Below are 72089 nucleotides of genomic sequence, written 5' to 3' on the forward strand. Positions count from 1 at the left end.
CGCACGCGCAACGACCGCACGCAGTATAAGAAAAATGCTTAAGTGACGTCACCANAACAACCAACAATCATTATCATCATCATCATTTCAGCCATTGGACGTCCACTGCTGGGCCTCCCCCAATGTTTTCCACAATGGCTAGATTATAAATCTTATTGAACCTGTAAAAATATCATCAATTTTAGGAAAATTATAAATTACCAAATTTTCCCGCCAAGAAAACAATACATTTTTTTACGGTTTGTTTTCTTTTTTTAGAGCAATGTGTTAGGTTTTGGTAACCACAATTTCGCCAATGTCACCTAGTTACTTAGTACAAAACTAGTTGGCGCCACTAGCGTTTTGGTGTACTTACAAGTAGCGCCATCTGGTGAATACGAATTCGATAATACGTTTATTCTTATGCTGCTTTTACACTGCACGGTAAATGCGGTAATTAGCCAAGTCAAGTCAAAAAAACAGTGGAGTGGGGATGAAAAATGAATGAATTTCATCCCCACTCCTCTGTTTTTTTTTACTTGACTCGGCTAATTTCCGCATAGTGTAAATCCGCCATTAGAATCTAACCAAAATGCCTCTATGACCGTGGTAGTTATGAAAACAGCGCTTTTTATGAGCTTAATTTAAAAAAATGGAACTTTTAATGACATTTAACCAACAGTTTTAAAGGATGATGGGCATATTGGGCGTTAAACCAACAGAAACAAAAAGTATACTAAATTAAAGCTTAATACTAGTACTTCATTTCATAGTATGACAACAATCCTGAAATACGCGGGGATAGAGGTCGATGAATATGCAAAGTTTCCATAGTATTTCACATCACATTAGAGTAATAAAATAGTAGGTATTAGGTCAATGAGATTGCTTTTATCGATCATATTGAGAGTATTGTATCATATCTTACTATCGATTCTATCGATTTAGTAAGTATGTATGTATACCGAATAAATTATAATCGATTATTCGATTGCAATAATCGATTATATTGCTGAAAATAAGGAATTGAATTAACAATCAAATGATAGTAATGATGGTAATCAATAAAATCGATTAATCGAATTGTTAATCAATAAATCGTTATTTGGCAATATCGATTAATAATCGATCCGTGATCGATTATGCGACAACACTACAACTTAACTGGTAGAAATCCCACTGAAACATGACTGTGTTCATGTCATTTCTCTAAATGAAACCTAACTATGGTCCTACGCTTATAATGTAGATATACCATTTGTTGGCCCCACTCCTGAACTGTTGGACATAATAATGGATAAATAACTTAATGTATTTAAAATGTAAGTAGATAAGTATGTTAATTAATAATATTTTTTGATTGCGCAATAAAGCACCTATTACTATTACACGTTATGTCAATTTCCAAGCAAACCCGGGAGTTTTTGGTAGTTATTTATATGAAAATATATTTCTGACATTAAGTCCTAACAAATAATAGTAGTTACATTTCTGTTGGTTTTACGCCCAGATTCCATAGAAAAGTGCCCATCATTCTTTCTTTCCCAAGATTCGCGACAGCAACAACAAGCGGTCGCACGTTATAGACGCATCCGACGCGAACGCTTCTAACTGGATGCGCTATGTGAACTGCGCGCGACACTGGTACGAGCAAAACCTCGTCGCGTACCAGTACCAGGGCCAGATCTATTACAGGTCAGTACCAGAAGCGTCATCATCATCATCATTCGACCAACTGGATGCGCTATGTGAACTGCGCGCGGCACTAGTAACTACGACTATTTCACTTTGATCACCTGATTTCACCAGGTGAAGTGTCTGACTGACTTAGATGTCCTAGATCACCTGAGTGATCAAATCCAGGTGATCAAAGTGGAATAGACTTCTTTGATTAAGAACATAATTAATATTAAAATAATAATTAATGTTATAGTATGTACTAGCACAGAATACATAATAGTAGCAACAGAAATTGCACTTCTTTGTGTAGGACCAGATGCCGACATTTTAACGGTAATAATAATAATGCAAAATATCCAACGCACATGGTGCATTCGAAATCGCACCTTACTACTACGCTCACAAGAGCGAAATTTTTTTGTGTTCAGAATTGATCTACCTCACAGCTCAAGCGTCAGGGTTGTATAAGCAAAATAAAAACTTAATTTTAAGAAGCATTTATTGTATTTACGATTGGTAAACTTTTATCTAGTGGTGTTTGTATAATCGTACCATCTCTAAAGTACCTATTAATAAACTTCAGTGTTACGATAATTCGAAATTGGACAAACACACGGTGGATCGAAATGGCATTAAAGTGGACATAGGGATTTTTTCCGGAAAATCGAATTTTAAAAATTGCCAATCGATAATCCTTTGCTCACTCATCACGACATGTCATATCACATTTTTCTCTAAACCTGATACTTTAGCTTAAAAAAAATAATTTGTGTTTTTTTTGTATGAAACGAGACATAAAGTGCTAATTTTCTCCGAAGACCTGCTAGATCGTGACTTGAAACAACCTAGGTCGGTATAACTGCATTATTTATTAATATTCTAAGCTATTTCCAGCTGCTCCAAACCGCAACTTAGCCTGTTAAACGATTTCGAAAAAAATTAAAAATTGACTCTTCTTGTAATTGTATTTTAGTTCTTTTTTTTTAGAAAAAGCTTCGATTACGGTACTAGAAAGTGATTTTATCGTTAGGTGACATTGTTATCTATTCTCAAAACCTGTTAAACCCTTTCTTTCCTATCAGCACATGACTTTAAAACAACAATGAAGTTACTCATACCTCGTAAATAACGTGTTTTGCGAATAAGCAGATAATGGTCAGGGGTGGGGGTAAAAAACAGATAATGATCAAACGAACTTACCAAGTGAAGTTCGATCTGAATTATCCTGTTTTCGCCGAAGAGATTTAAGGTCCCTCCCAACCCGAAGATTTCTATATCTTCTTCCCTGGAGGTAAACGTCAATGTCATCTCTTCTCTAAATATAATGAGACCGCTCGGACACCGAGCCCACAGCGTGGTAGGGGTGGGGTTGCCCGCTCTTTTGTTTTTTACTACTACTGCGCTGAATATTGTGTGCGGATTGGCTTGTCGTACAGGGGTACTACACGGTAAAATAAATCTCTTCGGCGAAAACAGGATAATTCAGATCGAACTTCACTTGGTAAGTTCGTTTGATCATCTAATAAACTGACTTTACTGTTATTTGTATATGTACAGTTAGTTTACAAAAACGCCAATAAAACTCATTAATTTTTGCAAATAGGCTTTTAAAAAGCACTTTTACACGTCCCAGTATTAACCCTACCACTGCTTCAGGACAATAAACGGGCCAGTGCTGAGAAGAAGCAGCGCAAAAAACTAAGTCACTAAAATCACTATCTGTGCAATAATAAACTGACTTTCCTCTTATTTGTTTAGGTACGAGTATAGTTAGTTTAAAAAAACACCAATGATAGTTATACCTAGTTAACGGTTAAGGTTAAGGTGATGCAACTAAGGCTAACTGCTCTTACACCCGTATTCACAAACGATGCTTACTTAAGTGAAGAAGCAAATCAAACGCAGTGTTGAATAGAGCTTTGTGATTGGTTCGTGTGTCATCCTGTGTGTCCACGCTCACTGTGATACCTCATAGTAATGTTTGTAAATACGGGCGTTAGAGTTTTGAGTTAAGAGATTATTTAAAATTTCAATTATTCATTATTATTTGCCAAAAACATATCCCTAAGTTTCAAACCAGTTGTCAAATTTATTAAGGCATGCGTGGACCTTTTAAAGTATTTTCTTCGTTAATTTGGTGTATTAAGGTCCATTTCGTATTGAAAATATGCGCAAAGGAGTAAAGTGACTGTCGTCTGTTTTGGAAATGATCGTGCCAGTAAAATAAAGGGCAAGTTGTGTCTAATTTAGAAAAGAATGTAAAATGTAAAATGAATCAAAACCATCGTCATGATTTGGAGCGCGCATTTGTGATTGCATTTTTAAATTCCCACCTCTCATTCCCACCGCTGCAACTCCTGTGTAGCCAGGATCTACAGCTTGACCGCCAATAACCCAATCAGTGAAGGCCAAGTTTGTCCCGGGGGAAAGTTGAAACTGTCATTGGACCCTCAACGAAATTAATCAGTAGAAAGATTAATCAAAGACAAAGTAATAAATCCTTTATGCATGGACTATTAAAATAGTGCTTACAAATCATCAAAAGTTAAAAAACGACTAATAAAAAAACTTAATAGTTTTGCTCATTTGGAGCCTTTACATGTATCATAATCTTTTTACCCTACCAGCGCTTCGAGACCAACATTTGGCAAGTGCTGAGAAGAAGCGCCGCAGCAAACTCAGTCACCATCACCACTGTCTGACGGTTGAAATAAATAGAAACAGACATCTTAATCATGACTTCACAAATCTTGGCCGTCACTACCGTGCACCTCAACTTAAGGTGTTTTCGAAAGGGCAATAAAAACGTGTACGAACAAAATGCGGGCCCCTTATGGTACTGCGTCGTAAACTGTGGTTGTGGTCGCATCGGGGTTCCGGGTTTGATCCCGGTTGTGACAAACATGGTGGATAACAGTATTGGAGTTATGGTTGGTACTTGTGTATTAGAAAAATCTATACTAAAATTATAAAGCTAAAGAGTTTGTTTGCTATAACTAGCTGTCCACGCTACGTCTTCCAGCCCGTGGTCGCCATTCGAGATCTTTTCTGCCCCAATGGCCATCGTCTCTACGAGCTATGTGCCCCGCGCACTGCCACTTGATTTTAGCAATTCTGCGAGCTATGTCGGTCACTTTGGTTCTCCTGCGGATCTTCTCATTTCTGATTCGATCACACAGGGAAACTCCGAGCATAGGGCGCTCCATCCTCCTCTTTGGGTGACCTACTAGGTAGCCCGACGACCTGGTAAAGGTCGTGGGAGGAGCCTGGATGCGGGCCGCGCTGGATCGTTCATTGTGGAAAACCTTGGGGGAGGCCATTGTCCAGCAGTGGACGTCATTTGGCTGAAACGAATGAACGAACGAACTAGCTGTGCCCGCGACTTCGTGTTCGTGAAAATAGTTTGAATAATGTTTGCCGTTTTTGCAAAATTTTTCTTTACCTACTGTTCCGCCCCTTTTGGCGGTAGGGTGATGTTATATCTACCTATAGTCCAAATCTAAAGCCTTTCTGGATAAATGGGCTATCCAACAAAAAATATATTTTCAAATCGGATCACCAATGAGATTAGTGCGTTTAAGCAAACAAACAAACTCTAGATACAGCTTTATAATATTAAGGCCCACCTAATCCTAACTATAACGATAACCGGTGTTTTTTGTATTGAGTTTCACAGATTTTTGACGTTTGTTAAAGTAGATAATGAGTATAATCTTCACAACCATCAGTCATGTTGTATCACGTTTTTAATTAAAACAAACACATCATTATAGGTAATTAGTCCTGCCAAATTAATAACATTAGCGTAGATATTACTAAGAACTCAAATGTGACTCTAATGCCCTTCAAAAGACTTGCAAATGGTTCGCACAAACGATACTTGCTTAAGTGAGGCAGCAAATCGAACGCACAGCGTTGAATAGAGCTAGCTCTGTGGTTCGTGTGTCACCCTGTGCGTCTACGCGCACTGTGAGACCTCATAGTAATGTTTGTGAAGGGCGTATGTATCTACACTTATTTATTACGAGTATTATAGAGAGAAAAGATTTCATTATTTGTATTGAATAAGCGTTGAAACTGCTGGACCTATTTGAAAAATTATTTTATTAGGAGAATCCTACATTATTTCTTGTGAACATAGGCGGTACGAAATTCGCCGGGTCAGCTAGTTTTTGTTAAAATAATCACCAGCCAACTTTTAAACGGATTAGGTTCAGGTTCATGATCAATTATAAATATTAGCAGATACTTATTATAAGTAATTTATTTACTGTAAAATAGAGCTTTTAATAGGCCTTTGTCCAGCAGTGGACGTCTTTCGGCTGAAACGAAAGAATGTAGAGCTTTTACATATCCCAATATAGGTATTTTAACACTACCATTGCTTCGGGACAATAAATGGGCCAGTGCTGAGAAGAAGCAGCTTAAGAAACTCAGTCACTATTGTCAAGCTCCAAGCTGTAGATCCTGGCTACACAGGAGTTGCAGCGGTGGGAACGAGAGGTGGGAATAGTCCCGTTTTTTGGCAACATCTTTTTATGGGTTTACAATAATGTTTTATTGATGCGAGTTAGGCAGTTAAAATAACTGTATTATTTATTAGCATAACTGCCATCCCTAATTTAAAACAATGTCAAAATAAAACTTTTTGTTCAAACTTCACAGTAATGTCAAAAGTTGACAGAAGGTCCTAATTCACTAAATACAAAGTGGTACATGTGACTCACCTTATTGTTAAACATTTTAAAACACCTTTTTTTGCCTTCATTGTTTTTTTATTGCTAAAGAGGTTCGACAAAATGGTTTCGGACAAATAAAAAGAAGGATACAACTTAAATTATTGCTTCCTAAAAATTTTGTGAGACGCAATTTTGGTTTGTTTGCATTTAACTGTTTTTGGGACGCGTTTTTTGACGTTTGTTAAAATATGCGACCTTGGGCTCGATAAAGTACATTTTTGTGTTTGTACTTAAAAACTTGAACAATGTTCGCAAATAAAAATGATTTGATTTGATTTGAATATTAGCTTGCAATCATTTGTCTCCCGGTTTGCAACGGAGGGAAGTGGATATTAATACGCTTTTATTAGGTCGTCGTGTATGTAAAAACTTTGTAAAGAATCTTAATTACACGCACTTCTAATTCTTGTATCATCATGAAACTTGGCAATTATATTATGTAGATTAGATGACAATACAATATTATGGTACCATCGAGCCGGTTTGATGATGGTACTGGAAGGTCCTGAACGAAACGAGGTTCATTGGATTTGTCTTTTCGAGCATAAAATTGAAAGCGTGTTTTTAGTTTTTTTGAACTATTTTCTTTTCCTACACTCTTCTGATTAATTTCGTTTCGAGTTCCAAGACAGAGCTATCCCTCGGGACTATTCAAACTTCGCTGTTTGCGTTTCATTGAAAGAAAGAAAGAAAGAAAGAGATAAGGAGAAACTAGGGATGCCAGGTGTCCGGCTTTAGCCGGACATGGTTGGCTTTTTAGGGACTTGTCCCGCCTGTCAAAAAGCATAGTAGATGACACTACCAACTAATTGGCGTCTATTTACTCCGGCAATGTTTGTAAGTAAATAATGACAGATGACGTCACTGTACAAAAACTAAACAAACTGAAATTAAACCGTCACTGACCTACACCAACGCAACTATACAGTTTCCAATGAAACAAGAAAAAATGTGTTTGGGAGAAGGCGAAGAAGTGCAAGAGAAAATGTTTAGGGTTCCGTACGTTTTAGTTATAGATTTTATTTTGATTTGGGTATCATGTACAATCCGTTTTGTCTGGGTCGTGGAGATGAAATGAATGAAAGAAAGAAAGAAATATTTATTACGATGAACATCACTTAGAGAACAAAGAAAGTATACGGAAAAAAGACAGACGGAAAATGACTTGATGATGACGATTTAGTTAGTTCTTGTTAGAGTAGGCGCACACCGTTGATTTTTCGTCGGCCGATAGTTTAGTCGGGCAGTTGATCAGTATGGGCATGTATGGGAGTGCGCACACTACGCCGATTCGATTTGGCCGATTCTTCATACAAATTAAAATCGGGCACAACTATCGGCCAACTAAAAATCAACGGTGTGCGCCTACTCTTATTTGTCTAGTTTTCAACTTGTGTGTGATATTTATTAATACGTATTTTCAATCAATCAAATAACGTCTTTAAAAAGTACTTTAAAGTCTGGGCCAGGGGTGGCCAACTTGATTAGACATAAGATCTACTGTTTACTAACGAAACCCTGGGTGATCTACCACTTAACTTCTTGAAATCTTAAATGAAACAGCATAGTATAGTACACAATCATGTAGTATTTTTTGCCTTGCCACGATCGACTGGACTAATAGTCACGATCGACCGGTCGATCTCTGGTCTAGGCTTAAGATGTGCGCTGTGATATGCTTTTATCGCGCCATTTTATCGTTTTTACGCGATAAGCCCTGACGTTTGTCGTTTATTGACGATATAATTTTATCACGGTGAGCATCCTTACCCGGGAAATCTAGTTAGTTATCAGTTTGATGTATAACGTGATTTTTTGTAGCTTTGAAATCAATAAATAGTTGATTGAGATAGTATAAATGACGTCATCGCTCAGTATTGATACAAAATAACTAACCAATCACAAAGTTTATGAAACCTTCCTACTGGCCCCTAAATATTCTGAATCACACCCAAAACCCGGTTCACTAAATAGATAACCACCTATTATGACAAACGGACAGACAAAAAACTATGTTAGTGGACACAGAAGTTAGTGGAACGGTTACATTAAGAAAAGGAGCGACGAGCGATTTTAAATACATACTTTCACACTCCACACTTAAGTAATTACGTTACTTACTTCGCTTACCATACTTGCTTCACTTACTATACTTATTTCACTTACAATACTTATTTCACTTACTATACTTATTTCACTTACTATACTTATTTCACTTAGGGCTGATTTTTCAATCGTCGAATAACTTAACTGAAGAATAAAATTGTCATTTTGACTTATGTCCAATACTGAAACTGTCAATGTGCCAAACTTATTCTTCAGTTAAAAGTTAACCAGCGATTGAAAAGTCAGCCCATATTATACTTAATTCATTTATTTCACTTACTTAAGCTACTTTTACAGGTACTTCATAATATAAATGCGAAAGTAGCTTCAAGTAAAGTTTTCATGCACATTTCTGAAAAAAAATATTGAAGAAAACTAGTTTTTGCCCCCGGGTTCACCCACTTAAACAGGTTTCATTTCATAATTTCTTAAGAAACTTTGAACTTTTGAAACTTGGACATTTCGCAACTTGGACATTTTGCAACTTGGACATTTTGCAACTTGGACATTTTGTGACTTTGATATTTTGCATGCAACCACTTGACAATTTGCAAATTGGACATTCTGAGACTAAAGGCTTTTTTCCGACCAATCTCCTAAAAAATGCACATTTTTGACTTACACACTATTAGAACTTAACTAACGATTAAAATATCGATTTCTAACAAACCAAAATCACAAACTCCTTCCTGTATCTATTGGTCATAGAACAGATTCAGTCCCGCACTGTATACAAAGCGTTACAGACGGACAAGCAGACAATAAATCAAATAGATAGCAACTCAAAGCACCGAACAAAGCTGGGCTGGTTCGGCTGTTAAGGCGACGCCTTTTGTATTTATTTATTTATCATCATATAGTTATATCATTTGTCATATAAGTGCCACTTGTGGTCTAAAATGAATAAATATTTTTGATTTTGATTTTATTTACTAGCGGCCGCACGCGACTTCGTACGCGCGGACCCCGTTTTACCCCCTTAGGGGTTGAATTTTGCTAAATCCCGTCTAAGTGAGCACCTACGTTCTAAAAGGCACCCCCATGAAAAATTTAAGACTCTAGCACTTGTAGTTTTTGAGATTTCGTCATGAGTGAGTGAGTCAATCCGTCAGTGACCTTTCGCTTTTATATAGATAGATTTATTTTACAAATCATATTTCATAAGTTACAGTTTTTTTTATGCAGAACAAGTTTTTTTCACTTGAGATAATAAAAATTAGTCCTCTTACTAATAAAAAGTTACACAGTTGTTGATCAATGCTTTTTAAAATGACATTTCCATACTTAACGTCACTTTAAAACACTGTTCAACGAGCGTGTAAGTTTTATTAGTAAGGGGGTTAGAATATAAAAAATAACTTTTTATTGGCGGTACTAAGTTCGCTGGGACAGCTAGCAAATTCTAAACAACTGTCCTCTATATTGTCTGGGAGAGATGGCTTTATAGCAGGCCTGTTCATCTCCGCGAGTTTACATCGAAAACAAAACACGCACGATTGCCCCCTACAAGAGTACTATTCGACAAGGCCTCACATACGAGCGAATATTGACTCACGCACGCGTATTCTTGTGTATGATGGAAAAAATAAAGAAAATGGTGTACTAAATACTGTGCAGTATTTAACTGCCTAAATAATAATAAAAACACAGAATGTACTTTTTTAAGTTGCCTGAAGACACTGAGAGGTAAATAAGTAGTTAATATTATTCATGATAATTCATGCTAAATCATGTATTTCCTCCGCCATTTTCTGCAGATTGGCACCTCACGTCACATCATTTTACCGAAGTCAGCCCTATAGCTTCGGCGCAGTACCGATCACTGACGTTTGTCAACAAAACTTCTGACAAACTTGCTTGACTCTTGAGACAAGCTAAATTACACCATATTGTTAATGACATTGAGCATACATTTTTTTAAATACCTTCGCGAAGTAAAACTTCTGTACGTAGTACTTATTATTATTCTGTGTTTATAGCGATAAGACTTGGCTTAATTGTACCGTCATAAAATACCTATCATTATTTCTTTTTATTTTTTTTCAGAAAAGTAAAAATAGTTTTTACCCGACTGCGCGACGCAAAGGATTGGTAATGTGTTTATTTACTAAAACTGCTATATTCAAGCCTCAGTCTCATTTTGATTAAATCAAATCAAATTTTTTTTTGAGATTTGATTTTTTTTATGCATAACATGGCAGGTATTTGACCACAATCGCACCTGATGTTAAGTGGGATGCAGTCTAGGATGGTACATATCTGCCCTGTAAGTGCCTATTCACTCTCGCCTTGAAAAAGCCCGGATTATTTGATTAAACTAAAAGTTTGTGTCGTCGCCTTAACGTTACAATGTTAAGACATTCTTCGTGTAGAATGCGCTTCGACGTCAGTCCGTAGTTAATGACCGTTGACTCATTTTTTGTGGAGATAATATGAGTCTGGGAAAGGATACATGAATATGTCAAAAATTTGGATGACCCCCGATTTTGAGGGTAGACGGGTAATGTTTTGGGAGTTTTTGAGGGTGTTTTTTGAGGAGGACCACCGGTAATCTGGTTGAACTAGTGGACTACCGAGAAAAAGGTTGCGGGTTCAATCAACACATAGGTATTAATACAAATATTATTATAGTTGTTGCAATTCACGAAGGCGAGTGAGCTTTACATGTGTGGTGGCTCGCTACTGTTCGCTTTTCAAAAGTTTTGACAGACATTACACTATCGTTATGTGCATGTACACGTACACACACAAGTAAAGCTCATTTGCCTCGTGAGTTGCAAGAACTATATCAATAGTTATAAAAAATTCTGGAGTTAAATTTTCTACCAATGTCTAAGTAGCTCAGATGGTGAGAGGACGTAGAGAAAGGTCGTGGGTTCGATTCCCACCTTAAGCAATTAGATTTTATCAAGTTATTGAAAATTTAAAAACAAATATCAATATTTAATACATTTTGCCCGCAGCTTTTTTCGCCCGGCTTAATTTCGGTTTATCAAATAAATAATATCTCGCCCTTTAAAAACCGGGATAAATTTTATCCAGTGTTTACTTTCGCATGCATAATTTAATATGTAATTAATTAAATATAATGCGTTTTTATTCGTCTGCTGTTTTATAGAGTTCAATTTCAAAAGATAAGATTTAATTTAATTTACGCCTGTGGCAGTTTTAATAATGGAATCTAAATATATGTAACTCAAAGGTGACTGACTGACTGACTGACATAGCGATCTATCAACGCACAGCCCAAACCACTGGACGGATCGGGTTGATTTGGCATGCAGGTAGATGTTATGACGTAGGCATCCGCTAAGAAAGGATTTTACGAAACTCCACCCCTAAGGGGGTAAAACGGGATACACGCGTACGCAGTCGTGGGCGGCCGCTAGTCCTTTAATATTATGGAAATAATAATGATTTAATCAAAATATATCTTGAATTTCAAAGCCTTTTCTCCAAAAATAACTCTCAATTTGATTCTGTCAAATCAAAATTTCTCTTCATTACATTCCCACGGTACATACTGAACTCATTTATTACCGAAATTCATTAAAAATGTACAATGAAACTCATTAAAACTCGACGCATACAATACGTAGGGATTTTTTCATTTTTTCATGGATTTTTTTTATTTATTTTCGCCAATCTAATTATATATGTGAATCGGAAGTTCGGGATAGTGATTGATGAAGAAAGACGCGTTCAACATGGAGGCTTTAACTTGAGTCCGTTTGACACAGAAAAACACCTTTTAACTTTATTGCGCGCGTGTTCTCCTTTAAAAACTGAGATTAAAACAATCACATAAGAAATAAGAAAGAAAGAAGAAATGTTTATTTAGTATCATCGACTTAAAACTTAAAGGTTTGCGTAGTTTTTGATAAAGTGGCGCAATGTGTGTATTCACTGGCCCATTTATTGTCCCGAAGCAGTGTGGGGTTAATACTGGGACGTGTAAAGTCTACTTGCATAAATAAAATGAGTTTATGAGTTTTTTATGATTTTTGTTTGTTGAATGATTTATTTGCAGCCTCCAATAATGTTGAGTAATAACGTATCATTATGACCGCACCCTTACAAGCCAGGTGTGAATCCATCATACGACAACAATGTTAATTCGACCAGCGCGTAGGGGGTTCGATTATGGCCCTATTCTGCAAGGTTTTGGCACTTTATTAAGGCTAAATACGGTTAAAGTTAGGTGGTGCACTCAGCATCAACGTACTTTAACCGTAACTATAACTGATAGTGACTGACGCCCTTTTTTTGAGACGCGCTCGTAGCTTAAGAGCTTTTCCAGCTTCACCGGGGTGGTGAGTACAGACAAACATTACTATGAGGTCTCACAGTGTGCGTGTACGCACAGGGTGACACACCAACCAATCATAGAGCTCTATTCAACGCGTGCGTTCGATTTGCTGCTTCACATAAGCAAGTATCGTTTGTGAATAGGTACGTATTATTACAGTATAAACCATACCACTGCTTCGGAACAATAAATGGGCCAGTGCTGAGAATAAGCAGCGCAAGAAACTAAGTCACTATTGTCAGTCTGTTTCTCAATATTTTATGATTTAAAAATAAAATAAAATTACCTTATTTCAAAAAGATTTTTTCTGCTGTATTTAGTTATTATACCGCGGGTGTCGTAAGAGGCGACTTAGGGACTACACATCAAACAGAGAACGGGCAGCAGCGCTCTCTGACAAACATCAATCTTTTAAACTGCGATCTCCAACCCGCCTGCCAAGCGTGGAGATTATGGCAAACCCCTCCACTATAGTGGAGGAGGCTCATAGTCCAGCAGTGGCTGTTGATGTTTAAAAAAATACCTACCTTACTTCGAAAAGATTTAGTTATTTTCTCCAGAATAAGGACGAAAGTAATTTGGGGAGCACTGACCCGCACCATAATCAGCGACACATTATATTATTACATATTATTTTATATTATAATAACACGTCATGCAATATATTGCCTCCGAACAATGTTTTTGTTTTTGCAATGCGAATTCTTTCGGTTTTTTCTTTATTCCTTTCCAATTTCTTGCTTTTTTGTAATAATATTGGTGTTCAAAGTTATAGTTGTTGCAATTCACGAAGGCGAGTGAGCTTTACTTGTGTGTGTACGTGTACATTATGCACATAAAGAAAGTTAGTGATTTGTGTGAAAAATCTAAACCGCTTAAGTTAGACGCTAGAAATTTGGCATGCAGGTATTTTAGTAAACTTAAAGCTTAGTTACAACAGGATATTGCAAAGTTCCCACGGGAACGGGAGTTAGCGGAAAATAACTTTTGTATGAAAAAATCTAAACCGCTTAAGTTAGACGCTTAAAATTTAGCATGCAGGTATCTTAGTCAACTTAAAGCTTAGTTACAACAGGATATTGCAAAATTCCCATGGGAACGGGAGTTAACGGGAAAAAACATTTGTATGAAAAAATCTAAACCGCGTAAGATAGAAAAAGGGGGTAAAACGGGATCCACGCGTACGAAGTCGCGGGCGGCCGCTAGTTTGACATATTTCCCATACTGAAACTGTCAATGTGCCAGCTATACCAGGATAAAAATTTGGTCGAATCGGGCCTTAGAGTAGGCGCACACCGTTGATTTTTCGTCGGCCGATAGTTTAGTCGGGCAGTTGATCAGTATGGGCATGTATGGGAGTGCGCACACTACGCCGATTCGATTTGGCCGATTCTTCATACAATTTAAAATCGGGCACAACTATCGGCCAACTAAAAATCAACGGTGTGCGCCTACTCTAAAGGTGTAAGTACTTATTCTTCATAATTTTAGTTTAGGCTACCCCAGTTATGGTTAAAAAAGCTAAGTCACTAAATTATTCATCACAATTTTAGAATATTCAATAAAATACTTTATTATTTTCTATCAAGAGCTACCATTCGTTATAACATAACTGTATTAATGTTAGTATATCGTAGGATAACACTCTAACCATCCAGAGAAAATATTCGTTGTCTAAACACTCCAAATATCGAGTAGACTTCGAAGAAGTTAGCGGTGACGGGTCGCTGGGTTCTGTACAGGAATTTTTAGGGATCTGTACACAAAATGAAAAGTTACTTAAGCCCGTTTTCACCTTCAATTCCTAATTTTTAAGTGAAAGGTTTTTGTTTCATAGGGGTCACTTAAAAATTAGGGATTGTGGGGTGAAAATGGGCATCAGTCACCTTTACCAGCCTCTTTATTAGGGCTGATTTTTCAATAGTCGGATAACTTTTAACTGAAGAATAAATTAGGCAGATTGACAGATTTAGTATGGAAAATATGTCAAAATGACAAGGTTATTCTTCAGTTAAAAGATATCTGACGATTGAAAAATCAGCCCTTAGTGCGAGGCAAGTAGTTCATGTATTCCTGTCAAGGTGAGAGGGCGTTTATTAGTTAAAAAAATGGCGACATGAAATTGTTACATTTTTTCACTTGACTAAATAAGTCCTTCAGTTTTCAGTTAAAATAAGTTTCAAGTCATAGTCGACAGAGATCACTGAACGCTATAATTCCTATACTATACATAATAGTTTTAACTTAGGCTTAGGGAATACCTAATAGCTCTGGAGTTAAGTAATTCTCAAACTTTAGTGCCTCTTTGAGTACTATTATTTTATTTTTGAATAGACACCTTTTGGTGGATCTAGAAATAAGGGTAGGTAAGGGTGTTTGAAAAGCTCCTTTTTCTACCATGTGGCGTTCAATAAAGTCTACTTGGCTGATAAAAGTATTCACAAACGATGTTTGCTTAAGTGAAGCAGCAAATCAAACGCACTGCGTTGAATAGAGCTCTGTGATTGGTTCGTGTGTCAGCCTGTGCGTCCACGCGCACTGTGAGACCTCATAGTAATGTTTGTGAATACGGGCGATAGTCTATTTTATCTTATTTTAGGAGTTTAAATAATTAAAGGGCCAAAAGCACCACGTGACTTTAGAGACACAAAATATATTTTTTATTGTTCCGTATATACCATACAATCTATACCTACTACTATTATAAATGCGAAAGTATCTCTGTCTGTCTGTCTCTCTTTCACGCTTAAACCACTAAACCGATTTTGATGAAATTTGGTATAGAGATAGTTTGAGTCCCGGGAAAGGACATAGGATAGTTTTTATCCCGGTTTTTGAAACAGGGACGCGCGCGATAATGTTTTTCTGTGACAGACAAAATTCCACGCGGGCGAAGCCGCGGGTGGAAAGCTATTATTAGAATAAATAAGAAATAAGTTTCATGTTAAAACTAAAAATAAAAATAATAATCAGTGAAAAACGAAGAAAATATCTTACTTATTTGATAACTTCATTTCACAGACCCCTGTTTCGAACCCCCAAGGGGTGTTAACCACTTTGGGAACCACTGTTTGAGACCGATAACCTAAGACCGATAAAAAATAAGCGTTATTTATAGCTTATTATAATTATCACCCATCCTCAGGAACTGATAGCTGGGGTCGATGGCCGCATATCACTGTGCGCATATCTAAACAAATTCTATTTAAAGGAAAGCAGAAAATTATAAATTAGCTGTGAAGATTATATGTATGTTAAGGTAGAAGTATATCGCGCCTATAGAAATCTATACTAATATTATAAATGAGAAAGTAACTCTGTCTGTCTTGCTTTCACGCCTAAATCACTGAACCGATTTTGATGAAATTTGGCATAGGCATAGTTTGAGTCCCGGGGAAGGACATAGGATAGTTTTATCCCGGTTTTTGAAAAAGGGACGCGCGCGATAATGTTTTTCTGTGACAGACGAAATTCCACGCGGGCGAAACGCGGACGGAAAGCTAGTATGTATATCTATATCTATAAAACGAAAGGTCACTAACTCACTCATCAAGAAATTTCAGAAACTACAAATGCTAGGAGTCTCAAATTTTACATGGGGGTTACTTTTAGAACGTAGGTGCTCACTAAGGGGTAAAACTGGATCCACGCGTACGAAGTTGCGGACTTAGCACCTGTAGTTTCTGAAATTTCGTGATGAGTGAGTGAGTCAGTCAGTGACTTTTCGCTTTTATAGATATGGATCTGTAGGGATATAAGCAATTTAGTCTTAGAAACGGTCACATTTGCAAAATTTCCAATAATTACAGCTGTGGGCAATGATTTAAGAATTTCCCATTCTCTTCAATCAAATCAGGGCAAATAATGATAAATTGCAGCACATCAATTACATACTTTGGAGCCAAATAGCACCTATGACAATGACTACTTAGATAAATCAGGGAAAATTATGGTATCATAAGTGTTTTGCCATGGCATATGGCGTTGTAAAAAATTTATTTTTAATATCTCGCGTGATGCGTTTATGTCTTTTGTATGGGCAAGGGATAAAATTAAATTATTTGTTTATAACTCTATTAATATCTTTTTGTAGGTATATGTATACAGTGTGTAATTTTAAAAGCTCTTCTTATTTTCATCATCATCAGGTCATTTAGTCTCCACTGCAGGAGCACGACTCTAATTTACCAGCAAATGGAGGATTTGTCCTACACTCCCCACGCTGGCCAGACGGGTTGGGGAGGCCTGATGCTCGCATATTTGTCCCTTAGTCGCTTACGACATCCATGGGAAGAATGGGAGTTATCCAACAAAAACAAGAAACTAAACCTTTTTTTTTATCCGCAACGAGGAAGCTCTTGGCCTGTATCTCACCTGATGGTAAGTGACGATCAGGCCGAAGGTGGAAGCGAGCTTCACCCGGAATCCTCAACCACGGAGGAACTGGCTATCTTACCTCTAACTGCCGGAACACAACAATGCTGTTAACATTGTTGTTATGGCGACAAACTTAGGTAAGATGGTGGTAGCTAGCCAGGCGGACTTAGAACAAGCCCTACCGAACTAAACCACTGGGAGTCGAACCCGGGACCTCTGCGTCTGAAGCAGGTGGTCTTACTACTAGACCACAGAGGAGGTTAAGTTTAGCTTTAAGTTTTCAAAATTACGACCCTCAGCGTCTATATTTTTAGACAAATTAACTGCATTTAAAAACGGCACGTAAAACAAACTTTAAGGCTTTTATAACAGCTTTAAAGCTTCATACCTACCAATTAACTATGCTTTTTACGATCACACAAAAATCAATAAACAAAAATGTTTACATTACCAATTAAGCAGCAAAAACAAAACAAATAAAATATAATTTCAAAACGCTTCAAACGGTTTACATCAATGAATCAAGCGCCGCACGGAGGCATAACTCACGGAGCTATAAAGATCTATAGATCATAATATAGATCCCTCGTGGATCGTTCAAAGAAATCGGAAAAAAGTCCACCAAGACACGGCACCATAATGCATGCCATTGTACCCGTCTCGCTCGCACTTGTACCGTAGAAGGTGTTAGAAAGAGAGAGAAACACGTCTTATTCAACAGCATCGCAAGATTTGCCTTTAGTGTTCTTAGAGTTTTTGAACCGCACGGTCGTGCCTTTCGGTTTTTTTTGTACCACATTTTTTCACGTACTTTTGTGTATTCACTCACTTCAGTGCAAATAAGAATTCTGAGGGAAACTCAATAATATCCTGTGTCAAGTGCATAGTGCTATAAAGTGAAATCCAGACTTATGTAACTTGGAATTTTAATAAAGGTTCGTTATTTTATTTTATTTATACTGTCATTCTTTGAATAAAATTTTTGATCGTTTCGTTGCTTTAGAGAAATATTTTACGAGCGATATTTTCATTGTTATTTCACATCGATGCTGTAAATATTGGTTTTTATCGATACGGATATATTTTTATCAGTTTACTGTTATTGACTCAGCTATTACCTCATTTAATATACCTCTAAATGTAGATTAAAATGGTGTTTAATATGAATTAGGATTCCGAAGTGTTGTATCAGAAAAACTGAATAAATATCAAAATTCACGGAACCTCGTTATCCTAACTTAGATTCTAGATAAGGCTGTGATAAGTCGATTAAAGATCTAAAGATAAAAATAAACTAGCTCATTTATTAGCGAATCTTTTACAAAGCAAAAAGATTGACAAAAATTATTTTTTCGATAAAAAATGTTAAACGTTTATCGTTTAGATCTCGCACGACAAACCTAGCGGGGGGTGGACGGGTATGATAGATAAAACGACAAAAAAGACGCCCTACTGTGTACGTTGGAGGATTATTTATTTTGTTTCGCCCACCGGAGGGTCTTACCTCAATTGACCTTATTGAAATATTGAATTTTATAAGGTAACTCTCCTCTGGAACAAGACCTCTTTTATTTTTAGACAACAACTTTTAAATATTTTAACATCTCTTATTCTTTTCAAACTTAAGTGTTGTGTAACTTTACAAAACGCTACAAAATGAAGACATGTAGAGTGCCCTTTTAAGGGCGATTAAAAAGCCTAATTCCCGTTTTCACCATCAATCCCTAATTTTTAAGTGACCCCAATGAAAACCAAATTCCTAATATGTGTTACTATAGGGGTCACTTAAAAATTGAGTTTGATGGTGAAAACAGTCATAAGAGTGCCAAATTTTGACCTGTATTTTGAATAAAGACATTTCAAATCTAACCTTTTACTGGATATATTCATAAGTTAGCATTAAATTTTAGCATTTTAGTTAAATTGCAATTAGGCAGTCGGTGATTTTTGTCACTGAAATCATTAGTTAAATTGCATAAATAAGCACCGCATGCTCATGCTACTTAAAACTAAGAATATTTCTTTATTTGTCTCATGTATTTAGTTTAAAACCAATCTATTTTGACAAACACTCATGCCAATTTACATTGTGAAACCACTTCGCTCCATGAAACAATTTTGAAACAGAATTAACGGACAAAACCACGGGCGATCCTTGTCTTCCATCGAAGCTAATTTGAATAAACAAACATCCGAAACTATCATTGCGTACAAATTAAATTTAATTAATACTTTTTATTGCGTTTTCCGTGTGATACAATCAGGATCTTAATTATGTTGTTAAATTAATGAGCATACAATTTAATGACGTAGCCACTTTGAGTAGAATGTGGGTAATTCAAATCAAAAAATCAAAATCAAAAGTCTTTATTTAATCTATCTAAATTGTATAACTCAAAGATGACTGACGCCCGTATTCACAAACATTACTATGAGGTCTCACAGTGCGCGTGGACGTACAGGGTGACACACGAACCAGTCACAGTGCTCTATTCAACGCTGTGCGTTCGATTTGCTGCTTCATTTTAGCAAGTATAGTTTGTGAATACGGGCGTGACTGACTGACTGACTGACTGACTGACATAGTGATCTATCAACGCACAGCCCAAACCACTGGACGGATCGGGCTGAAATTTGGCATGCAGGTAGATGTTATGACGTAGGCATCCGCTAAGAAAGGGTTTTACTAAACTCCACCCCTAAGGGGGTAAAACGGGATCCACGCGTACGAAGTCGTGGGCGGCCGCTAGTACATATGTATAATTGTGAATATGTCTTTTATATCAGCATTAAATAGTTATACGCCCGTCCGTATTCACAAACGATGCTTGCTTAAGTAAAGCAGAAAATCGAAGGCACAGCGTTGAATAGAGCGTTAATTGGTTCGTGTGTCACCCTGTGCGTCGCGCACTGTGAGACCTCATAGTAATGTTTGTGAATACGGGTGTTAGTCACAGTTTTAGAAATATGTAGCTCTATTATAAAAAGGGCTCGTATTTAGATTTGTAGAGCGTACGTTGCGAGTTCATATTATGTCAAAGATAGTCTATATATATAAAAATGAAACCCGTTTCGCGTTGTCACGGCATCACGTGTGAACGGCTGAACCGATTTCAATAATTCTTTTTTTTAAATGTTTGTGGAAGTCCAAGGATGGTTCTTACGGAAAAAAATATTAAGAAAATCTCTACGCTAAGGCGGTACGAAGTTCGCCGGGTCAGCTAGTTAAACATAAATAAGTCATAAGTTTTATGAAAGGAAATATATTTTTGTAACAAACATACCCAAGTTTTTCTTAAGCTTTAATGCATTCTCTAGCGAATGTTAGAGTTGCCCTCATATCGATAATTTTGACTATAGATTTATACAATGAAAGAACTAATTTGGAAGATATTTCCTATTTGACTGTTGTGGTCAGATGCATTAATTATAGTTGTGGTGAACTATAAACTGCTATTGCTATTTAAACTATTTTTTGCAATGCGTCATCTAGTCGCAAAGCTTGTAGTATGATGGGTGCCAGACAACTGCCCCCTAGACAAAATGCCAAATGTGACAGTTTTTATGTCGAAAGATGGTCAAAAAGTCTTTTTTTTGTATGGACAGTATGGAGTTTCAACGGATTTGATTTTCCATAGACCCACTGGTTACATACATACATACTTTATTGTTTTCTTGAAATAACTGACGATTAGGTACTTACTATTTAACAGTCTTTTGACTACTTAACAAATTAAGACATTTTTGACTTTGACATTAACATTTAATTATTCGACTATCGATATCGATGTCCGTCTCTGAACATCACTAAACCACGGTATGCTTTAAGGTGCTTTATATTGACCGTGGGCCACTCTTGCGCAGCCTACAGATATATATCATGCCTTAAGCACTACGCTTATGGCGACCGCCTGCTTGGTGGTTCGCGACGTTAGGGTTACTGGTTCGATTCCCGCCGGGGGCAAGTTTTAGTGGGGGGTAGACGAATTTGTATAAATCCTAAACTATAAGTATTATGTTGAAGTATGTTTATATTATACTGTCGCCATATATGATCTGTATATTTTCAAAATTAATAATCTATACCCCTGAAAAAAGACCTTGACTGTCTGTCTTTGATAGTAGCTTCTAAAAACGGACGAACAGATTTTGATGTAGATTTTTTTTGTTTGATAGCTCTATATTTTGCGAAGACTTTTAGCTTAGGGGTTTTGCCCGACTGCCTGGAAGGGTAGAGAGCAGATCTGTTTAAAAGAGGTTTTCTTACAAAGCAGTGGTAGGGTTAAATTAAGGGACAATATTATTTGATCCTCTAAAAACTAATTGATCTTTTTTGTATGTGCACTTTTAAAAATAAATGATGTTTTTTATTATATTTTATCTTTATATTAATTATTGGGTCTATATTAGTTGATCTACGGATAAATTATGAATGATCTTCATTAAAGGTAACATAATATTTATGTTTAGTATACTCTTTTAATATTTGGTAAACAAAAATAATATTTGATCCTCTTTTTTAGTTATTGATCTTTAATTTTGTTAATTTGATGATTTTTATATCAAGTTTGCCTTTTATTATTGATCACCTAATAAATACATTTCGATCTATGTATAACTTAACTTTAAAATATATTTGATCTAACAAAAAATATTATTGGTTAATATTTTTAATTAAAAAATATCTTTTAATTTACGCGGTACTTTGTGGTTGAGTGACAATCGTCCGTCATTGGTTACTGAGTTGGCCAAGGGCTTAGCGGCCAATAAGCAAGCAGAATGGTACATTGCCATGTTTGTTTAAATTACAAGCTTTGCTTAGTTTGGGACTAGAGGCGCTATGTAAAATAATTTCTTACTTCTGACATCCCTGAACCCGACATCATAATTTTTACCTCTTTATTTTTTTCAAATCGCAAGGTTGATTTTCTCTTAGTATACCGATCTCGACCGTGATCAGTGACCATAAAGTCATCTGTCAACGGGTCGATTAGACACGATAAAAGCACTAAACGATATTTGTTTACTTTTAGTGCGACATCGGGTCGTAAGGACCTGATAAGTTTTTTTTTTCAAATATTTACTGTGTTTGACGAAACAATTGCAAAACAATATTTATCTTTCGTACTACTGAAAAGACCGAATATATCCATCCCGCACCAACGCATCCAGCACCTAAGGTCAATTCGACCCGATAACGCAGTGTGAACGTGTTAAGTATGCTTTTTTAATAAAAAAAAATCTTTGAACATCAAGTGCCTTTAAATAGTTTCCATCCTTTGACTACAACTTAATAAAAATAAGTACCATAACATAATTATTTTGAAGATTATTTGATATAGACAAAAAATAATTTATACAAATCGAATTATTTAAAAAAGTATCACAATATTGAATATTTGGTGCTCATTTCTTTTATTTTTGAGGACCAACAAGTAACGATCAGATATAATTTTTTCATCTCATTTTTTTTGCGTAGTTCAAAAGAGGTTAAAATATCGATCGATTTTATTTATTTTATGTCTCAAAGAAAGAGGATCAATCATTAAAATAGATGACCATTTAGATTTTTTTATTTGCCGTTTTTGCTAATTTAAAAAGATCATTTAAATACATGCCTTAAATTAATACTAGAACGTGTAATAGCAGTCTTAAAAAACCTGTAAATAAATGAGTTAAGACTTTTTGCAAAAAAAAAATATACTTTTTTGTTAAAACACATTTTATAGTGAAGGCAAACATAATTTTTTGTCTTATGTCTTGCTGGAATTTCGAAATCCCATTGTTATTTCGAGCGAAGTCGCGGGCGGTGTATGTGCAATAGACATTCTGCAAAGCTTACTCATAACTTGTGATAAATTGCCCGCCTTATTCTTTCGTAATACTGTATACAGGTTGTCTTTGAATTATAAAAACTGATGGAAGTAGGTTATCTTTAATTTAATATCATGATTAATATCAATTGTTGAATAGATAGTATTATTTATTAATGAATCAATTTTATTAATGAAGTTAAGGCTGATTTTGCATATTTATAAATTTGTGGCCTTTTATGACATCCACGCGAAAAGTGGGGGTGATTTCATTCTGTCGGTAACCGATATAATTGTTTATTTACTTATTTAGATTGTATTGGTCAGCATACACTAAAAAAACTTCTGATTAATTTCGTTGCGGGTCCAATGACAGCTTAACTTTCCCTCGGGACCCACTTGACCTTCACTGGTTGGGTTTTATTGGCGGTCAAGCTGTAGATCCTGGCTACACAGAAGTTGCAGCGTGGGGAACGAGAGGTGGGAATAGTCCAGTTTTTAACAGGCTCATTGATTATGTTACAATTTAAGCAATTTTTTTATAATATGAAACGAGTCAAATATTCTAGTGACACCCTGTATATCTTAAGCAAAACCTAATATTTATGGATTTGCATTGTTTGAAACAAGTTTTGGTTATGAAGCCTACGGGAGCTAGATAACGTTCGTAATGGGCTCGTTTTGGACTAGGTGACCTCCATGATAATCATTTGTATGACCTAGTCGAGTTTTTGCAATCGAAAATTCTTATCACTAGTGAACATAGAGGATCATAGGCTGGTTTCCTTATAAAAACTTTTATTCCGTCAATAAAACAAGTCATTAATAAGTTATGATGCGTTGAAGTTCCGTGTGACGTCACAATTGCTATAAGCACTTCTTGACGTCACGGGCCTCTTCTTTTGAACTTTGGCACGCTTTATCTCTTTTAATTTTCAATAGTCTGAAAAAATGAAAAGTTTTGAATGTTTTTGTTCAACATATCTACGTTCGATGTTTTTACATTTTACAAATACAGTAGAACGCCGATTATCCGAATTAATTGGGACCGGGGTCGATTCGGATAATCGAAAATTCGGATAATCGGACATAGACTGGTAATAAAGAAAAAGCATGTTAAAAACGAACTGTCACACATACACACACCGGCAGATTTAGCGGAACGCAAAAAAAAGTATGAAAATAAGGAAAATTACTACTGATCTATGAAATATTTATTATACAAAATAAAGAGATAATTAAAATAAAATAAAATAACATAGATTTTTTAAATATTTAGTCGTTTTTATTTAATAAAAAATCATCGAAACGAAATTTCAATTTTTCAGTTTTGAACAAAAATTAGAAATTGTGGCCAGATTAAAAATTAGGGTAGCTTATCACTATCCAAATGAATGAATTAATGATGGGTATTTCCCCCTCTTGCTCTGATGATGGTTTCCATTCATCTGAGCATGCTGCAGTTAATGATATGAAGGGTATTTTGGGGCAATGTCTGCCATTCCTCTAGTAACGCGTTTCTCAACACCACCGGTGGTATTCTGAGTTTAACACATCTTTTAAGAAAGTCCAAGACATGCTCTATAGGATTCTTGTCTAGGGATCTTGCCAGCCACTGCATCATGGGTATATCCAAATGGTTTAGATGTGCCTGTACTGAGCGAGCACTGTGAAAACGAACATTATCGTGAATTAAACTAAAGGAGTCCACAATAAATGGAGTAAATGGCACATCATGTTCTTCTAAAATGTTCCTAGTGTACCATTCAGAAGTCGTATTTCCTCCATCACCCACCACTAACTCCGTGCGAGCTCCCAAAAAAATCCTTCCCCACACCAGAATTAAGCTACCTCCATAAACCACGATATTTTCAAAATTAAGACTAAATGTTACGTTCTCTTTGTGTCTCCATATTCGCTATCTTCCATCGATCTGGTTTAAGAGAACTCTGCACTCATAAGTGAAGAGATCATGCCTCCAGTCGTTCAAGACCCAATCACGATATTCACGTGAAAAGTTCAATATGTTTTTTCGGTGCTGTGTCACAAGTTGGAGCTTTCTCGGGTATGCACGACCCTATACCAACTTCAGTAAATCTCCTGTGAACTGTGGGCTCAGTCACTCTTACTCCTCGAGTGTCTTTAAGGTTATTTCTGGCTTGAACAGCAGGTAACCGCGACTTTCTGAAAACTCGAAGTTGTAAAAAACGGTCATCCCGTCGCGAAGTACGCCTTTTTCTGACTTGAACCCTCCTCCTAACGACAGAAATGATCAATCTGTACCGTTGGTTACTGCCATGGGTGGTCGATACTGATCAACGACGTCTTACGGCAGCCGATTTGTATGCATGGCCGTTACTTCTCATTTCATCTGCCTTAATGATTTCTGACGGTGCTAAGCTGGGCATAATAAACCCTTATAAGTAACTGAATGCTTACACAACAAAATTCTCAGAAAAAAACATCTTTCACGTAAAAGAAATCCAAATTAGCAAAAGCTTCATTCAATTCAAAACACTCAACGAAACTGTTGATGGGGTAATTTAAACAAAATAATTAAAAAAATATACTGTTGGCAATTATTTTTTTCATATTTAGAATTAAATTAAAAAATAATGTCATAATTAGGCATTTTTTTCCTAAAATAATGATGATATTGATGCTTTTTTTTCCGTTCCTCTAAATCTGCCGGTGTGTGTAGAATAAACTTTAATAACTGTGTTTACAGTTCTACAAGTCGCTCAGTTGAAATATATCTAGCCTCCTGCGAGTTCCAACTTGTTACACCAATAGAAAACAAAAAATACTTGGGTTTAAATTTTTTATATTAAGCTTAGGACCGATTCGGATAATTGGCGATTCGGTTAATCGGCGTTCGGATAATCGGCGTCCTACTGTACAAATATTTTATTATGAAACACATGTTACATTGTCATAACAAATTAGCCTTATATCCATTTAAGTTTCAAAAAGCTTGTCCTAGGATAAAGCTGCTCTTCACAATGTTTAAAATTTCTAACTGAGTAGGTAACTAATAATTTTACGGTTAACAATTCCACGAAGCTCAGCAATATGTTATAAATAAAATTTTACAAAAATCTCTATAAAAAACATAAGAAATTAACGCACAGCTATTTTCATATTGTTTATAAGACTATTTCAACAATAGTGGATATTTAATCTAAAACTTATTAATTAAATTTGACAGTTGAAATCCGGATTTAGACTAAAATTAAATATGGGAAACGGGCGTAAATAGCTTGCAATTCTATCGGCTATACACACAGTCTTTTGCTTGTATTATTGGTTCATTTGAGATCGTTTGATATTACAACTATGTTGCTATCGCATCGATCTTTGTCTCCTTTGTTGCTAAATCGTGAACTGTGATTTTTTATACTTTAACTAACAAGATGAAATGCTAGCATGATTCTGTGATCTTGTCTCTATTTAAAAACTTCATTTTTAAATAGTCTAATTTTAATGGTTAATGTTTTTAATGGTAGTCAAATCTTATATTTATAAAAGCGAAAGGTCACTGATTGACTGACTCACTCATCACGAAATCTCAGAAACCACAAGTGCTAAGGGTCTCAAATTTTGCATGGGGGTTCCTTATAGAACGTAGGTGCTCACTAATAACGGATTTGACGAAACTCCACACTTAAGGCGGTAAAACGGGATCCACGCAGCCGCTAGTGTGGTATAAGATTATTTCTTTTATTAATTAATTATAATGCATAATAAATAAATATTTATATCGGACGCAAGAAGCTTCTTTTTGTAGAATAAATAATAGTTGAAACTTTTTATTTTTGGATAATGTGCAAATATTTATACGACTAGGCATTCAGATTGTGAAGGAGATCCCTTTCTAGCGATAATTCTTCTGATTAATATCGTTGCGGGTCCAAAGACAGTTTAACTTTTTCCTCGGACAAACTTGGCCTTCACCTGTTGGTTATTGGCGGTCAAGCTGTAGATCCTGGCTACACAGGAGAACGGGAACGAGATGCGGGAGTAGTCCCATTCTCTAGCGATAATACCTTATCATCATTTCAGCCATAGGACGTCCACTGCTGAACATAGGCCTCCCCTAATGATTTCCACAATGACCAGTTGGTAGCGGCCTGCATCCAGTGCCTTCCCGCTACCTTTATGAGGTCGTCAATAATACCTCACAAATAGCGTATTTTTTGGAATTGGCAGTTTTTACTTACGAGCCAAGCTACATACTTACCTTTTATATTGGCTTTTATAGATTTAAACTTGCACTTAAAATAAATAAATATCAAAATATTCATCAAATTCTTATAGTTTTCGCCAGTCTTTCGTATGCCATATTATAAAATTGTTAGTTTGAAGACCTAAGATCGTGACTACGAAACTGGTCAGTCGATACATAGATAATATCAGTTACATTTGATCGGACCGCGACTATTGACTGCTTGTTCAACAATAAAAATCAGGACTATAGCAAATATTGTAGCCTTGGACATTTTATACTTACGCCCGTATTCACAAACATTACTATGAGGTCTCACGGTGCGCGTGGACGCACAGGGTGACACACGAACCAATCACAGGGCTCTATAACGCTGTGTCTTCGATTAGCTCCTATGTACATTTTATTATCAGAATTTGATAGAATTATAATGAACTGAAAATGCTTAACTTTTATTGCTGAAACTAGCTGTGCCCGCGACTTCGTACGCGAGAAAACCCGTTTTCGCATCATTTTTCATTGTTGGTCTGCTCCTATTGATCGCCGCGTGATGTTGTATAGCAACACTGAAAGAATTTTTCAAATCGGACCAGTAGTTCCGGAGATTAGCGCGTTCAAGTAAACAAACAAACAAACTCTTCAGCTTTATAATATTAGTATGGATATTATGCTTTTCCTGTGGATTTATAGCTTATGTTTATAGCCTCAAATACTGAAGCACTTACGGCCTGGAATTCAACCCAAAAAACACAATTTTAAAATGAATGAATACCAATTTTGTCGTAAACTGACTGGAATTCCTGACTCTCTCACGCGTGAACTTCGAAGGGTAGAGTTAAAAGGTTAGGTCACTGTAAAAAATTGTTCTTTAAGACATCATGGCCGAGCTATTGTGGGACATTGTGTCCCGAATTGTCCCAGCTGTGACCGATTGCAACCAAAAGGTCAGAAGTCACGACCGTACAATATTATGTATTGAATAGTTTTTTTCTCCCACGACATTTTTGGGTTTTGGATGAAAAAGTTTGGGTTGTGACCGGTTCAGTAACATATTTTAATAAAATGAATATATCTATTACTTTTGAGTAATTATGAGTTTCCTATGGCATACTTTTGAATTCTTTTTATTTCATATTTTCTTCAAATTATGTTACAAAAAACTCATTTATTTTTACAAGTGGGTTTTTAAAAAGCACTTTTACACGTCCCAGTATTAACCCCACCACTGCTTCGGGACAATAAATGGGCCAGTGCTGAGAAGAAGCAGCGCAAGAAACTCAGTCACTATTGTCAGCCCATTTTTCAAGATTTTTCAGTCTTTATACACTTACAATACTGAGAGGGTACCACAATTTTTGCCCCGGTTGGAAAAAATCTAGATCTGTGGCTGTATCCTTTAGTTAGTTTATTACCCTTATAAGACTTATTTTAGCTTCTACCATTGTCTAGGTCCTGCCTCTACATTTAATACTGAATTCATAAAATCAGTGCAGTTTAACTGTGAAAGCACTTCTTAGGCTGGGTTGCGCCATCTTATTTTAACTTTAACAAGCTTAAAAAGTTTGTCAAACTCCATACAAAAAACGTCGGTTATAGTTATAGTCACGGTTAAAGTAAGATAACTAACTCAATCTTAGTTTCATAGAGCTCGCATAGTTTGGGGCCAGGCTGAATAAATCTTTCTTCATCATCATCATCATCATTTCAGCCATAGGACGTCCACTGCTGAACATAGGCCTCCTCCAATGATTTCCACAATGGCCCACAATGGCACATCTTTCTTACAAGTGTTTAATTGGTTCAATATTAAGAACTTATTAAACTTTATAAAGAACAAATAATAGTTCTTAATACATCATTACGAGCTGAAGAAATAAACTGGCATGCCATTAATCATATATTGCAACACTGAACAATTAAATTATGAAGATTAATAGTTTGTGTGGTCCATTTTATTGTGTTAGGTCACTTTTTAATAATTGCAGGTAAAGCAATAAAAGCACTTTAAATGTGATTAAATTTGCTGGCAAATTATGTTTTACTAGCGGCCGCCCGCGACTTTGTACGCTTGGATCCCGTTTTACCCCCTTAAGGGTAGTGATTCGTAAAATCCTTTGTTAGTCCAATGAAAGTTTAAAAACCTCGGACTAACCAAGCTTCATTAATTGAATATTGAAATGGATGGCCTTTTCTATTGAAATGGATTTTATAAAAATACTTTTTATAGCTAAAGTTTGTTGGTGAACTTTAACCTTAATATTATCACTTAAATGATAATAAAAATAACCAAATACAATTCTAAAATAATATTTTAAACAAATTTAAGAGCTCTAGGATTAGTGCTGTACAATATCGCATATCAATATACGACTAGTGATGGGACATGGACCGATAATATCGATGTACGAAATTAATTGGATACGGTTACTAAGATAAGGTGGTACGCGGAAAATTCGCGATAAATCTTGGATTGAATGCATTTGAGATGTAAGGAAATGTACTGTGTTACAGACAAACATGTAAATTAGATTTTCATATAAATAAATCAGAAGTATAAATAAATATGCAGCTCTCAATGAGAGTTATATATTTGTGCCGTTTGGGGTTGAGACTATGGGGTCCAAGCGCTCGTTCCTTTTATAAGGAACTGGCAAAGAGGCTCACCGAGGTGACCGGTGATCAAAAGGCTGGCAGCTATTTTGGTCAGAGAATTAGCCTGGCCATTCAACGTGGCAATGCTGCCAGCCTTTTGGGCACCATTCCTGACTGCGGCGCTGGGAGTGAAGTATTTTTTATTTTGTAAATAGTTTTTATCATTAGTAATTTTTAAATTTTAGTTTTCAAGGACAATCAGAAGTCATTTAAATAAAAGCCCTCATTTTCTAGGCCTAAAATAAAGTAGCCTATAGCCAAAACCATTGACATATTGAATTTTATGATCTCTTTTTCTACGTATTTTTTACTCGACAGCGGCGAATCCAAAAAGAAGGGTTATGATTTTTATACTTTTCTACTCAGATGAAGTGATAACAAAATTGAATCTAGTATGAATAATACTTTGTCTAGCTACGTTTTAACTTTTCTACAGTAGATATTCAGTCTCAATGAGTTTCAGAAGAAAAAAACAAAGTATTTTTTGGAGTTTGAAGCTAAGAATCGGCTTCCTTACAATGCAAAGCTGACGACTGAATACCAAATATTAACTAAGCTATAAAATGATGAAACCTGAAATCAAATACTTTTATAACCGAATATCCGAAGAACAACATGTTCCATCACTATTACGACTGGTCCGACCACTTACATGCTTAAATAAATTTGCCACATTATGTTTGGTACTATAAATCACTCTTGTCTGTATATCCCAACTGGTTTGTTTATTTTAATGTATTGAATTGATTCGGATGTTAGGATTGAGTCGCATTTGATACGAAAAACTGATGCAGTGTCATCATAGGAACTACCTAGTCCCGTCATCCGCTTTGCACTGAAGGGAATTCGAACCCTAACTTCGAACTCCTCCTATGTTCTTCTGATTTATTTCGTTGCGGGTCCAATGACAGTTTAACTATCCCCCGGGACAAACATGGCCTTCACTGGTTGGGTTATTGGCGGTCAAGCTGTAGATCCTGGCTACACAGGAGTTGCAGCGGTGGGAACGAGAGGTGGGAATAGTAAATATAGGAACTAGTGACTCGTCCTGACTTTCCTACAAAGTATTTAGTCGCCGCTACCAACCGGGCAGCATGGTAAGCATTGGGGGAGGCCTTTGTCCAGCAGTGGACTTCATTTGACTGAAACGAACGAACTGCTGTAAGAAGAAATAAAAGAATCGAACTTGTTCTTAAACCTTTTCAAGGTAATGTTTTATTTAATGTCCCGAATTGAGAGATAAATAAATATTGATGCGACTTAAACGGCAGGATCTGCGTTAAGTCGGGCGAGTGTGAGGTGAGCCATTTGGTTAATGACGGAGGCTAAGGCCGGCCGCACGCTTGCGACTAAATTCATAAGCTTTTATAAAAGCGAAAGGTCACTGATTGACTGACTCACTCACTCATCACGAAATCTCAGAAACTACAAGTGCTAGGAGTCTCAAATTTTGCATAAGGATTCCTTTTAGAACGTAGTGCTCACCAAGACGGGATTTCGCAAAATTCAACCCCTAAGTAAAACGGGATCCACGCGTACGAAGTCGCGAGCGGCCGCTAGATTTAAATATAAAAAATGAAAAAAATCTTGGAAATGTTAGTTGAAATATTTTATGCTCGTAGCACATACTTCACTGTAATTATTTACTTAATATAATGTTTTGCCATAGGAAGAAACTAAAACAAAAGCTAATGAAAATTAACCTTTATTAAGGGAAAACTAATTAAAATTTCCCACGGATATTAGAAGTAATTAATTGTATCCTTTTTTATTAATTTAATTCAGAACTAGCTTTTGTCCACGGCTTCGCTCGGAAATTAATTTTGTCACAGAAATTATTTCCTTGGAGGAGGCCTTTGTCCAGCAGTGGACGTCATTTGTCTGAAGCGAAATAACGAACGAAAGATGTCCTTCGCAAAATTCTTTCAACGTTTTTTCTCTCACCTGTAACTGTAGACCCTATGTTAATCACGGATTAAAATTAAAAATGCTAACAGTCGCTGCGTTCGACTGCTTTTTGATGCGCATGAGTAGAGATCCTTAAGATAATTACGTATACTCGGATTTACACTCATCTCTTTCATACTTACCAGGTTTTCAGAGGAAAGACAGAGACAAGTAGATGCGTAGGTCTTGTTGATATGTTCTGTATATTTGCTACATAAACTGCGTGTAATATCGTTTCATTCATATCGAGTTAGATATGCTAGTTTTAGTCCAATATAGGAAAAACCAGCAGGTGGTGTGTAAGTTTCATTCAAGTATTTAAAACTAGGTTCTACTCGCGACTTTGCTTGCGAGGCTTTAACGAAGTCAATATCAAAACTAAGGTAGTAAAATCCCTACTATCTTACGAGAGATAGGTATTATTTATTTTAAGCTATTTGTGTGTTAGTTTTCAGGATTATTTCACTGTTTTGTACAATAATCAATCACTGAACCAGTCACCACGTTTCTGAAGCACATTTTCTCATAAACATCCACGATTTCATCCACGTACCTACCTAACATTTGAAAAACTCTCAGAGCTCAAATTTTCAGTGTCAATGAGTGCTAACGAAATGTAAAAATAGTTGCAAAAAACGTTTCTATTTATTGTTCTATTACGTCGCATCACGTATCTCTTTTTATCACACAGTGTTGCTGTGTGACATCTCGCTCGCTCAGTCCTTTGTTGCCCTATTCAGCTAGGTATATTAACTTTATGGTTTTTACCACAGATCACAGAAAGTAAAGGGAGATGTGACAAGGAGGCGTGGCCAGTGTCGCAGCAATATGCCCAAAAACAGAACACATTGCTGCAGACGTCATGATGTAAACAGTTTAAATTGCTTGCGTAGTACTAAAGATTATTCGAATGTTGAGTACTGATACCGCAGTGGATAATGTGCACATATTTTGATCACTTTGTGTAAGTCAATTTCTAATGCGACACTGAGTTCCGAACTCAGCGCATTATTTGGCATCTCCCTATATCTCTATGGTTTACCTAACAAGTACCTGCTTTTCGCGAACATAAAACGTGAAAAATCTAAGAAAGTCTAACTGGTCAATCAAATTTAAAAGAACCAAGTGTTGGAGGCCTCAGGCCTCTTACTTCCCTACAAGGACGCCTCGTAAATACCACAGAGGGCAAACGGACACCTAGGCACGGTAAATGGCGGGCCAAGTTGCACGCATAGCTTTTTACCCGACTGCGCTAAAAGGAGGTTATGTTTTCTTATACTAAATACCACAGAGGGCAAGCGGACTAGGCACCTAGGCACCTATTTTTTAACTAGCGGCCGCCCGCGACTTCATACGCGTGGATCCCGTTTTACCCCCTTAGGGGTGGAGTTTCGTAAAATCTTTTCTTAGCGGATGCTTACGTCATAACATCTACCTGCATGCCAAACAGCCCGATCCGTTCAGCGCGGCAGCGGTTTGGGCTGTGCGTTGATAGATCACTATTTCAGTCAGTCAGATGACGGAGTTCAAACTATCACGTTGTCATATACACACACACATACTAGCGGCCGCCCGCGACTTCGTACGCGTGGATCCCGTTTTACCCCCTTAGGAGTTGAATTTTGCAAAATCCCGCCTTAGTGAGCACCCACGTTCTAAAAGAAACCCCCATGCAAAATTTGAGACTCCTAGCACTTGTAGTTTATGAGATTTCGTGATGAGTGAGTGAGTCAGTCAACCAGTGACTTTTCTCCAATAAAATCTAATACGATAGCCTAGAAATCATATTAAATTATAACTACGAGTGTTTCCATAATTGTTTTCCACTACTATTTGTAATTCCACTAGTCATGTAGGCCGTAATCTTTGGTGTCAAATTTTATAACTTTGACATAGCTCGTACGGTCAACGAAGCGCGTTATACTTTACATCCTTGTTGAAAAAGCGACCTTATTGCAAATGAATAAAGTGCGATGTATAGCTTGATAAACTGCAGTTACTTATAACAGAGCATAGCAAAGGGCAGAATCGTTTTATTTTTGCAATCATAATCATAATTTTATCACCTTATTAAACTTTGTTTATTCGCTAAATGATACCTTATAGCATTGGTTTCCAAAGTGGGCGCGCACAAAGACCTTTAAAGGGGGGCGCGGGCCATCTGTGTAGGTACTTTAAGTATAAAAATCCTGAGAGAATGCATTCCAGACTGTTCTATACGACCAATAATAATCTTGACTGGAGGAGGGGGGGCGCGGAATTTTTCGTATGGTCGAAAGGGGGCGCGTCTCAAATAAGTTTGGGAACCAATGCTTTATGGTAACTTACACCGGATCTATTAAGTAGGTACGAGTACAGTCACGCACGCATTCACAAACATTACTATGAGGTCCCACAGTGCGCGTGGACACATAGGGTGACACACGAAACAATCACAGAGCTCTGTGGCGACATCTACGATACGCCACTATAAACGTGTACCAACAGATGGCGCTGATACGACTGCACTATGGCACACTCCGCCGCTCATACAAACCTGCATCGCGGTCACGGAGTTTTCTACGCTGCCAAGTACATATAGACAAACAAAGATGGTGTAAATTGGACCTTGGTCCCCGAGCATAACACCCGCTCGGAAGGAAGCACTAACATCTAGCTTCCTTATTGTGGTTGAGCATCATATCCCACAGCTCTATTCAACTCTGTGCGTTCGATTTGCTGCTTCACTTAAGCAAGCATCGTTTGTGAATACAGGCATCAGCGCCAAATGACATCCAAAGTAGCCAAAAAGTTCGCAACACGTCTTTGTTACAATGAGGGCTATCGTTTTAGCGCTCACCAGTTGGCGCCACTGTAGAGTAAGGTCCTGTCAATCGCCAGGGGTGCCAACTGTTGAGTATAAAAACGATAGCCCTCATTGGAATAAGGTTGTGTTCTCCACTTTTCGGCCACTTTGGGTGTCACGAACTATGTATTTGACGCTGACTGTACTCGCTTTTTTCCGTGGCTTTGCTCGAGTTTTCGGTATGTAAAAACTATCCTATGTTTTTCTATGGGTCTCAAACTACTCTATACCAATTTTCATCTAACACTTGGTTAGGTTTCAAACTTTTCTTTAGTATGCAGAACAAGGTTGCTATTTGACCGACTAACTTACTTTAACCGGAACTATAACCTTAACCGGCGTTTTGTATATGGAGTTTGACATAATTTTGACGTTTTATAGTAAGATGGTACAATCCAGCCTAAATCGGTTGTGTTAGGATTCAAACCTTTTTTACTAAGGCTGAGTTGCACCATCATATTTGAACTTTAACAAACGTCAATAATCTGTGAAACTCAATACAAAAACACCGGTTATTTATAGTTACGGTTAAAGTAAAGTGATGCAACTCAGCTTTATGCCCGCTTTCACCATCAATCCCTATTTTTTTTTACCCCTATAGTAACACATAACAGGAATTTTATTTTCATAGAGGTCAACGGGACTATTTCCTCTCGTTCCCACCGCTGCAACTCCTGTGTAGCCAGGATCTACAGCTTGACCGCCATAAAAAACCCAACCAATGAAGGTCAAGTTTGTCCCGTATTATGGTGAAAATGGGCATTAGATTACTAAATAAAAATAGACAGTATTAGGACCTGGACAAGGCTTTTGTCTAACTAACCAAAAACCGTCCAAAAATCGTCATATTTCCAAATTCGAAAAATAAACTTAATCATCAACAATTAAATCTGTTTTTCAACGTCGTTTAAACGTACGTTCTTTAAGCACAAAACGATAATTGTACGAGCTTTCGTGGAATACATACTAAAGCTTTACAAAAGCATTCCTCTGTCATTAGTTGGGCTGAGCTTTTTGCAAGCTCGGACGGAGAGGCATCCATTTTTGAAGTTTGGAAGGCTTAAAGCGTTGTAAAAGGCATTCGGGCTATGATAGAGGACTGGTTTCAAATAGCGAAGGCTATGGAATCCTGGAATATAATGCTTGTTTATGTAGAAAACTGTAGGAATGGTTGAGGTGAAATAGACCAGTTCTTAGAAGATGGAACTTAGTTTTTAATACGTTGGTTAACTCCATAAAGAAATCAAGTAAGCAAATGAAAAGTGAGATTTACGCCCGTATTCACAAACGATGCTTGCTTAAGTGAGGCAAATCGAACGCACAGCGTTGAATAGAGCTCTGTGATTAGTTCGAGTGTCGCCCTGTGCGTTCACGCGCTCTGTGAAACCTCATAGTAATGTTTGTAGCAGTGACACTCTTACCCAAAAAGTTCGCAACACGTCTTTGTTAAACAATCAATTGTTTTGATATACATTACACTATCATAATCACTTACTCATCGGTAATCACTTACCATCAGGTGATCCGTCTGCTCGTTTGCCTCCTGTCACATAAAAAAAAAACTATCGTTATGTGCATGTACACGTACACACACAAGTAAAGCTCACTCGCCTTCGTGAGTTGTTCACTGTCTGAAACACTCGATAAATGGTGACGTCATAACATAAACCGGTTTTCCATAAACAATCTATGGGAGAGTCGCCATTTTAAAGCTCGTAAAAAGTCTGTCAATTGACTGGTGTGTTAACTATGGGCTGGGTAATAGCGCTAATTTTCACTTTGTCTAGACCCACTGAAGCACATCTGAAGTCTTGCTGACGTTTAACATTCCAAAAACTGTGCCTCTCCCATACCCGGCACTGAGTTAAGTGCCAGACTTATACCCCCTTATTAATAAAAAGTTACACCCTAGTTTAACACTGTTTTAAAATGAGGTATAGTATGGAAATATCACTTAAAAATAATGTTCAACTAGGGTGTAACTTCACTACATAGTACAAAACAAAGTCGCTTTTCGCTGTCTGTCCCTATATACGCTCAGATCTTTAAAACTACGCAACGAATTTTATTGCGGTTTTTTTTAATGGATAGAGTGATTCAAGAGGTTTATATGTATACTTAGCACCCGTGCGAAGCCGATGCGGGTTGCTAGTTTTATTAATACGATGGAAAGTGTGTCAATTACCCACTCTATTGGCAGCCAAAACCTACAAACCAAACCAAACTACCTACATAAGCCCTTTAAGTCCCGATAGAGACGTCTAGCCGGACCGGTCCCTTCAGGATTCGAACCCAGCAAGATAGGATCGGGCGCGGTATTCCAAAAATTCGTAAAGATAGCGTACGGTCCGCAGGAAAGAACGCTCGTTTTTTTGTTAATTTTGGGCTCCCAAATTCGGGGTAGAATAAATTTTGCATTCGTTATAACTAGACTGGGCTTTCGACCCGGGTTTGTGCGTAGATTTTTGTGTGTTGTAAAAATATTGGGTAGTTTTTTGACTTTGAAAATACCCCATTGTTGGACGCTGTTTTAAAGACTACTAGAGATTTTTGGTAACTGTGTCATTCTATACAATAATGCGTAAAAGAAAACAGTATCATAAATATATTACAAGTAATGTGTGACTGAAGTACACGGAATTATTCACACCGGGAGAAGGAATGACAGCATAGCCTATATGATCCGCTAAAAATATGGACGATAACCCAAAAAATTATACCTACTTACATAAATTCTAATTTGTTTTTATCTATGTTTGATGCCTTTAAACTTGAAAACTCGGAGCGTATTTTGTAAAATGTCACAGTATTTAGCTTGAATTGCTCCCATCCGTACAATCGTTGAAAAAAAATCTTTCGTTGTTTTGCTGACCGTACCGAACCGTATCGTATCATTCATAATATACCTATGTAATACTTGTAGGGACTTGTTTTTTACGCTCCCGAGCAACGCCGGGCGATACAGTATGTATGTCACTGGACGTAATACAAATTGGACTGTCATAGAGTTAACCGGTTTTTTAATAGAGCTGAACGTTTTATTTGATTTTTTTTGGGTTTTCCTTTCAGTAGAGTAAGCATTGAGCTACTTATGTAATTTTTAAAATTGATTTAATTAATTGAGAGACATCACTTAGGGTGGATTCGACCAAACGAGTAAATATTAATCTCAGAATAAACTTGTCATTTTGACATATTTCCCATACTGAAACTGTCAATGTGCCGTTATACCAGGAGTTATTCTCGGATAAAAGTTTGGTCGAATCGGGCCTTTTAGGCTGAGTTGCACCACCTGGCAAGCGGTGGGTCGTGATTCCCGCCTATTAAGCAGTTCGATTTTCAGCTATATACAGTTTCCAATAGCAGAAATGATAATGATGATTCATCTTAACGAAATTCAGAGCTTTCCAAAAAGCTCCCAAAAGCTTTCATAATCAGCACACGTGCAATGATTTTGTATAATGAAGAATACAAATAACTAGCTGTGCCTGCGCTTTCGTACGCGTGGACCTCATTTTACGGTAAAACGTAAAAACCCCTAAAGGGGTAAAACTTTTACCCCTTTAGGGGTTAAGTTTCGTAAAATCCGTTCTTGGGATGTCTACACTCTATAAGGAACCTGCCTTTCAAGTTTTTAGTTTCTGATTCGTGATTAATCAGTGAGTTCGCTTTTATACAGGGTGAGCATCACTAGGGCTATCCAAATCACCCCCATGTATGATCCGCGATTTTTTTGATAGTTTTTTTTTTATGTGATAGGAGGCAAACGAGCAAACGGATCACCTGATGGTAAGTGATTACCGTCGCCCATAGACACCCGCAGACCCAGGGGCGTTACAGGTGCGTTGCCGGCCTTTAAGGTAAAGATACGCTCTCCTCTTGAAAGCTTGCAGGTCGTATCCGTCCGGAAACACCGCAGACGACAGTCCATTCCACAGTTTTCGAGTTATGATTGTTTTTTTCTGTGCACTTTTTTGGTCACTGTGGCCCGAATAGTCAAGTTACATGCCTGATTTTTTTTATTATTATTATATGAATACTAGGCCTAGCTGATTCAGAAGTCAGAAAATGTAAACTAAAAATCCTCTATGTTGTATAAAAAATCAAAAGTCACGGTGATTTGAGCCGTGATGATGCTCTACATTTGGACTTCGGCTTGACACTGCTCTTTGGGGCACCCTGTATATATGTATAGAAGATTTCTATCACGCACACTTTGGTATAATCTGATATAACGCACATTACCCGAGTACGGAGAGAGACGGCAACATAAAAAATACTTAAGTCCGCAGAGCGGGTGCCTACTTATCGAAAGAAGGATCGGTGGCACCATTTCCATTTTAGGGGTACGTAGGAGAGAAAACCATTGGCTGTAATTCGATTAATAAACAAGTATAGTTTACTAGCTTTTGCCCGCGGCTTCACCCGCGTGAAATTTCGTTTGTCACAGTACGACATAAATTATAGCCTATATGTTATTCTGGGTTATTTAATAAACAATAATACTGTAAAGTTTTATCAAAATCCGTACAGTAGTTTTTGCGTGAAAGAGTAACAAACATCCAGACATACAAACTTTCGCATTATAATATTAGTAGGGTCTTTACAGAAAATTACTGCGTCAATTTTTTTATTACAAAACAATGATAAAAACTCAATTCACTATGTCACAGAGTTTTGGAATTGGTTCAAATTCAACCAATCAAAAAAGCTTTAAAATACTCGTAATATGCTTGAAATTATTAATTTGTTTTGTAATAACTAAGGGACGAATAGGCAAACATCAGGTCTCCCCAACCCGTCTGGCCAGCGTGGGGAGTGTATGCCAAGTTCTCTATTTGCTTGCAAAGTATAGAGGGTCATGCTCCTGCATTGGAAACTAAATTGTCTGATGATGATGTTATTAGTTCGTCATTTTAACTAAAGGACGTCCACTGCTGGACAAAGATATTTTCAGCGATTGGTTCTACGTTGCCTGCATTCAGGTCCTTCCCGCGACCTTCACCAGATCACCCGTACACCGAGTGAACGTCTTTCCTATACGGATCTCCTCATTTCTGAACTGGTCTCTCCTATACGGATCTGGAAATTTGGGAAATTTCGAGCTTAGATCGCTCCATCGCCCTTTGAGTGACCTTAAGCCTTTATATGGTATAGGAAGTCGACCCTTAACTTCTATGTTCTTCGTTGCGGGTCCAATGACAGTTTAACTTTCCTTCAACAAACTTGACCTTCAGTAGTTGGGCTATTGGCGGTCAAGCTGTAGATCCTGGCTACACAGGAGTTGCAGTGGTGGGAACGAGAGGTGGAAATAGTCCCGAGCCTTTTATGAGGCTCAAAGTAAGTCCCTTCCACGTAGGGAGATGAAGAACACGAGGAGAAAACCTCTATATAAACAACTGGAGGAGGGGATTGGGGGTTCCCTCGAAACCGGAGAGGCCCGTTCGTGAGCGAGCCTCTAGCTTGAGGTGGAGCTGCGGACGAATGTTCAACTGGGACAATAACTCACAGTTTCGTTTCTTTGGGCTCCAGTGGACACCGTCGGGTTTTAGTGGGTAGGTCCCGCCTTTAGTGACCAGGCGAGGAGAGTCCCACATAACCCACTGGATGTCCCCATCGGCCAGTAGGTGCAAGGCGTTAAAAAAGGGAGATGAAGAACCATTACATGTAGAGTCCCTCTCACACTTGCCAGAAACGTTTTTTGAGTTTTTTCCAAGCTCGGCCGCATTATTAATTCCATTTCTGCGAACATACTGCCATAATTATGAGTCTTTGATTTCAAGATATTTGAATATTCTTTTGTCCTTTTTTGGTTGTATACCGTTAGGTGAGACGGGGAGGCTGAGGTGACGTCACGTTAAAACACTGATGGTAATTGACGGTCGATTTTTACTATCTATACTAATTTTATAAAGCTGAAGAGTTTGTTTGGTTTAAAGAGCTTTTTGTGTTGGATAGCTCATTTATCGAGGAAGGCTAACATCACGCTAAGACCAATTGGAGCGGAGCTTCAATGAAAAATGTTGCAAAAACTGGAAAAAATATTCAAACTATTTTCACGCATAAGTTGCGGGTACAGTCATGCCCGTTTTCACCATCAAGCCCCTATTTTTTAAGTGACCCCTATGAAAACAAAATTACTGTTAGGTGTTACTATAGGGGTCACTTAAATAAAGGTCGATATTTAGTAATTTTAAGCATACACTTTGCTTGTCAGCTTCAAATAGTTCGTGACACCCAAAGTAGCCAAGAAGTTCGCAACACGTCTTTGTTACAATTGGAATAAGGTTGTGTTGTCAACTTTTTGACCACTTTAGTTGTCCCAAGAGTCAAACCCAGGAACTCAGAACCTGGAAAGTCACTCCCTTACCACTGGAACATTGAGATATCTAAATATCTCAAAGGTGACTGACTGCAACTGACATAGTGATCTATCAACGCACAGCCCAAACCACTGGACGGATCGGGCTGAAATTTGGCATGCAGGTAGATGTTATGACGTAGGCTTCCGCTAAGAATTTTACGAAACTACCCCTAAGGGGGTAAAACGAGATCCACGCGTACGAAGTCGCGGGCGGCCGCTAGTAAACTATAAAATGGTACGACAAATCCTGAACACCTAAATACACTAGCACGGTAGCGCATTTTCTTACATAACTTTTCAATTCCTATCATTGGAGGTCCGAAAATATTTCTCATACAATTTGATACCATAATGATCATTCTTCATAAAAAATTTAAAACCTACATATTTAAAAACATAATCATTGATATTCATAATATCACTAATCATACACTTAGTTTTTACTAATATTTGTTTTCATATATTTTTCTATACTAATGATCGAAACTCATAATCATTCGAATAAATAACTATAATATTCATAAATGTGATGTATCCTAATATTTGTTTTCATAAATTTATTACTCATAAGTGTATTTATCCATATTATTGAAAATCATGATGNTCAGGCGCCCGGGTGAGCTGGAGCGGCTGAGGCTGGTCGCCGAGGCGCCGGAGGCGCCGATGGCGGTCCAAAAAGCCGAAGCTGCGGAAGCAAGCGTGGGTGCCTGAGCCTCGTTACGCAAGGGCGGAAGGGCTGCACATCCCGCAGCGCCGGAGACGAGGAGATACCAATTAAAAAAAAATATTCTGAACAACAACATTATGAGTTGAAGTATGTTCTTAGTAACAACATTATTAATTAAAACAATATGATCAATGAATGTTATGAAGAAAAAAGATCTGAAAATAAAAATTATGTATTTTAAATGGTTCTTGGTAGTAACAGTATTGATAAAAAAATTATGATTACTAACTTTTATGAGCTCCGATTGTAGGAATAAAAATGTATGAATAAAAAAAGTATGAAAAATAAAATTATGAAGAGAGATTATTATGAACACAAATCGGTAGTAAGACAAAGAATAGGATTTAGAATTTTATGTGAGCCAATATAGAACCCACTAGCACTAGTCTATTTTCTTCCAATCCTGCAAAAATAGCTCTTAAATGTTTACAATTAAGAGTGACATTGACATGAGCACTAAAAACAGTGTTTTGTTGTGGAATTGACAAGCCTAGAGGTCCTATGGGGGACCATAAAGTGAGAGGCCGGTTGCACAACTAGCGAATCTTGACGGATAGTTAGCTTAAACAGTGGTTAAGCTATGGCGAAAGAAAAATCTTTACAAATTAGGTTATTGGAAAATTTACCTTCAATAACAGATGGTTGTTAGTAATAATTGACAAGAACTGAAACTTAAATAACCTTAATTAAAAATAATGCAATTAGTGATAGTGACCAATGTGACCATTCATGACAAAAGAATAATCATTTTGCTTTTAATTAATAGAGTTAATTATAACGCAAAGGATAATATTCGCTTCATAAATTAATTAAACTTATAAATACACATAGCTATACCTTTCCCCAATTTTGTATATCAATTCTGAATATTTACAAATATTTACAAAAAAAAAATGGCCCAAATCGCTGTCCAAACAACGCGACAAGGTGCCCAGAATGCTGGCTGCATTTCCGCGCTGAATGGCCAAACTGATTGGTTGGCCAAGAAATGCGCCAACTCTTCCATCACCTGTACAGTCAATCAGCCGCTTGGCTAACTCCCTGAATGTGCCTATCCAAAACCTAATATCCGAAGCCAAAATCCTGATATAATTTTAACACTAATGTACCTACTTCGGGACAAATTATGAGGGCAAGAACGGAGAAGAAGCACTGCAAGAAAATCACTTTTGACATCATCTGTTTCAAATGTTTACAGTAAAATAAAATATCATTGGTGCAGCCAATTTTGGCAACTTTTGTTTAGTTTACGTCTAAAGCTCTAAGGCTGGGTTGCACCGTCTTACTTTGACTGTAACAAACGTCAAAAATCTGTCCAACTCTATACAAAATCACCGGTTATCGTTATAGTTACGGTCAAAGTTTGGTGGTGCAACTCAGCCTAAGCTTACGTTTTGTAGGAACTCTAAACTAGAGTTTAACTGTGATTTAACTAACTCCAGTACAACCGGCCCGTAACCCGACCCGGGCCAATCCGATCATAGTATCCAGTTACCTCATTGTTCTTTACATCTTGGGTAAGGCTTTGCCAAGGATGTGATAAACTAGGGCTGTGTTTGTTAAGTACATTAGCCAATTCATAGAGATGTAAAGAGATGCAAACTAATGCGCTGAGTTCGAAACTCAGTGTCGCATTAGAAAATCACACACACAAATTAATCAAAATATGTGCTCATTATCCACTGCGGTATCAGTACTCAACGTTCGAATAATATTTAGTACTACGCAAGCAATGTAAACTGTTTACATCATGACGTCGCTGCTGTCATCATTGCTTACACGAGCAATGTGTTCCGTTTTTGGGCATATTGCTGTGACACTGGCCACGCCCCTTTTCACATCTCCCTTTAGTTTCTGATAGCTGTTGCAATTCACGAAGGCGAGTGAGCTTTACATGTGTGGTGGCTCGCTACTGTTCGGTTTCCAAAAGTTTTGATAGACATTACTGTGTAATGAATTACACTATCGTTATGCTCATCACTATAAGATATTCATTACTATGAGATCCCCCAGTGCGCGTGGACGCACAGGATGACACACGAACGCTATGCGTTCGATTTGCTGCTTCACTTAAGCCAGCATCATTTGTGAATACGAGCGTTAGTATAGACATAGGATAGTTTTTGTCGGTTTTGTAAACAACTGCTAGTTATAAAGTCTGTCTATCTATGACAGAACAAAATTCATAAGAGCGAATCCGAGGGCAAAAGTTAGTGCCAAACTAAAGCTTATTCGTTCTTCTCATATTTTTCTCACATAAAAATGAGTATGTTTGTGTGTTTATTCGTATTTCCCACTTTTCTGCCTTCATTTTATTTGGTGCAAACTTAAAACAGATTCATGTAGAAACATGTTTTCTGACAACTCTCATATTGATATACAAGGATCAAGGAGTAAATGGCACGGAAAAAAAGGGAAAAAATCTTTCCCTTGCTCTACAGAAATCAAACTTATCACCCACCAATAGAGTCGATTTTCCAACAGCGAATTTGAACTCCAGTCGCAAGCGCATCGCTTTGGTTTGTTGCCAAATAAATTTGGACTTTACCGTTAATTAGTTAAGTTGTGTTTTGCATAAACAAAGTTTTTTGATCTCAAAACAGAATCTGTCAAGTGTGATCGATTGAGCGTGTCTCAAAATGGTTTTTTCTTCGGCCGCAATATTAATTTATTGTTAGTATTAAATAATGACAAAAACCGGTCTTTCGTATCGGTTAAGTATTTGGGCACATATTTTATTAAGAACGCATGCTTTTTAAACATTTAGCCTATTTTATAGCAAATACTACTACATACTAAAGCTTTCACCATCTTACTTTAGGTATAACAAACGTCAAGTCTGTCAAATAAATTACCACAAACTGTTGTAGAATTTCCCATTCCTTTTAAAACACTATGAAATACCTTAATGAAAAAGGGCTACTATAAAGTCGATGATTATGTAAAAAATAAAAATGTTTCGGATGTTTAACTGTCTAGCTCGCATCAATACTTATTTATTACTATTTATTTAAAGACTATAAACCCTTGAAAAAGAGGCTGACAATAGTGACTGAGTTTCTTGCGCTGCTTCTTTTTAGCACTGGCCCATTTATTGTCCCGAAGCAGTGGTAGGGTTAATACTGAGACGTGAAAAAGTGCTTTTTAAAAGCCTACTTGCAAAAATAAATGAGTTTTATTTTATGAGTTTTTTAGAAACGTCAAAATTCTGTCAAACTCCATACAAAAAAACCTGTTATTGTCATAGTTACGGTTAAATTAAGGTGGTGTAACCCAGCCTTAAAATCAAATAAAAAACAAACGAATAGCGTAAACAAACCATAAATAAAAAGAACGCTTTTTCAAATTCGAAACGTCACAGTGACTGCGCGCGCGTATGATTAATGACATCAGATCCGTCATAGAGTAAGCTTCGGATTTAAACTACCACAGATTATTAATTTGTATCAATTTGACGTTTCGTAAGTGTTAATGAATTATTTATACAGTTGGTGTAATGGATATAGTGGAACTATGTATACTCTATATTAATATTATAAATGCGAAAGTAACTCTGTCTGTCTGTCTGTCTTGCTTTCACGCCTAAATCACTGAACCGATTTTGATGAAATTTGGCATAGAGACAGTTTGAGTCCCGGGAAAGGACATAGGACAGTTTTTATCCCGGTTTTTGAAACAGGGACGCGCGCGATAAAGTTTTTCTGTGACAGACAAAATTCCACGCGGGCGAAGCCGCGAGCGGAAAGCTAGTAAACTATAATTTTATTATGAATATCTTGTCAACTATAATTCTGTTTTTATTTTTTAAACAGCTACAACCTATAGCTAACTTAAACTAAGTTATTGTAAGGTCACACTGCATTTCTCTCAAAATAACCCATTGTATCTATGTCCGCCCCCCGCGTCCAAGCGCGAAAACACTAACGTCCGTTCATAAACATTACTATGAGGTCTCACAGTGCGCGTGGACGCACGGGTGACACACGAACCAATCACAGAGCTCTATTCAACGATTTGCTGCTTCACTTATGCAAGCATCGTTTGTGAATACGGGCGTAAGTCAGATATTTCATTCTATAACTTACTAAAACTAATACTATTATAATATTTCTATTGAATAGATACTTACCCATTGTGCCTGTCCACCCACAGAGGTGTGTATCGTAAATTTATACCGATATCGGGGTATAAAGGACATTTCCTTAAATAACTTTACTATTTTGTAAGGAAGTTTTGACGTGTGGTATAGACAATACGTTTCTGAGCTTTCTAGAAGCTTCTGGGATGACGAAAGCTAGATCGACCTACTAGCTCTATGGCAGTGTTTGCAAACTTTTTGTGTTCAAGGCACATCTAGGAAAACGATTTTGAAGTTAGGTACACCACACATAAAAAATATTTTTACCTTATTTACCTATATATTTTTACCTATTTTTCACTCCGACACCTTCACTGTTCGGCTATCGTAGCTATTTAAAACTTATAAGATAAACTTATTTTTCTGGGGCACACCATCTTGATATTTAAAAATTCAATCCAGTAACTTGGCCCGTGGACCAAGCTAAAATTGGGCCAAGTCACTGGAAGACTCGTAGGTGGAGCTCCGAAAAATGTTTGTGTCAAATCTGTAAGTTTATTTTTTTACCCTTTCCCATACATCTTGTAAAAGCTAGAAATCGATTACAAATCAATAAATACTTTCGCAAACAGACACGACCTCACTATCGAATGATCCATAGATCATTTGATCTAGATTACACATTGATGGGGGGCACAGATCGGAGGTCTGTGTGAGGTTAAATAGTCTATTGTCTTTGGAAAGTTTTATAAATAGTTACTAAGGTCTAGAGCTTACTCAGTCTGTGCCTGAGGTATGGGAGCGGCACGGAAGGGTGTTTTTGTAGACATCAAACGTCAGTGAGACTTCAGATGTGCGATTTGTTGTTGTTGACTCACTCACTCATCACGAAATCTCAGAAACTACAAGTGCTAGGAGTCTCAAATTTAGCATGGGGGTTCCTTTTAGAACGTAAGTGCTCACTAAGACGGGATTTTGCAAAATTCAACCCCTAAGGGGGTAAAACGGGGTCCATGCGTACGAAGTCGCGGGAGGGCCGCTAGTCTAATCAAACATATATAACTCAAAGATGACTGACTGACTGACTGACTGACTGACTGATATAGTGATCTATCAACGCACAGCCCAAACCACTGGAAGGATCGGGTTGAAATTTGGCATGCAGGTAGATGTTATGACGTAGGTATCCGCTAAGAAAGGATTTTACGAAACTCCACCCCTAAGGAGGTAAAACGGGATCCACGCGTGCGAAGTCGCGGGCGGCCGCTAGTTGTCTAAAAGACTATTTAAACAATATTAAGGTGTAACCGCATCAAAAATTATGGATATATGATCGAAAACAGATTCTTTGACACTTGAAATCCGGATTTGGACAAGGATTGAATGTGGGAAACGAGCGAAGTTGGCCAAAAAGTATCAAAGATTCTTGATTCAAAAGAAACGCTATGTTACGTTACCTACAGTGCTAGAGTTAAGCATGTCCACTTTAAATGTTTTGACTTTCTCCACTTATGCTAGATGACTCGACAGTTCACAAACATAACTCGCCTTTGCTAGGTCGGTGAAGTAAGGGTCAGCACAGACCTGCCTAGACAACGGGACTATTCCCACTCGTTCCCACCGCTGCAACTCCTGTGTAGCCAGGATCTACAGCTTGACCGCCAATAACACAACCATGAATGTCAAGATTGTCCCGGGGGAAAGTTCTGTCATTGGACCCGCAACGAAATTAGCAGAAGAACATAGGAGTTCGAAGTTTGAACTGCCTAGATAAATGGAACGTCACAGTTGTCAAATCTTTTATTCAGTCTACTTTAGCTACTTTCATAGCCTAATGTCATATGGAATCATGCTATGGGGCAAAGCTGCAGATTTTGAAACAATATTTATTCTGCAAAAACGTGCCATAAGATACTTGTATAAAATGAAATCAAGAGCGTCCCTTAGAGAATTGTTTAAAGAAATTGGCATTCTCACGGCCGCTTCACAATACATCTTAAACTGTATTCTATTTATTCAACAAAATATTAATGAATTCAAAAAGAAAAGTGATATTCACCAAATCAATACTAGAAATAAAAATAAATTGGCTATACCCGCTTTTAGACTTAATAAAGTGTTTGCCACCTTTATGGGACAAGGTATCCATTTTTATAACAAAGTCCCTGATAAATATAAAGAGCTACCGTACAATAAATTTAAAGGTATAGTTAAAGATCACATGCTTAAAAAAGCCTATTATACAACTCGAGATTTTCTTAATGATAAGTCATCCTGGGAGTAGGATTATGGTCCTCTCATGCTCGCACTAAAAAGAATTAAAATCGTGCTATGAAAAGTAATGTATAAACTAATCTAATTTTCTAAAATGTTATAGTGTCATGCTTCTCAATCTGGACTGTTACTTAGCTTTATTATTGGTTTTTTTTTCTCTAAGAGATAACTTGGTATTGTCATTCTCACTAAAATGTCTCTGGGGTGGTGGCGTAGTGAGGCGGGTCGTTACATTCCCTCTAATATGGTCGAGTGAAGCGATGGCTGGTTCACTCGTCATGTCTGTGAACAGGCGCTGCTTTCGGGGACTGGTCAATCCAAGTTATTCCAACTTATGTATGCAAGTCATTTCTACTGGTATTTGAGTATGTAATCTGTAAGTCTAGATATTAGCACGTCACTACCTTGTTTAATATGCCACGCAATTTTGTATACCCATTCTTATAAGATACACTATACAAGAATGCATGGTAAATTCAGTGAACTGCTCCTGAATCGAATGTACCTACTACTGCTATTTCTATTTATTTATATTAACCGGCAGACAGTGGTGACTGAGTTTGTTGCGGCGCTTCTTCTCAGCACTTGCCAAATGTTGGTCTCGAAGCGCTGGTAGGGTAAAAAGATTATGAGACATGTAGAGGCTCCTTAAGAGCAAAATGACGATTTGTAAGAACTATTTATTAGTCTAAACAAATAAAGAAATTTTGACTTTGACTTTGACTTTGACAGTACTTAGGCCCTTTGCAGGGCGCTTAAACTCGTCCCAAATATGGTTTGCCCTACCACCACTTCGGGACAACATATGGGCTGGTGCCGAGAAGAAGTGGCGGAAGAAACTCAGTCACCTTTGTTAGCCTCAGTGATTGCAATACTGAACTGTCCTTGACAGTGACATTGACGCCACCGTCAATACCGGATCGCTGGTTCCGATTTTTGCCATGTTGGAAACTATAGTTGAACGCGATGGTGGCGTCCCCCTGTCATTAAGTTTGGCGGGACAGTGCAATTTAGGTCATCTATATCTGCTTTGTTCTACATAAAAAAATAGTAAAAATACCGGAGCGTCAGCATTTCGAATTCACAACTGTCATATTTTGCCACTTGTCTAGGGGGGCAGAATGCTTTGCTACGCAGTCTGCGTTAGCCCTTAACTGTGTATAAAATATTACGCTATAAAAATGGTAATGTCTGTTTGGTTATCATAGGTGTTAAAGTGTTTTATTACTGTGTCAAAAGTCGGCCGAAATTAATCTTGAAATTCTAAAAGGTTATAAAATATAATAGAATAGAACCACCCCCAGTATATTGTGAAAACTTGACTGCCTCCCATAAGAGTTGAACCCACGACCTTTCTTACCAGACTCCACTCCCAGTATATTGTGAAATCTTGACTGCCTCCCATAAGAATGAAACCCACGACCATTACCAGACTTATCTTAACACTGATCTACGGAGACAATTCACCAACCATAACCAAACGCCAAAACGTGAAAATTCCCACCTCTCGTTCCCACCGCTGCAACTCCTGTGTAGCCAGGATCTACAGCTTGACCGCCAATAACCCAACCAGTGAAGGTCAAGTTTGTCAACCAAACTCTGAGTAAGTGCGAAGGAAGTATGACATTTTACCGACACAAAAAAACCCTCATAAACCTCAGGCTCTAACTATGCTAAGTGCCAGACCTAGAAATAAAAAAACAAACAAACAAACAATAGTTATTTAAACGCCACTTATCTATATACAAACAGGGCCTCATCATCGCACCTCCTAACTCAGAAATTGGTAGTTACGAACATGTCAATTACACGGTACACCCTCAATAGTAGAGTTGTTCGAAAAACGTAGAAAAAACTCCAAAGAGAATGTGTTCAACAAAATCCTTACATGAGCAGTAAAAAAGGACCAAAAAAAGACTAAAAAAAGACCAAAAAAAGGTCAGGCGACCCAAGTGGAACAAAAAGCTTGTTAACCACTCGGATATCGTATAGAGTTGTTTGTTTATTTAAATATTTTAGATGATAATGTTTACTGTGTGTATTTTTTTGACAATAATTTTTTAAACATTTTTTCATTAACTGTATAGAAATTAGTCATTATAAAAAAATATTAAATGCCATTGCATCTAATTTATGCCAAGATAAGATTTGTCTTACTCTCACTTAACATCACACTGGCACAATTTATAATGTCTTATCTCTTCTAAAAAAACCGGCCAAGTGCGAGTCGGGCTCGCGCACAAAGGGTTCCGTAGCAGCAAATATAACCAAAATTACAGTTAAATCAACCTATCTCAAAAACTATAAGAGATACTTTGATCAAACCAAAAATCGTTGAAAGAGTTAATTAGCATGCATCACCTCTATTTTTTTTAGAATTTTATACCCCGTAGTTATAAAAATAGAGGGGGGGGGACATACTTTTTACGACTTTGAGAGCTGATATCTCAAAAACCGTTCACTTTAAGAAAAATGTTTTTTAGAAAACTTTATATCATTTTAAAAGACCTTTCCATTGATACCCCACACGGGTATGTACATCGAAAAAAAATTTTCATCCCTCAGTTACATGTATGGGGGGCCCCACCCCCAATTCTTTTTTTTACTATTTAGTGTCATAATTTTGTAGCGGTTCATACAACACATATTCCCATCAAATTTCATCACTGTAGTACTTATAGTTTCCGAGTAAATCGGCTGTGACAGACGGACAGACGGACAGACGGACAGACGGACAGACGGACAGACGGACAGACGGACATGACGAAACTATAAGGGTTCCGTTTTTGCCATTTTGGCTACGGAACCCTAACTAGCATAATATCTTCCAAAAAACCTTCTAATAATAGGTACTTTTATCCCTAAACACCCCTGTTCAATCCGAAAGGAAATGAAAGTTAGTTCTCGAATAAAACAACTTTTTGTATGGAAAGAACATCTAAAACTGTAACAAAAATACATACATTATTTTATAGCGACAAGTCCGCCTAAATTGTGCGTATCCTTTTGTTATTTCTTTATCTTTGTTTTCTTGTCTTGTGTGGTGTACAATAAACTAAGTTCTATCTATCCATATATCTTTTTTTAGTTTTTTGAAGTTAAAGTTAAAAAAAATAAAATATGCAAAAAAATGTTTAAAAAATATGGAGGTTGTATCAACTCTATACATTTAAGGTGCGTCCCCACAACCACTGTCTTACAAAAACAATAATGCATAGCGATAATTGAATTATTACAGTCCTGTGGGAGGCACATTAGCCAAACGTATAATTTTCTGCGCCTCTTGAAGATTATTTGTTTATTTTTGTGTTTTTTATTTGTTTTTGGAGCAGGAAGGAGAACTTGTCACTTAAAGGGTAAAGCCATGTATGCATTAGGCAATATTTGTTGATAAACACTGTTTATAAACTGTTCATAAACACTGTTTCATAATGTTTCATCATCTCTGTAAACAGTTTATAAACAGTCCATAAACATAGGTGATGAAACATTGTTTATGATACATGTTGCCGTGCTCCCCGCTATGAGTGGAGAGCAAGTGTGCACGGCCAAGTTTCAGAAACCTGTGTTTATGGAAAACTTGTTTCACACTAGTCATAAACAGTTTATCAACAAATGTTGCCAAATGAATACATGGCTTTAAAGTTATGGTTAATTTAAAGAATTTCTTACATATCTTTTGTTGTTAACGACTTTTGTCATTTATAGGGGGGCTTTAGCTTATAACTATAGGTCTGGATGTTACCTAAGTCAGTGCCTGAGGTATATGATCGGTACGGGAGGGGTGACATTGACATATTAAGACTTTACATCCCAACTAATATTATAAATGCGAAAGTAACTCTGTCTGTCTGTCTGTCTGTCTGTCTGTCTGTTACGCTTTCCCGCTTAAACCTCGCAACCGATTTTGATGAAATTTGGCATAGAGATAGTTTGAGTCCCGGGAAAGAACATAGGATAGTTTTTATCCCGGTTTTTGAAACGAGGACGCGCGCGATAAAGTTTTTCTGTGACAGACAAAATTCCACGCGGGCGAAGCCGCGGGCGGAAAGCTAGTAGCATATAAATCTGAGAGATATCTGAAGTAGCGCTGACGTTTGACGTTACAAAAACATCCTCCCTCCCTCATACCTCAGGTACTGGACTGCGTTAAGCGCCCTAATAGCTAAGCTAAATATTCCTAGTAATCTATATAAATAAAAATGAATTGTTGTTCGTTAGTCTGATTAAAACTCGAGAACGGCTGGGCCGATTGAGCTGATTTTGGTTTTAAAATGTTTGTCGTAGTCCAGGGTAGGTCTAAACGGTGAGCAAATAAGGAAAAATTGCGATGGCTTATTTATTGCCTTTAAGGCGGAACAGAGTTCGCGGGGTCAGCTAGTATGTAATATTAAAAAGCAAACTTTCCTTTAAACTAGTATAAAATAAAAAATATGATACTAAATACGAAAGACAAAATACTATAGACCTATTTTAGCAACTATTTAGTTAAATAACTGATGCCCGTATTCACAAACGATGATTAGTGAAGCAGCAAACCGAACGCATAGCATTGAATAGGACTCTGTGATTGGTTCATGTGTCATCCACGCGCACTGTGAGACCTCATAGTAATGTTTGTGAATACGGGCGTAAGTTTAGTTAAAACACCACACATAGAGTACATGTTTTTTTACAAAACAACCTTATTCTTTAGTCCACACAGTCCATTTTCCAACTAACAATAACAGTGAAATTAAGCTTAGTTAGAATTCTCAATAATAAATAATGGCAGAGTCTTCGTGCTGCAGTAATGTAGAGAACAGGCCATTTCTCCAAACGTCCGTACTACTAATACCACAGGCTCTCTTTATCGCAAACTCTACTTTATTTCAACTACACAAGACACTAGTGTCAAGGTAGAGCTGGTGAAGATTAATAATGATTACTGGAATACTTAGGCATTATTTAATTTAAAACAGTACTGAAATAGGCGTTAAAAATAATATATTTGCTGGACGCTGTGATTTATTGGTTACAAATGTACACGTTAGAAAACAACATTTTAGTTCGCAGAAAAAATTTACTTGGTATGTGGACATTAAAAGATCTTTTGAAATAATTTTAAACGTAACTTCCCACGGGGTATCATAATCTATACTAATATTATAAATGCGAAAGTAACTCTGTCTTTCTGTCTCGCTTTCACGCCTAAACCACTGAACGGATTTTGATGAAATTTGGCAGGGAGATAGTTTGAGTCCCGGGAAAGGACATAGGATAGTTCTTATCCCGGTTTTTGAAACAGGGACGCGCGCGATAAAGTTTTTCTGTGACTGACAAAATACCACGCGGGCGAAGCCGCGGGCGGAAAGCTAGTGTTCATACACAGATTTTTTTGCGTAGGGGAGACATTCGAACGTTTTAACCATCATTAATGACATTAGAAATGTATTTTTTACCAAAATAATGCCAGAATACTTATACATTCTACCAAATAACATTAAGTATTGCTCCATTTGCTTTTATTTATTTATCAAAATATACTTTCCTGACACTTAATAAATTTAATAACATATCAAACATTAAACGAGAGTCAAATACATTCAAAATATCACAATAATCTCTCGTTTGACTGACGTGCACTGGCTCCCATGTTTTTTGTTTGTATTACAAGAACTTAATCTGTTAATTGCTTACTATCTGCAGATCTTAATGTACGGCTGTCTGTCTGTCACTCCTGGTTTTTGGAGCCGGATGTAGGTTTTGATACGTGCGAATATACTGTGTTAATCAGGCTTAGACAGATTAATCTAAACGTTATTGATATTGTCTTTAGATCATAATAATTGGTGAATGATTTGGAATCTATAGATTCCTTTATCCATACTGTTATCAAACTAGAATAAATAAATTACTACGCACAATTACCAGCCGAAAAAAAGGTAGCTGAGCTTTTTCAGAAACGTCGTAGTTAGTAGGGACTAGCTATTATATTTTTTGTTGTGTTTAGGTGCTCTGAAAAAAGAAATGACAGAGTAAATGGCAATGCCAGATTTTGTATGGAAGGTGGTGTCTTTTTTTTTCGCGCGGCCATCGACCAAACTTTGTTTTTTGATTACAAAATAGTGTAATAAACCAAACTTACTATGACATGTATACCTCTAAACTCAGTCTGAACTGAGTTACGAGCGTTAGAAGTTTGATGATTTACATACTAGATTTGCTTTTTGCGCGCAAGTTTTGTAAGAAATTGCAACAAAATATTGCGCTAATTTTTTATTGCGCTGATTCTGCTCCACACTGATGTCTGGAGCCTTTAAGATGGTATTGTTTGTTCACACATACAATGTCACTATTTTGTTGCAAAGCCGGAATTTGTTTATCAATAACATGTATGAGTAAAAATAATATTATAGCTCACAAATCGAAAGTTTAATAAGCAAAAAGTTTGAAAAAAAAAAAAATTTACTTACCAATTTTCTCTTTTGTTACAGATATCAGATACCATGATTGCCGCATAGAAAATCAAGATGGACGACAAAATCCATCCTGGAGGAGACATGGAGGCCTACAACTGCTATGACACCAACAGGATACCAACTCTACAAGAAGTCAAAAACACTGAAGAAAAAACAATTAGAGAAACAACTAAAATGGCACTGGATATAGACAGATTTTGCCTTAATAAGAAACCTAAATATATCCTATATGATAATTTTAGTTACAGAGACGATATTTCTAGAAGAACAATGATAAAGAAGGAGAAAAGTTACTACAACTACTGTTTTGTTAGTGTGATCATTAGTTTTGTATTTGGCTTCTTCATAGGAGTTGTTTTGATGAGCACATCGCAATCAACGCATAGTTTTGTACCTAGGAAATTAGTAAAAATTAATAACACGAGAGAAGTGACTACAAGGAATTTAAATTCATTGAAAAATGATAAGACTGATAATGATATTGAAGTTGATTTGAAACTGAATGAAGACAAATTCACATCTGTCTCATTTACGGGAACAGAAACACATAAATATAGGAAAGACATCTATCCGAAAGGACTGACTGAAGACATGAAAGATATACTGAAAGATAACAAAATAGTCAAACACACTAAACATTCTATTGTTGATGTGCTAAACAAAACTGATTATGTCCCTAGTGACCATACAGTGCTCTACAAAAACGTCTATTGGGGCCCAGAAGTCGAGGATTTCATGCCTCAAGGGTATGGAGAAAATACCGCAGATGTATGGGAAAGATATGTGAACCAGAGCGAAGTCATCAAAATGGAACCTGGATGTGGAAGGATGCAGAATAGATTAATAACCTTCAAAGATGGCATTCAAGCTTGTGTTAGATACCGACAGAACACAGACCAAATCCAAGGAGAAATCTTCAGCTTTTATGTTGGAAAACTACTCAATTTGACAAACTTAGCGCCGTCGGTAGTCAAAGTGGTCGATTTAAAGGACAAATTATGGAGGAATGTTGCTACTGAAGTCGGTACAGCTCAATGGAACACGAACAGAGCTGTAGTACTCACACAATACATACCGAGTTTAGAGTCGGCCACAATACCAGAAATATTCAAGCCCTCTAATAGGCATTTGAATAAGAATGACGTGCTCACTATGGCATTGAAAGAAAACGACACCGCTGACGCTTCAAAGCAAATTTTAATAGAAAAACTTAAAATTAAAGATCTCAAACCATCCAAAAGTGCAGTAGACAACTTCGACCATATAGACATGGCTTTGAACAGAAAAACAAAAGAACTGTTCGTGGAATTGGCTCAGTGGTCAGATCTAATCATTTTTGACTACTTAACAGCAAATTTAGATAGGATAGTCAACAATCTATTCAATTACCAATGGAATATTAACATAATGGATGGTCCAGCGCATAATTTAGCTCGAAAAATGGACAGTGGTCTGCTTCTATTTCTGGACAACGAATCAGGATTGCTACACGGTTACAGACTATTAAAAAAGTATAATGTTTACCACAGTTTAATGTTAGACAATTTGTGTGTGTTTAGGAAGAAAACTGTAGACGCATTGAGGAATTTGTACGAACAATCCATTGGTGCAAAACTCAGCAATATGTTTCATGACAAAAATAATGCTATTATTAGAGATATTTTGCCACCTTTACCGGAAAAGAATGCCAAAATACTACACGAACGAATAGGAAAGGTTTTAAGTCAAGTCGAAAAGTGCGAACAGACTTTTAGATGATTTTAAAATTGAATATTAGACGTTTTATAAAAAGACTTATTTAAAATTTTCGCTGTAACATTTTCACTGAGTGTGATATTGTTAAAAGAGTTTTGATACCAAATGTTTTATTATTTATTGTATAAAATATTTAGTTATTTAATAATGTGCCAGTGTATTATTTGAAGTGATATTTAAAATGTTAATTTGTTGTAATTATTATTGTAAATTATCTTACTACCTACTTTCATGTTAATTTGGCCCTTCTAACAAATTCCAATTTTATAAATAACAGTTTTGTATGTAATGATATGGCCTGAAATATCTTTTGTTAACATGTCTCAAGTGAATCCAAGAATAAATCGATTGCTTTCGATCATCAGGACATCTAGTCTCCAATGCAGGACCACGACCCTCTAATCTACCAGAGGCAAATGGAGGATTTGTCCTACACTCCCCACCCTGGTCAGACGGGTTAGGGAGGCCGGATGTTCGCATTTTTATATTAACTCAGTGGACAGAGTAGTCCAGCAAAAAGGTCACGGGTTCAGATCCCAGTAGAGACGTCGATTTTTTCTTCTTGATCGGTTTCAAAATGAAGACACTTTATTATCTTTGCTATAAATTATCTTAAAATAATTCAAGATGTACTTTCTGGGCCACCCTAAAGCCGTTACGGTATTAATATGTAAATAAATGTAAAAAATATGTAATTATAATAAATAAATGAATTTTCTAAAGATGAAACGCTTTGTTATTTTCTTTAATATAAGTTATGAATTAATTTTGGTTTCTTTGGTCAACTACATCATCTTATATGAGTGAAATATTGTCCTTGAGAGCGTCTCTATGGTCTAGCAGTAAGACCGTCTGTTTCAGACCTCAAAGTCCCGGGTTCGAATCCCAGTGGTGATATTAAGATATAACTTATAATAATTATACTTTCTCAGTGTATTATCTGTAGGTCTAGTTATTAGACTCTATTCAGAAGTGCTGGGTTCGAATCCCATATATACGTTCCCACCGCTGCAACTCCTGTGTAGCCAGGATCTACAGCTTGACCGCTAAACCCAACCAGTGAAGGTCAAGTTTGTCCCGGGGGAAAGTTAACTGTCATTGAACCCGCAACGAAATTAATCAGAAGAACATAGGAGGAGTTCGAAGTTAAAAAAGCGTTAATGTAAACTATTACACTTATACTATCCACGTTTACTCTCACAAACGCAAAGCTCAGCTTAGGCCTCGGAAATGTCAAATACATATCCACATATCTGTCCAGTAAGTGCCTATTCACTCTTGCCTTAAAGACGCCCAGGTCATAATGTAAATCTATCAAGCTGTTGGTTGTCTTTCAAATGAGTCGTTTTGAACCGGACGTTAGTCGTCCGTTAGCTGGACTGAACTGGAAAATGGAATGACAACTGCGTTGGAATAAAAATGACAAATAACAGTTATGCTTTAACCACACCAACGCGTGCAAATCGCCATCGCCGGCGCGTCCATAGGCAAATGACAGGTCGCGCGACCCATGACAGTCCGCGCGACCTGTCATAGGCCTATGATCGCGCCTTGCTTAGTTTAGTGTGCGGTCTTGCAAACGCACGACTAACGTCCTGCTTAAATCTAATTAGAAAGAGCCACATCATCATCATCATTTGAGCCACAGGACGTCCACTGCTGAACATAGGCCTTCCCCAATGATTTCCACATCGCACCGCATCCAGCGTCTCCTTTATGAAGTCTTCGGTCCACCTTGTGGGTGAATATTCCAATCTGCGTTTTTAGTACGTGGTCCCCACTCCAGAACCTTGCTGCCCCATCGGCCGTCAGTTCTGCGTACTATGTGCCCTGCCCATTGCCACTTCAGCTTGCTAATCAGTCGAGCTAGTCAGCGACCTTAGTTCTTTTACGGATCTCCTCATTTCTGATTCGATTTCGTAAAGAAACACCTAGCATAGCCCTCTCCACAGGTCGCTGAGCAATTTTGAGCTTATTTATAAGGCCTATATTGAGAGGCCACGTTTAAAGTTGAAAGAGCCACAATTTAAATGAACTAAGAAAGCACATGATAACTCCATTCAAAACCGTTCACTAAACAGTGCCAACCTTTGCCCCATAGATACACAAGTGACTGCTCCTGTAACAATGGGAGTTAGTATGCGTCCGCCTACCGCCTACCTATGCAAATGGTTTCGATAATAATTAATTTTTTCAGGCTTGTTTGTTCGGAGATTGTGGCTCAAGATAGAAGCAGAAGCGACAGTAATAGTAGAACGGTTGGAATGAACATGAACTGGACCAGATTCAACCAAATCACCAATACACGTGTTGAGAGCGCGGAGGGTTCGACACTCCCCCACCCCGCCTAAGGGATTCTGCCGGGTCCCGACCCCTGGTTGTGCAACCTAGATAGTACAGGGCACGCCCCACATACAATCACTTATAGCGAAAACTCGCCAGGTGGTTTACCATCTTACCGGTACAATAGCCTCTGTAGCGGGATAGTAGCGGTTGTGGGCCTACTGTTCTGGTTCCAATCTCGTTAATCCATAATGATTACCCTTAGGGGGACGTCACGGTGTACGAACTGCATTACTTTTTTATAGACAGAGCTTGAAATGTCAACTCGACATCCAAGGAACTCGGGTTCGATCCCCGTCGCCGCTAGACCTACTCGGAAACCTACTCGTGACATGGATTTATCTTAGCACGGTTTACAATGAATATTCTAACTAAAATAAACAACTACCTACGATAGGTCTCAATTTAGATCAGCATCATCAGGTTATTTAGTCTGCAGGAGCCATCAGGAGCACTTAAAATTAGAGATGAAACGGATATCCGGTAACTATCCGGTAGGCCGGATATCCGGCCTAAATTTACTATCCGGCCGGATACCGGATAGTAACTCACTATCCGGCCGGATACCGGATATTAAAAAACTACGACAATTTCCTATTAATAAAATGAAATACATTAAATCTTTGAGGTAAACATCAATAAAATGGCTTATAATAATGACGGCTTTTATTTAAAGTCCAAAAAGCCCTATTAAGGCCTTTAAAAAAACTAATTTCTTTTTCTGGGCTATTCACTCTATGACGAATACATAAATAGTAAATATCTGTTAAGTCGAAATATTGCCGAATAATTTTTTTTTCACTGATGGTCTGATGTCATCATGATGCAGTTCAGTCAGATTACGCAGCAAGTAAACTACACTGGCGAGCAAAAGTATGGAATCACTTACATGAAGTTGTTTCCACGCGATCTTGTGTACTAACGAATTTGTTAGTAATAAAAAAAGTCACACCATTTTGAAGATTAAACTTTTAACTTTAAATACCAAATTCATTTAAATCAGACCAATATTTAAAAAGATATCCCGGCTGATGTGAAGAAGTAACGAAAAAGACATGTATCAACTGCTTGATACGTCGCGATTGCGGCCTATTTACCCACTATAAAAGCACGTGTTTTCGGATTTTGGCTTTCACACGTTGATCCATACACATCTCCGCTTTTTTGACACTTTACCTGGGATTCTACACCTTCAGAAGCAGCCCAAATCGTTGCACTATTGCAAGAAGGGCTCAGCCAGCGGGCTGTCGCACGTCAGCTCCACATAGCTGTTAGCAAGTGGATAGTTTGTCTAAGATATAAGCAATAGAATTTGACTCCAAAAAGGCCTGCCACAGGCTCGAAACTGACGGCAGGTCATAAGCCCGCTTTCAATTAGCTCGCCATACTTTTGCTCGCGAGTGTGATTTAATTTTCGCTATTCAATCACACACTCACGATGGCAACCGAAATCGCCCGAATTGATCTGCCCCCTAGACAAGTGGCAAAATATGACTTTCTATTCGGACTGATTCGATTTTCGAAAAGTGTGACTAGTCTAGTCTACTAATAGACCCACTGATCGCGTTCGAAGCACCTGTGCGGCGCTAAACTTGTCACGACATGCAACGAGACAATGGGCCAACTATCCGGCCGCCGGATATCCGGCTATCCGGCCTAGCAGCTGGCCGGATATCCGGTATCCGGTATCCGGCCAAACCACTATCCGTTTCATCTCTACTTAAAATAGGCCTTATAAAAAGCCTAAAGTTGCACAGAGTAGTATAAAGAGGGCTAAGCTTAAGCTCAATGTTTCTTTACGAGATCGAATCAGAAATGAGAAGATCCGCGAAAGAACTAAAGTCGCTGACATAGCCCGACGGATTAGCAAGCTGAAGTGGCAATGGGCAGGGCACATAGCACGCAGAATTGACGGCCGATGGGGCAGCAAGGTTCTGGAGTGTAGTTGGCACTTGCAGGCAAGTGCAGCGTGAGATGTCTTTCCAGGAGGTGGACAAATGACCTCATAAAGGTAGCAGGAAGGCGCTGGATACAGGCCACTACTAACCGGCTAATCTGGAAATCATTGGGGGAGATCTATCTTCAGCAATAGAGCTGTTCTGTAGCTGAAAATTATTTACAAACACTATTAAGACACACATAGTGATGTACAAGACTCGAGGCGTCGAGTCCTATATTTAAAGCCTCGAGGCGGAATGGCAAGACTCAGTGAGCTCGGTAGACTCGGTGCCCCGAGCTTAGCCGAGCTGCGAGCTCTCTGAGCCATGCCTCGAGGCTTTAAAAGAGCTCGAGCCTTCTAAAGAGCTCCAACCTTCAAAAGAGCTCGAACCTTCAAAAGAGCTCAATCCTTCGAAAAAAATAAAAAAACATCACCTACATTGATTTTTATTATAAGATTCTTAAAATTTACTTATATTTTATTTTGTTAGGAAAAGTTATAATTCTAATCGTAGGTATGTAGTCATTATTTGATTTGTGTCCTTTTGTGAAAAACGTTTTTCAAATATGTATTTTATTGTAGGTATCAGAATTTCTGCAGTTTTATTAAATAGAACGATCTTAAGAGCCATTTTACATTTTCGTGCGAATTTCTAAGATTTTGGAAGCATGAATTACTATCTTAAGCAACACCCAGAGATTATTTAATAACTGCGAAAGATAGGTCGATCCTTGTTGTTGACCATTAATGAAACGGATTTACTAAAACTCTTTTGCTTAATTCACAGTGCCCCATCTCCCACAACCATTTTACGAAAAAATTGCCGCAGACTCATTTTCAAAGTCCTGTATCTATTATTTATGCTCATATAATAAGCTTAAAAATATATAGTAATCATCGGACATATATTCTTGTAGTTCATTAATGAAATAGATTCTTGAATTTCATTACCATTATTGAGTAAAATCTAAAAATAATTTGGCAAATTTGAAGATTAACGTCACATTTTGATCGTGGTTTTTGGTTTAAAAACACAGCAATAACTGCAATAAAAGTATCCCAAAATAAAGAATATTCATTGTAGAATTGATTTCTACAGTTATTGTTTAAATATTAGTAACCACTTTGTCAAAATATTTTTTTTTTTCACTATGTGACTGTCTTTATTTTGTACTTAATATATTTTACATATTATACCTATTCGTGTTTCATTATTTGTATCCAGGGTCCGATGATGGAGCTGTAAGGGGGCAGATTTATTTTTCACTATGTGACTGTCTTTATTTTGTACTTAATATATATTTTACATATTATACCTATTCGTGTTTCATTATGAATCGAAATATAAAAGACTTATTAAACTCTATTAAAAATTTAAATTAATTTATCAAGTTTGAATACCTCATTCTACCTTAAAATTAATAACTTAAATCAAGTCTTAATACGGTCACGGCTCAAGATTTTTTTGTCCATTTCAGCGTTCTTTTTACTCTTTTGACGTTGCGTTGACAGCTTTTACCTAAATTCGCGCGGAATATTTTTGTGAAATGGCTCTTAACACAAAAGTTAACTGGGCTATCAAAAAGGCTCGAGCTTTCAAAAAGGATCGAGCTCTGCGAAAGACTCCAATCTTCATACAAACGTGGCGAGCCCCGAAAAAGGCTCGAACTCTAAAAAAGACTTCCGAGTCGTCGAGCTTCATACAAACGAGGCGAGCCCTGTAAACGACTCTGAGCTCTCGGCAAAAGGACTCGGAATCCTCGAGCCTTGTACATCACTAGACACACATTAAGTATGTATAGTTGCAACTTAACAAAGGATGACGATGATGATGATTTCTCAATTTATGTGTCCAACATTAGCTTAACCATCAGCTAAAATTGACTTTTAAGAAAAAAAAATCTCTTTCTTTGTTCTCGAGTCGCGACCACGGGCCAGAAGACGTAGCGTGGACAGGCCCCCCACTAGGTGGACCGACGATCTGATGAAGGTCGCGGGAAGAGCCTGGATGCGGGCGGCGCAGGACCGGTTGTTATGGAAATCCTTGGAGGACGCCTTTATCCAGCAGTGGATTTGGCTGAAACGAACGAACGAACAAAAAAAATATTAATAAAAAAGTCTATAACTTAAACCATACTCTATATTGTACAGCAAACTCTTAACACACCTCTACGAACCACATTTCCTTGTCACAAATCTTGTCTATGCTAACTGTAATAGAGACGTAGTCTATGGTTTACCATCACAAAGGGATAGCAGGTTATTGTCTCAGTTTGTCTATGGTTTACTCAGGTAAGTAATTGGCCACATAAACAACTGACGGGTCACTTGTCTATGAAAGTGCTTGGGTTGAGGGGATTGGCCAAATGTCATGTATTGTATACGGGACAAACTTGACCTTCACTGGTTGGGTTATTGGCGGTCAAGCTGTAGATCCTGGCTACACAGGAGTTGCAGCGGTGGGAACGAGAGGTGGGAATAGTCCCGTTATTGTATATAACTAAATTTTGCCTGTCTTAAGTCTTTCTCAAAAACAACCAAAACTAAATCAGTCGTAAATTGAACTTTACTTAAAAACTCATAGTTTTCAGTTAGTTGTATAATTTTTAAAAGCTTTTCAACCAACAGAATAAATTGAGTTTGCGATATCTTGACGTCATTGTCCGGTTTTCCATACAAAATGTATGTTAAAGTCACGTTAGACAGTTCATAAAAAGTTTGTCAATTGACTAGTCACGTCACTTCAACTACTTTAAACCCTATGGCATGATACTTTTAAAGCTATCAAAATGCTACTTTTCTATAGGTTACATAATATATTTTTTCCCCTTTTCAGCACCATTTGTAATTTTAATTAAATTTCAAGTCTGTTAAAAAATAATTTCTATCTGTAAAAAATACTTTTCTTGGCCCACTAGGTGGACCGACGATCCAGTGAAGGATGCGGGAAGAACCTGGATGCGGACAGCGCAGGACTGGTCATTATGGAAATCCTTGGGGGAGGCCTTTGTCCAGCAGTGGACGTCATTTGTCTGAAAAGAACAATGGAATGAAAATATCTAAAATCTATCTAAAAATATCCAAAGCGAAAGAATAAAGACTCACATCACGAAATCTCAGAAACTACAAGTGCTAGGAGTCTCAAATTTTGCATGGGGGTTCCTTTTAGAACGTAGGTGCTCACTAAGACGGGATTTTGCAAAATTCCACCCCTAACACACCCTAAGAGGGTCAAAATGGGATTCAAGCGTATGAAGTTTATCTATAGAAATAACATACACAATAACTTTTCTCAGTACGCATGCCAATAACATCCCTTATCCTCCTTTCTGCAGTCGGCTCCATTAAAACAATTTTCGTCCAAACTTACGAGGTGACGGCCGAAGCCGATAAGTCGAAGGACGAAATAATATAAGTCTTGCTCAGGCGCAGGCTATTGACCGATTACCGCGAATGTGAGTATGGACGCGGCTTTAGATACGGGGTTCCGTATGTTAAAATATACTGGACTATTCCCACCTCTCGTTCACACCGCTGCAACTCCTGTGTAGCCAGGATCTACAGCTTGACCGCCAATAAACCAAGCAGTGAAGGCCAAGTTTGTCCCGGGGGAAGTTAAACTGTCACTGTCAATTTCCTTGAGCGTTCAATGGTAAGTGTTGCAAAAAAGTCGCGCGCTTTATAACCCCCAACCCAAAGGTATAATAAAATGTTTATGGTCAAAATTATAGCCGAAATCTCCAAGCCTCTTTTAAAACAAACTTCGGTAGACTGGAAGAGATGTAAAAATGGTATTTCAAGGGTCGAAATCATCTAATTTTTTAGTCCTGTGCACCCTATCGTACTGTGGACAGTCGTCTTACTAAGTCACTAAGTGGACCGAAGATCTGGTGAAGGTCGAGGGAATTATTAAGATGCGAGCAACGGAAACGAGCAGGATCGGTCGTTGTTTATGGATGCATTAAACTTAAAGAATTGAGTATTGTGGAAATCCTTGGGGAGGCCTTTGTCCAGCAGTGGATGTCCTTTGGCTGAAATTAACGAACGAACCCTGTCGCTTACCCCAACCTAATAAACTAAAAACAAAGGAATATTTGCGAGTCACTTGTGCTTTGATTCTTTTAAGGGTCCACCATGACACCAACGGACCCCTAAAGCTGTTGTCACTCGCATAGGACACTTAGTGGCAGCGGAGTAAAGGAGAAATAAAAGGCCGGCATGCATCATCGCCACTATCTGCTGCTTAAACCTTCAGATAACGAGTATGGACGAGCAAAGATTATGAGGTCAGAATGGACAGCCAGTGGGATTTAAGTTTTGTGCCTATGTGTGTAAGTGGTGACCATAACCAATCATTGCTTGACACTTTTAAAAATACTTTAGTTTAGTTCTGAGAGTGAATGTTCATTCGGTCATTTGACTTTGAAAAGCCTAACTAAAGGTGTTTGTAATACGTGGATACTTCCGTACAAACCCCATGGAGAAACAGTGCTTTGACAGCTTATAAAGAACCTTTTAATATTTATTTTACTAGACTTACTAAACTACCTTTTACTATACTACATAGAAGAGGATATAATATTTAAAAACTGCGAAAAGACGAAATTTTGAAAATGAAATTGAAATTTCCAGCGACACAAAATAACATATAAAAAATGAAAACAAAACTAAAACTAAATAGAGTTGATAATTTGACATCAAGTTACCAGAATTTCATTTGTTACTTTTAAGTCCTAGTAAACAGAACTCTACTAGTCCCACTCCTATTTCATCCTATTTCATATTAGGCATAAACTTACCACCTTCAAAGCACAGACCCCTCTGCGCTACATAATCTATGCCAGCCCGTATTTTACGCGGGAGGTCTAACTCTTGACGCGTGCGACAAGCGGAGTGCCTGTCCTTAGCAAATTGCCTAATTATACATAAGTATATGTAGGTACATACCTACTTACAGTGGTATGCATTAGTATTTTTTACCCACAAGACAAAAGGAATAAAAGAAAAAATAATAAAACTAAATTAAAACCCCGCATCATAAGTAGAACAAGCCCTACCACAAACCAAATCGAGAAAATAGGTACATAAGGGCAGAATCCAGTAATGTAGGATCATGCAACACTGAGTTTAAAATTCTAATTATAAATTCGAACGAATCAGTTTTTTGCGGGACGCAACCGTGAACATTTATTTAAAACACGCACACTACTAAACGGGAACCTTAGTTTGTCACCTGCTCACCTGTCATCCGCTTTGCAACGGAGGGAAGTCGAACCTTAACTTCGAACTCCTCCTATGTTCTTCTGATTAATTTCGTTGCGGTTCCAATGACAGTTAACTTTCCCCGGGACAAACTTGACCTTCACTGGTTGGGTTGTTGGCGGTCAAGCTGTAGATCCTGGCTACACAGGAGTTGCAGCGGTGGGAACGAGAGGTGGGAATAGAATAGGCACGTACTAAACGGGATCCTACCAATTCCTGCAAAAAACAGGATAATATCTCCGTAAGAACAAGTCCATAGGTGTGAAATTGTGCATTTTCGTTTGGAAGCCCCTGTAGATTATTTATATCGTTAGGATATAAATTTTAAAATTTGTCAAAATGATTTATCTAGAGTTTGATAAGGCTTCGATATTTTAGCGATTTTAAGAGCTAAAATCGCTTGCACTAATGGAGAAGTGTTAAAAATATTGTAATCAATTGAAATAGTCAAAAGTGATGGTTTCGACCATTATTTATCCAATATGGCGGTTCGTGTTTGTTGACAAATGGCACGTGACAAGGAGGTATAAAGAAAATCTATGGAGGTGACAACTTTAGTCGGGTCTGACGTAGAATGTGCTTCGCAAATTGCGCACTTCATAAATTAGTCATACGTTTCAGAGTCAGTAACATCAATCCCTAATTGTTTTGTTTTGTCTATTCTAAAACAAAACAATTAGGGATTGATGTTACTGACTCTGTCGAAAATTTTTTGTTGTTCTTATAGGTCAATAGATAATTAAGAAATATTTTTCGTTTTATTTTATTTACTGAGTGGGAGACCTCTTTGACAACATTTTTTTCTCTTTTCTCTCCATTGTTTATTTTGTATTACATAATTGTAAAATAAATATTTTTTTCTTTCTTTCTTTCTACCACATCCATATTTCGTAGGACCTCAGCCGCAGTTATTTTACCTAAGTGTCAAGTATAACTGCGAAATTATTTAAATAAGGCTAATTTATAGCTAAAATCAATGAACTAGCTTATTTGTTCGTGTGTTTGTGTGTTTTAAGAAGGAACTATGCGAGAGAGAGCCATTACCTAATACATAAATGGACATAGAAATAAAACTTTAAACAATGCAGAAATCTACGGTCGATTGACCCCGCTTTTAACTGGACCCGCGGTTCCAGTTTATTTTTTACAAGTACAGAAACACAATCATAAAGAAGTATAGAAAAAATTTTATGTTTCGCTGACATAAGCCGCAGTATCGCCAATTGCCAAACTTAAGTTAAAATAGGTAGAGGACATAGTTCGCAGAACTGATAGCCGCTGGGGTAAAAAAAAATATCTTGTGGCGACCATGGCCCAGAAGACGTAGTGTGCTCTGAACTTCTACTTAGTCATTGATCGTTTTAGCCTATGACAGCGTGGGGCAGTAAAGTTATTGAGTGGCGACCACGAGCCGGAAGACGTAGCGGGGGCAGGCCTCCCACTAGGTGGACCGACGATCTGGTGAAGGTCGCGGGAGGTGCCTGGATGCGAGCGGCGCAGAACCGGTCTTTGTGGAAATCCTTGGAGGAGGCCTTTCGGCTAAAACGAACGAACGACCGAACGATGACAGCAGTACCAAACAATAAAAATACACAGTGAATTTACACTATATCTAAGAATTGAATCCAGAACTTTCTTACTAGAGTGAGGACAAAATTTCTGTCTTTGCATGACACCATCCATTAGACATGCAGCCATTTTTTCGCACATATAAAATACTGCGGCGGTGGGCTGACTGTGTTAAATTGATTTACGTATATACCAAAGACGTGGAATGTCTGTCTGTGTAGATTAAGAATCTAGCCGCAAAATGAATAGTGTGAAACAGCTATAAGTATTTGGAGAAATGCTTTTTTAGTGATCCGTGAAATTAGACACTATTAGGCCATCATCATCATCATTACAGCCACTGGACGTCCACTGCTGAACATAGGCCTCCCCCAATGATTCCCACATCGCCCGGTTGGTAGCGACCTGCATCCAGCGCTTTGCTGCTACCTTTATGAGGTCGTCGGTCCACCTACCACCAAAGATTATGTCCCATTAAACATTTTTATTTTTTCTAGCTGTCAATATGCCAGATTTATTCTTCAGATTAAATTACGATTGAAAGTAAACAAATAAGTATATGTATAGCTCTAGCATTTAATTGAGTCAATGCCTGAGGTATGGTAGCGGCACGGGAGGGTGTTTTTATGGTATCAAACGTCAGCGAGACTTCAGATCTCCATCAGATTTATATATACCTAGATGACCCACGCTGAACTGTCCCGCCAAACTCAATGACGGGGGGGCGCTACCATCGTTCAACTATATGGTTTCCAACATGGCAAAAATCGGAACCAGCGATCCGGTATTGACGGTGGCGCCCCACTGTCAATGTCATCGATAGGACAGTCCAGTATTTTGGAACTATACTATGCTCTTTAACGTCATTAATGACAATGTCAAGCATCGACTGAATTAAGCGCTAGAGATATAGTTAAATGCGCTTTCAAATCTGATTTTGGTATTGATGAATCAATTTCTATACTTATTCCAATAAAACTGGTCACAAAATTAGTATTCCATATTTGTTTTATTGCCGTCTGAGTACGAAAATCTTTTAAAGAATGTTAAAATCACTATTTGTATTTAAATTAGTTTGTCCGTTGGCTAAAAAAGGCCAATTTTGATGGTTGTATAAAACATAAAAGCTAGCGTGGTTTAAGGTGTTAGTTTTATTGATTAGTGTTATTTGATTGAAATTATATGGTTTCTTTATTTAAATGGCGTTGGGTTCATCATCGTCAGGTCATTTAGTCTCCACTACAGGCGCACGACCCTCTAATTTAATAGGCAAATGGAGGATTTGTCCTACACTCCCCACGCTGGCCAGACGGGTTGGGGAGGCCTGATGTTCGCATATTTGTCCCTTAGTCGCTTTTTTTTTTATGTGATAGGAGGCAAACGAGCAAACGGATCACATGATGGTAAGTGATTACCGTCGCCCATAGACACCCGCAGACCCTGGGGCGTTACAGGTGCGTTGCCGGCCTTTAAGGTAAAGATACGCTCTCCTCTTGAAAGCTTGCAGGTCGTATCCGTCCGGAAACACCGCAGACGACAGTCCATTCCACAGTTTGGTTGTACGGGGCAGAAATTTTCTAGAGAAACGTACTGTTGTGGACTGCCAACCATCTAAGTGATGGGGGTGGAAGTGCTGTCGGGTAGATCGGTGGCGAAAAGTGGCGGCAGGAATAAGTCCGGATAATTCTTCGGAGCACTCCCCGTGATACATGCGATAGAATATGCACAGTGAGGATACATCTCTACGCAGCGCCAAGGGGTCAAGCCGATCCGAAATGTCCTGGCAGCTTACGACATCCACGGGAAGACTCCCTCTTTCTGTTCTACTCTAACGGTATTTATAGGTACTAATGATAGCCCAACGATTCTGAAACGTCAAGTGGCATAAATTGGAACTAATAACCGAGTACGATGTAGCGCCCTCCTGTAAATGTCTTTAATTATATGAGACTCTTCGTGTTGTCCAATGTGGCAAAATTCGGAACTAAAATCCGAATATTGATAGTAGCGCCCTCTTGTCAGTCATTTCTGGGACACTAAACTTCAAATCAAATCAAAATTTTCTTTATTTGTTTAGACTTATTAAATTAGTATCGTCAAATGCTCACAAGGAGCCTATACATGTCTCATTCTTTTTTTGCCCTACCAATGCTTCGAGACAAACATTTGGAAAGTGCTGAGAAGAAGCGCCGCAACAAACTCAGTCACCACTGTCTGCCGGTTTAAAAATATAAAAGAAGTAGGAAGTTACATTCCATTCAGAAGCTTCATTGATGAACTATAGTAGTATATTTCTTTATATAAAACTAGCGGCCGCTACTTCGTACGCGTGGAACCCGTTTTACCCCCTTAGGAGTTTCGGCTGTTTCGGAAAATCCTTTCTTAGCGGATGCCTAGTGCCTAATAAATAATTATACTTCCAATATTGTGTGGTTGACATACATTTAGTATGGAAGCTGGAAATATTGAATTTTCGGATAGCTCCAGTTTATTCTGAAACCTATTATTGATACCGTTTGATAGAGCTCATGAAGTACTTTCAGGATCAGTAACTATTTTTTTGATATCTTGTATAGTTTAGAAATAATCGAGTGAGATCACTTATCGTTTCCACGCTGTAGATTATAATTTAATCATCTTTATTTTATGTCTCTTTTAAACTCTACATTTTTCACCTTTTACAAATGCGTCAAATTATATCAAATGTACGACAGGAGCTAAATCAAATATTGTCAAAAAACTGTGAAAACTCCACCAGAAATTAAATGATAATTCATATAGACAAGAACATTTATTCCGCTTATAAAACTTGATGTATGGGTCAAATACCGGTTCGAAAGAAATGTATTTGAATAAATTAAATACCTACTTTACTAGAAATCTAAACTAATATTATAAAGCTGAAGAGTTTGTTTGCTTGAACGTGCTAATCTCAGGAACTACTGGTCCAATTTGAAAAAAAAAATTGTGTTGGATAGCCTACATAGTACGCAGAACTGACGACCGATGGGACAGCAAGGTTCTGGAGTGGAGGCCGCGTACCGGAAAACGCAGCGTGGGACGTCCACCTATAAGGTGGACCGACGACCTCATGGAGGTACCAGGAAGGCGCTGGATGCATGCCACTACCAACCAGGCGATGTAGAAATCATACGTCCTGTGACTGAAATGATGATGATGATGACACAAGTTGAACATTTGAATTGAATTTGAATGAACATTCATCGGTCCTACTTCCTAGAAGTAAACCAAACCCAAACGACTCACTACAATAAATATTCAATAAAAAACAAAACCAACATACTACTACGGACACCAGGCATCGCTCATTTTGAATATAATCGTCTCCGCTTCGATAAACTGACAGACACACGTCCGAACAGTTTTGATACTTGATTTTTTGCTCTTTTTCGTGTTTTGGTGCCGCGATATCTCTGGGAAACGTGTGACGTCATGTGGAGTCCTTTAGACAACTATTTGGCTTATGTGGTTTGATATTTTGTTAAATAAAGGTACTTGCCTTTTTTGCCTTTACACGGGTATAAAGTTCCTTAACATTGTAACAGGTATTTAGAAAATGACGATGTATTATGCATCTATAGTCTGGTCCGGGAGCACGTAGAATTTTGTCCAATGACCCCAAGCTACCCATCCTTATCGCTCCATCCGGATCAGACTATAGTCATCGTAAGTTGTCAAAAGATGTTCTAACTTTAACATAAAATTAACTGGACAACTTTACGACAACGTCGCCAACGTACAGTTGACAGATTGTCGAAGTTGACAGACGATACTTTTGAAAATCCCTGCTTTTTGTCTCGAACACATTGTAATGAATATTATGAAATGTCAAAAAAATTAGACTGCAAGTATCAATCGCGTTCGGTCGGCGTACAGCTCCATCTATAGTGATTATTTATTTTGATTAATTAGACCCGGCCCCGGATTAACAGTGATCGGAGACGCGGGCGGGGCTTTGTGTTTTGGGATTTGGGGTTCCGTGGGTGAATAAATAATAAAAACTTCTTTTGAGGATACTTCTATGTTATTTGTACGTTTGTGTAAGATTTACAAGTTAATTTTTAATGTTTTTCACTAAAGCTGCAATATTTAAGGCTATAATACCCGTTTTCACCATCATTCCCTAATTTTTAAGTGGCCCCTTTAACACACAACAGGAATTTTGTTTTCATAGGGGTCACTTAAAAATTAGGGATCGATGGTGAACACAGGCATAAGTTCTTTGTTGGTTAGGTATACCTGTCCTTTTCAATGTTTTGTTAAGAGTAGCTTTAAATGTACCTTTGTCTACCATTACCATTTCTGTTTTCATTCTTAATGGTGTATGAAATGGGACGTAGTATCACTATCACACTACATAGTATAAAACAAAGTCACTTTCCGCTGTCTATCCCTATGTATGCTTAAATCTTTAAAACTATGCAACGGATTTTGATGCAGTTTTTTTAATAGATAAAGTGATTCATGAGGAACGACTTAGCACCCGTGCGAATCTGGAACGGGTCGCTAGTAAAGACATGACTATTTAATTAAACGAAGTTAAGTCTTAAAGTTAAATAAAAGAAAAGAGTTTTTTTAAATTTTATCGTACATGTGATTCCCTTGACGTTTACAACATTCAGTC

The 72089-nt window shown here is 37.5% G+C and overlaps 1 protein-coding gene across 1 annotated transcript; it reads left to right on the forward strand.

Annotated features, from left to right (window-relative positions):
* Window positions 1-17939: 17939 nt before the first annotated feature.
* fj (four-jointed box kinase) lies at window positions 17940-57027 on the forward strand. Its single transcript, XM_028314188.1, has 2 exons — window positions 17940-18125; window positions 54592-57027. Exon 2 carries the CDS (start codon window positions 54628-54630, stop codon window positions 56332-56334), a length of 1707 nt encoding a protein of 568 aa, XP_028169989.1. The 5' UTR covers window positions 17940-18125; window positions 54592-54627; the 3' UTR covers window positions 56335-57027.
* The last annotated feature ends 15062 nt before the right edge of the window (window positions 57028-72089 follow it).

This window comes from Ostrinia furnacalis, unplaced genomic scaffold, assembly GCF_004193835.3.
Source record: "Ostrinia furnacalis isolate ACB-3 unplaced genomic scaffold, ASM419383v2 OfSCF4604, whole genome shotgun sequence".
Classification (NCBI taxonomy): Eukaryota; Metazoa; Arthropoda; class Insecta; order Lepidoptera; family Crambidae; genus Ostrinia; species Ostrinia furnacalis.

Bases quoted from the DNA above. Each gene is read 5' to 3' on its own strand.
- fj (XM_028314188.1), top strand. From the start codon at position 54,628: ATGGACGACAAAATCCATCCTGGAGGAGACATGGAGGCCTACAACTGC.